This window comes from Corvus moneduloides, chromosome Z, assembly GCF_009650955.1.
Source record: "Corvus moneduloides isolate bCorMon1 chromosome Z, bCorMon1.pri, whole genome shotgun sequence".
Lineage (NCBI taxonomy): Eukaryota > Metazoa > Chordata > Aves > Passeriformes > Corvidae > Corvus > Corvus moneduloides.
This window is the reverse complement of record NC_045511.1, coordinates 18774867-18846955: the sequence shown is the minus strand read 5'-3', so window position 1 is coordinate 18846955 and position 72089 is coordinate 18774867.

Here is a 72089-nt window from a genome sequence, read left to right as displayed (position 1 = left end):
TAGAAAAAAGACAAATTGGCTGAAAAAAACAGAGGAATGCAAGGAAAGCTCTGAAAGACATAACAAGAATGGATGCAAGAAAATGGCTGGAAGAATTCACATTGCTTTCCTCCTCCTACAAGATATGATGGTGGAGTTGTTCTGCTTCTGCCTTACATCTGGGTACTCTCCATCTGCATTTGTAGAAAACACAAGATTTTCAGAAAGAAGTATAGGGATTTCTAAAGCCATGTTGTGCGTAAGTGGAGCCTACATCTGTTGGATTTTTGCATGCTAGCTCAAAGAGAGCCCGAAGGTGTACCCACAACCCAACTGAACACACACACACACACACACACACACACACACACACACAGAAAATCACAGGCAGAGGAGGGTGCACTCCTCACCCGAGGGAGCCGTCCCTGAACTGATGTGAAGGCAGGCAGGCAGAGGCAAAGAAGGGAGAGAGAGGGGACTCTCCCTGTAAGTTCCACACAGAAGGTTTATTGAGGTGAAACAATGGGGGGAAGAGACGGAAAGTTCTATATCTGATAGGGTCCAGGGATTTTATAGTGGGGATAGGAAAGATGGGGTTAAGGGATACAGCAGATGGGATACTTGACAGGAGGCAGGGTTGAGGGCAAGGGAACCAATGGGATTAACACAAAGGAGGAATTTCGGGAAGGAACAAATGGAGTGTCGAGTACAACAGAACTTTCTAGAACTAATACATATTAACATAGGGGAAATGACTATTAACAAACTTATACATAAAACAGGGAGGGGAAAACGTGAACCTATCACATAAAAATATGTAAACTGCGGAACCGGGGCATTATGGTCTCTCACCCTAACCACAGAGTGAGGCATTAAACTTCAGTGCCTGACCACCATGGCTTGGTGTCTGTTGTTTCTTCAGGGGTCATGGTGGCTGCAGCCACTTGCATCACTACATACATCCTATTGACACTGGTCTATCCATAAGCATACACACAATTATAAACTGTGATGTTTAAAGAGCTTTGGATGTTTAAAGAGTCATAGACTTCTCAGACACTGTCCTGAAAAACCTACAAAATATCCTTAGAATGAAGAGCATTTCACAGTGCTAATGAGGGTGGGGAGAGATAATATGTGAAAGAGATAAATAAAAATAATTTATAATAAGTGTTACAAATCATTAACAACCCAGGCCAGTGGGTATCTCTCGTCTGGTCTGGGGAGTGCAGCAGAACACATGCCAAGATCCTACACTCCACTGTCATCATTTTGGCTGGGATAGAGTTAGCTTCCTTCCTAGTAAATGGTACAGTCCTGTGTTTGGGATTTCATCTGAGAATAATGTTGATAACACAGTGATGTTTTAGGTGTTGCTCAGTATTGCTCACTCAAAGATTTTTCAGTGTCCCATGTCCTTCTGGGAAGCAGATTCACATGAAGCCAAAGGGTCAGCATGGCCAGGAGAGCTGACCCAAACTGGACAAAGGGATATTCCATATCACAGAGCCTCATATCCAGCTATAAACTGAGGACAGTTGGCCAGGAGGGGTCAGTTGCTGGGGGATGGGCTGGGCATCAGTCAATGTGTAGTGAGCAATTTTTTGCTGTGCATCACTAGTTTCTCTTGGATTTTATTCCTGTCTTCGTAATCTCACTTTTCATGAAGATTCTATTATTACTATTATTACGTATTATTTTACAATTAAATTATTAATGTGCTCTTATCTGAACCCACAAGTTTTATCTTTTTTTCTGAATATCCTCCCCATGCCAATGTGGGAGCAGGGAGTGAGTGAGTGAGTCGCTCCCTGGTACTTAGCTACCAGCTGGGGTTAAACCATGACACCACCTTAGAATGGCACAAGATTTGGTTGTAAATAGGGCTAGTTATGCTGTAGTTGTTCATACAGTTTGTTTTTCCCTTTGGAAAAAATTACAAAGGATAAGGGCCTAGTTTTTGCTGATGAATCTTTAGACCAAGCCTGGTTTTTATACCTTTGACTCAAAAATTCAAAAGGCTCCAAGGTCCCCCAATTTAGTTACAGACAGAGTCGTTTCAGTTCCCGTGTCTTATCCAGGACAGATCTACTTAGATGTATGAAAATGGAATTAAGATCTTTTTCGACAATTTAAGCTGTTCAGAACACATATGCGGTTTCCATAGAGTAATACTAACACAGCAGTGCAGTTGAGCTAGTGCATGTTCCTCTAAAGTGATGAGTAAGGAAGGAAATGGCATTGACTTATTGTTCACAGCCAAGAAAAGGACCAACAGCTACAAGCTTGTCCTGATTTTGGCCAAGGACAGGGTTAAATTTTGCCATAGCCAAGAGGAGGTGTGGCTTAGGCGTGTGGCTGGATCCTAAAGTTATTTGATACCACCTCATATCATTGACAGGGGTGGGGGAAAGGGATTCTCACTCACTTCCAAGGAGAAAGAATATTCCTTCCAGTGGGAGAAAACATGGTGAGGAAAACCCAATCAGTATTTGTTCATTATTTCAGATTTTTGATGTAAGTAGTTTCTTTTTCTTATACCTCTTGGTATTAATATTTTTGCTGTTACTGCTCATTTTCTTACCTCATTGCAGTTTCCAGTAAATTGTTTTTATCCTAACCTGTGATCTTTATCTTTTGTGGCTCCTATTGAAGGGGGAGGGTGGAGCACCTGATGGTCTTTTCAGTGGGAATACTAAATTGGGGAACACCCTTCCTAAACCATGACACCACATCCAGGAAAAAAAAAAAAACACAAAAAAAAAAAAAAGAAAAAATATGCATTGATGAGATCACATTTGGATAAGATACTGATGGTGGACATAAATGAATTTGTAAGAAGAGAAGAAGAAATTTGAAATTCCGAGTTTTTGGTCACGAAAAATCTGTATGAAACAGCTGTATCCTAATAAATGGATTATTTGAGCCAGTCTACATGCTCTCCAGCACAGTGCCAGCTACAAATTTCACCCCTGTGCAGCTAATGACATTTTTTTGGGTGTGGACAAATATTTCAGAACACCCTCAGGCACAGAGACTAACTATATACTGATATTAATGATATTTCAGTGATCTATTTCAGTGATCTAATAAAAGAAGATATAACTTTGAACACTTTTACAAATATAGGTTGTGTAGGATTTTGCCCGTCTTTTTAGTGGATGGCTGCAAAATAATAAATCCACAATTCCCTTCAAACCTGAAGTACTGAACTTTTTTTAACTCTGTGATCTTCAAACACTGCTTTCACAGTTATGTCCCAAGTTGTGGAGAAGTTAAGAAAGAACCACTTTAGGCCTTAGGATTCTCATTTGCAAAGTGCCAGGAGAAAAGCAACTGTGTCATTCAGCCTCTGCTTCTCAAATGAAAATAAAAGCTGAAATGTATGCCAAATTCACTAAACTAATCAACCACCCTTTTGATGGGGTTATTATGCAATCACTACACTTTCTTCCAGAACATTTATGAAATCACAGACGATGCCATCCAGTTTTCATAAGTATTAGTTCAGAAAATAGACTATAATTCCACCACGTCTCTCCCTCCCTTTCTAGTGTGTTATAATTAATAATGAGCCTCAATGTTGTTTTGCTTTTCACAGCTTTAGAGTCAGAACCAAGGCTGCTTTTCCATCTTCCGTTCACTTCATAAATTTTAAGGAAAGACAATTCAGGTGTTAAAATAATCACTTGGGGTTCAGGCTCTACTTCTTTGTTCTTTAATCTTCCCATTTCTGTGAAATAAGGTGATAGCTCCTTACCTTTTTCCTTATTTTGCAGGGGCTTTCTATTATGTGCAACCTGCAGAACAAGCTATGACACTTCTTAAATAAAGAGAGGAAACAACTGATTGTTCCCATAGAAAAACTGATCCTTTGAGTTTCATCTATTTTTGACCTGCTGTGAAAAGCTGTGGTGAGACATTGGCACAGGTTGCCCAGAGAAGCTGTGAATACTCAACCCTTAGAATTCTTTAGTCAGGTAGGATGGGACTTCAGCCTGGTCAAGTGGAAGGTGTCCCTGCCAATGGAAGAATTTGATCTACGTAATCCTTAAATGTCCATTCTAACCAAAAGTATTCTGTGATTTTATGATTCTACAGCAGTAACAGCACATTGCAAACAACAGTAATAAATGAGTATTGCAGGAGCTCCCAGTGAATGTAGACAGCTTTAGCTGAAACAAGGGAGAATGTCTCCGTTTTAAAGAATCGTAAAATCAATTCGGTTGGGAAAGACCTCTGAGGTCATTGAGTCCAACCCATGACTGAACACCACCATGTCAACCAGACCATAGCACCCAGTGCCATGTCCAGGCTTTCCATAAACAACCTCCAGGGACAGTGACTCCAGCACCTCCCTGGGCAGTCCTTTTCAATGTCTAATCACCATTTCTGTGAAGAAATTCCTCCTCATGTCCAACCTAAACCTCCCCTGGCACAGCTTCAGACTGTGTCCTCTCACCCAGTGACTGATATGCCTGGGAGAAGAGACCAGCCCTTACCTGCCTGCAACCTTCTGTCAAGGAGTTGTAGAGTTACAAGGTCACTAAGGCTCACCTCTTCTCCAGGTTAAACAACCTCAGCTCCCTCAGGTGCTCCTTGTAGGATTTGTACTCCAGATCCTTCATCAGCTCTCGGCCTTCTCTGGACACTCTCCAGCCCCCCAATGTCCTTCCTGAATTGAGGCACCCAGAACTGGACACAGCACTCAAGGTGTGGCCTCACCAGTGCCCAGTACAGGGGATGAATTACTTCCTTGGTCCTTCTGGCCACACTATTGCTGATACAGGCCAGGTGCCTTTGGACTTCTTGGCAACCTGGGCACATCTGGGCTCATGTTCAGCAGCTGTTGACCAGCACCCCCAGGTCCTTTTCCTCTGGGAAACTCTCCAGCCATTCTGCCCCAGACTGGAGCTAAAGGGGGTTGTTGTGGCCAAAGTGCCAGACCCAACACTTGGCCTTGTTAACCCTAAACCTATTGACCTCAGCCCATCAATCCAGCCTGTTCAGGTCTCTGCAGAGCCTTCCTGCTCTCGACCATTTCAAAATTCCTGCCCAACTTGGAGCTATCCATAAAATTTACTAAGGACTTGATCCTCTCATCCAGATCATCAATAAAGATATTGAGCCTTGAATAAAGGTTTGACTATTACAATACGCAAAGCAAAGTTTGCTTGAAAAACAAAGATCGGTCCTATCAGTCGTCTGAGCAAACCATACTGCTCCAAGATCTAGCTCCAACTTTGAGCATGAGGTGATCCAGAAAAGAGGCTTTACAACACTATGACAAAGGCATCCAGCAGCACAACTGGAAAAACAAGAATTTACCCTAAGAACAAATCATGGCATCTGCCCTCTAGGGTAAACAACCAGTGAAGGCAGCTGAGAGGACTTGGTCAATAGCACGACCTGAGCTGTGGTTTGGGCTTGCACTCAATTATTTTAAATTAAATGCAAATGTGTTAGGGAAAAAAAAAAAAAAAGGAAAAAATACTAAGAAATGGGTACCTTCCAGTCCCACAGAAACCCACCTGCTGCATAGTTCCCAGCATGTGGCACTGTATGTCCTCTATAGAGATAGCTCTTCCTTTTCCAGCAGCAGTGACTCAATGTTTCACTACCACAGCTGCTTTTTGGCTCAGCTGCTGCTGCTGGTTGTACTTCAATTTCTCTTTTCATTTTAGATTGCAGTGGCCCCTTTCCCATTATACTGAGTAATATATGAGTCTGAATGATGTGTGTAATGGGAAACTGATGTTATGTGTGTACTTTATTGACACAACTGACAAGAAAAGCCTTAGCCTACATCTCTAAGTAGTGTAATTTATTGTTCACTATCCCCTACTCACCCACATATAATAGTAAATGAGAGAAAAAGAAAGCAGAATTGTAATATTACTCTTTCCCCAAATACTTAGAAATAAACAAACAAACCGAAATAATTAAACCTGAAATAAGTGTTTCCTGTCTCTTGCACTGTATGACTAGAGTAATGTCTAAAATTTTCCACCCAAACAGGGAAGTGGATGAAGCCCCACTTCTCATTACATGATTATACCTCAAAATGATTTTCTCTTCAAGGATAAATGTCAGCTGGAGTTTTGTTCCTCTGTTCCACAAACACTGTATTTGTCCATAGAATATAGTTTTAAAACAGAATGAAATTTTATTAAATACAATAAATTGAAGGAAATGCAGTAGTAGAGACACTGACAGCATTGTCAGATGATCATTAACATGGTTAAAACAAATAGATCAAGCTGTAATAATCAACGGTATGACATGGTGTGACTTTTGAGACCTGGTAAATTGTTTGTTCATTGTTGTTGATCTCCTCATGACACACTGGGGTGGAAATCTCACTTTAACAAGCACCAGACATCATCAGGATGGAGACTGGTGTCCTGTGAGTAAAATCCTATGTCTCTATCTTGCAATGATTCATTAATTGCTTCCCAGTTGCTGTGTGTCCAACAACCATTGTTGGCATGCAGGTAAGCTACCTCTTCAATGAGTCTGCATTGTGAGAAAAGTTTCTGGTAGGGCTAAATCAGATTATCAGTTGCTGTGGCAGGTAAATATAAACTGCATCAATGCAGCAACTTCCTACAGAAATAATCTACAAAACTCTGAGATTCCAAATTAAAGATAATCTCCAAGGTGTGATATGTGTGTATGCATATACATAAGCAAATTAGAATATTTTTTGTATTTTTGCCTTTCAAGTCATTTTTATTATTTTATGTCTCCTTCGGGAATTTAGAAAACTGTTTGATTATGACTATTCTGCTTTGTTTCCCCTGTCACCCATGGGCTTTTCCACCTTTATATATGATTATTAGATTCATTGAGTTTACAACCACAAAGGACCTTGTGGATAAGTAATTTGACCTGCATGAGTCACAGCATAGGCTTTCACTGTTCTTACACCTAATCCTAAAACCTGTCGTTGGACTAGAACACACATTGGTGGAAGGCACTTAATTTTGATAAAGATTTTAAGATTTCAGCAGTGAAGAATCCATTCATTATAAGGGGTGAGTAGAGACGCTGTGCAAAGATGGCTGGGGATTTGCATTTAAAATAGGAGTAAAATCTCTTTTTTACAGTTGAAAGATTGAATTTGCTCTCCTTCTTTGGCATAATAACATTCAAACTGAATTTTCTATGTTCTTTGATTAGTAAAAAGAGTCCATAACTTCTGCATAAAAAACCAGAAAGAATACTTCCTTTGTGAAATTATTCTGCTTTCCTCAGGTTTCTTTGGGCTTCTTTTAAAATGCAGCTAGTTAGAAGACCAGAATATTTCACACATTTCCCCATTTCAAGATGCTCTTTCCAGAATGAAACTACGAAAATATGGTACTATTCTTTCCTCCTCCAGTTCCTTCACACTCACACACTTTCTCACATTGCTGGAAAGCCATTAGAAAAGATAAGAACAAATGTAGGTTGTTGAAACCCTTACTTTATAAACATCCTCCAAATGCTTTAATAGTCTGTATTTAAGAGCATAAAACCACACAATGAAAATTTTAAAGAAAGAAGGTCTTGCCATTTTAGAATTAAAAAAAAATAATCTGTGCTATTTACAATATATATTGCTCAGGATTTGTCTGGGCAATATTTACAGCAGAAACTAAATTTGGAGAATTTAAGTATTGGAGTTCTTTCCTTAATTTATACAAATGAATCTGGAATGTCACCAGAGAACTATAGTTTTTAATGTTCCCAGTGATGCTTCCTTTCCAATGAAAGAGAGATGTAGTGAACAAAGGACTGTCCTTGACCATTCTCCTGTTTGCCAGGATCCCACAGTAATAGCATTTCTGTAGATGACATGAAAAACTCATCGGCATGACACAGGATATAAGCCCTCATGAGTCTCCTGCCTTCAAAATTCAGCCAATTAGGAATTTCAAGATGAAAAATGGACAAGCTTTTCCTTGTCATAGAGAGCTTCCATTGTAGTAAAAGAACCATGGACATTTGCTGTGTCTTGGAAATGGTAAAAGGCATCTTAAAGCTCCTTGGAGATATCACATTCAAATCCATTCAATGGAAAACAGAAATATGACATCCTGGGGTCAAAGATCCTAATTTATTTAAAAATAGTGACGAAAATAGTAAGAGTTCTAAGTCTAGCAAAGCAACTGTACAAACTCTTAAGTGCCTTCCTTTCACTGGCACTTATCCACCACATTCCTGCAGGCATGGCATGGGCCATCTCATCAGGAGGAATGATTGGAAGGGGAGGGGGGATCTGGGGCAGGTGTTGGAGAAGACAGATCAGAAATTATTTGCTCCAGGAGTTCTGATCCACAGCAACAGAGAGGTGTGAGTGTGTGGCACAGGATTCAGGCTGATGAAAGTGAGAGCTCAGGAAAAGAACATGAAAGAAGAGGAACTACAACTGCTGAGACACTGTGGTGACTCCACAACTTTAGTTATTTTGGAAATCAAATAGCCTGTGATCATGTATTTTCTTTGTGTTGTCAAGAGGTAGGTATAATCAAGTTGGTTAGATAACCTTCATCTGACGTTTCTTATATTTGATTAATTTTTTTTTTTTTTTTTTTTTTTTTTTTTTTTTTTTTGGTGAAAATAGAGATATGGAGACATATACATTTAGGATAAAAAAATCATTCACAGGATATAAGGAGTTACAGATATATAGAAAGATACTGAGCATAGGGTGGTTTCCATATAAATTGCTTTAAGGAATAAATGGTTGTAGTGGAGCTAAGGTAGATATGGGTGAAACAAGAAAACACCACAAGGACACTCTAGTGATCACAAATCAGTTCCACTAGAAACTAAATAATGTAAAAAGAAGATGGTTTTGCTTATAATTTTCATTTCATTCTTAACACTCATGGTTTTCCACTTTCAGTTTCTCTCACTCTAACTTTTCCACACTGTCTACTTATCTTTTAAAGATATTGTTATTCTTACTATTAAAATAGAAGCATTTCTTAGTATTGAATTATTTGATGCTATTTCATTTTATTTCTCTTAGGTGCCACAAAGAATAAAATGTAGAGATGTGAAATGATCTTGAAAACATTGGGCATGGCACAGAGAAGAATTTAACCTTGTGACAATGTAACATGACCCATTTCACTTACAGGTAAATGCTTCCTAAAAACTTGCTGCACTGTGTTAACTCAGAAATTCAAAATTACTGGACATATCATTTTCAGATGTAATTTAATTAATATGTCCTTGTATATCGAGAAAGCATTGCTCTGCCTGAAAGCTCAATAGTCCATTGAAGTTCACCTACACAGGACAACATTTTCTGGACAGAAAACTAGTGGTTTGTTTTGGTTTTCGTTTTTCTCTTGACAAGAAAATGCTTTCAAGTGCATTGTTTAAATACTTAAGTATTTTTAATACTTTTAAAATGAAATTTAAACTAATTTTAAAGTAACTCTGAGGCAGAAATTCAAATTGTAAAAAGTCTAACAATTACAAAACTTTTGGAAATGTTAGTATTATCTGTTTAGTTTCCTTTTCGATGATTTGTCTGGGGGAAAAAAGATCTTTTAATGCTCCACATTCTGTCAGGTTTTACCCTCTGGAAGGTGTCAGAGCACCTGATACTGATGAATCTGTGTGTCACCTGAGCAGCAGAGCAAGGAAGTTATGTGGTATAAGCTACAGCTCCTAGTGAGTGCAGTGGTAGACCACGGAACACGGATTTTCCAGTGTGCCCATGCCGAAAGGAAACATGGCTGCTCATGGCTTGGATGGGTACACACTCTGGGTAACATGTACCAAAAAACTCCTTGTGACTGGCATTGCATTCATCTGGAGCTGGTCACAGTGGCATTCCACAGGGCTCAGTGCTGGGCCAGCTCTGTTTATCATAATTATCAGTGATCTGGGTGAGGGTATGAAGAGCACCCTCAGTCAGTTTGAGGATGACACCAAGCTGGGTGGGAGTGTGGATCTCCTGGAGGGCAGGAAGGCTCTGCAGAGGGATCAGGACAGGCCAGATCCATGGGCTGAGGCCAAGTGTGTGAGGTTCAACAAGGCCAAGCGCTGGGTCCTGCCCTTGGGTCACAACAACCTCCTGCAGCTCCAGGCTGCGATAGAGTGGCTGGAAAGCTGCTGAGTGGGAAAGGAGCTGAAGGTGATGGTTGAGAACAGCTGAACATGAGCCCAGGTGTGCTCAGGTGGCCAAGAAGCCCAAGCCACCGGGCTTGTGTCAGCAATGCTGTGGCCAGCAGGACCAGGGCAGTGACCATCCCCCTGTGCTGGGCACTGGTGAGGCACCTCCAGTCCTGGGGGCAAGTCCGGACCCTTCACAACAAGAAAAGCATTGAGGGGCTGTAGCATGTCCAGAGAAGGGGAATGAAGCTTGTGAGGGGTCTGCAGCACAAGTCCTGTGAGGGGTGTCTGAGGGAGCTGGGGGTGTATAGCCTGAAGAAAAAGATCAGGGGGGACCTTCTCTCTCTCCCTACAGCTGCCTGAAAGGAAGGTATGTCCAAGTGGGGGTGGTCTCTTTTCCAACTAACAAGTAACAGAATGAGAGGAAATGACCACAAGTTTCACAAAGGGTGGTTTAGATTGGATATTAGGAAAAGCTATTTCACTGAAGGGTGGTCAAGCATTGGAATAGGCTGCCAGGACAGTTCTGGAATCATCATCCCTGGAAATGTTCGGAGAACATGTGGATGTGGCATTTGAGATACGGTTTAGTGGTGAACATGACAGATCTTAAAGGTCTTTTCCATCCTAAATAAATCTATGATTCTGTGGCTTTATGTAATTCTAGGTTTGAACCCAATAAAATTCATTGAATATTTACTACTCAAAGTTACCTGTAGTGTTTAAGGTAACTTCATTACTTTGAGAGGTTTAAAAGTATGATGTTTTATTTATCATGATTATATTCCTACCCCTTTTTTTGTCTTTAGTATTTTTCAGCCTTGGTAATTCAACTAGATAAACCCAGTTTCATTTCTGACATTTATTGAGGAAGTAAATGAAAACTAATCTCTCCTCTCCTCTCCTCTCCTCTTCTCTCCTCTCCCCTCCCTCCCCTCCCTCCCCCCCAAAAAAAAAAAAAGAAAAAACCAAAAAACATACAACCCAGAACCCCCTCAAAGCCCAAAACAAACCAACAAACAAATCCCTCCCAAAAAGCTCATAGTATCAGCCTACAAGTGGGTGTGGAACTTCTTGTGGCTTGGTGGCTGTCTCTTTGTGGTAAGTGGTGTAGCTGCTTTTCCTTACTTCCATCCAGCTGACACATCTGTTGCATGCCCATTAATTTCTTTGAACCCAAAGGTATATCTGCTGCTTCCATATCTATTTTGTGTCCTGGTAAACCAAATGAGGACTTTGTGCCACTGCTTATTCTGTTCAAAGGACTTTCTGCCACAAGAACTTTTAAATGGCGCCCTTACCCAGGAGAAGTAGGTGAGAAAACGTGACATGATCTTGCATGTGTTGTTCAGTGATTTCATCCAAGGAAAAGCAATATTGCAGAGGTGACCAAGACCTTTTCTGACATCAGAGTAGTGCAGTGAGACCTCTGTGACAAGTTTTTTTGACACCAGTTACTACATCTATCCTTATAAGTGAAAAACTCCCGGGATTCTTCTCAGGGACTGAAAGCAGCAGAATGAGCCTGACCAGGAATGGCTTAACTTCCTTATCCTCTGAAACAAAGTAATTGCATGTGAACTACTCATTAGAAGTCATGTCTGGCTTAAGCTAACTCCTTATCCATGTCTGAGAATTGATTCAAGGAGTTCTAGATGGCTTAGGTCAAAAATATGTCACAGACAGGTGTAAGTATATAATGTTGTAGCTGATAAGGTTCCTGCGTCCAGATATATTCCCTGGCACCAAACAAGTTCGATTTATTTGTAGAGATATTGCTACAGGATCCTTCATAAAAATATGAATTTACTATTATAGAGTGGTACACAAAGGCCTCATGCTGCCATATGTCTTTCACCTTAGATGCTTCTGAAGATACTTAGTGAGCAAGAATAAAAAATGGTTCCTAAAGTAAAATTCCTATTAAGGAAAAAAATTCCTGCATATTCTGTAGATACATTTGAGAATATAATTTAATCCACTGAAGTTGAGGATAAACACATTGCCCCAATGCAGTCACCTCTCAGGTAAAACATGTGCAGCTGCTGAAAGAAATAAAAGAAAGGCTCTCTAGCCCACATTCAGACCAGACTTGTTCCTGTCTTGTATTAATGTCGTCTCAGCTCCAGGTAGTGTCAGTGCCAGTTATATTCCCTTCAATGAGCCACAAAAAGCACCTACAGCATTTTGTGCACTCAACCTGGAGGCAATCTGCTAACATTCAAGTGCTCATTGAATGGAAAATGATGCAACAGTTGGCTAGCTGGAAACATTGTACTATGCAATAAACAACGTGCTTTTCTGTTGTCTCCTCTCTGACCATCACAGACAGGCAACCCTCAAGATATCCCTTGTGTGGGACACTAGAGGGTTGAAAGGCAGGTAAGGTAACTGAGAGTAAAAAAATGCTAAGGATGAACACAGCCAGTTGAATAGGTCTTCCTTGTGTTTTAATGTGCTTGATGTGCCCAGAGACTGACTCTGCTCAGAAGAAAAGTGACTATTTCTTTTTTATCCCCTTTTTTATGAAATCGCCAGCATATTGGCGGTGTTTCTTTTAAGAAATTTATTAATGGATTGAGAAATATATACTATATAGTTTTGGGGTTTTTTTCCTCAGAAAAGAAAACAGAAAAACAAAATTTGCTTAATTTTGCTCTAGATTATTATTTTATTGTTTTTCTTTTTCATGTTCTTGTACAAGTGTCTTGGTTTGAAAGACAGGTGTCTGCTAAGGAAGGCAGGAGACTCCCTTGGAATGGCAGATGCAACCCCCCCTTCCCTCCGAGTTATAATTTTGAAATCAAGGGGCTTTTAGGCTTTTAGGGAAATAGGAATAACAGTTCTTTACTATTATATATCTCTATGTGTATAACCCAGTCAAACAAACAGCAATACCTATGGCAGTAACAGCAAACAACCACAAACCCAATGCCAGCCTTCTCGGCTGTCGGGCCCTTTCCCCTCGGGTGCAGTTCCGCTCGCAGCCGGCAGGGGCGCTGGCGGCTCCCGGTGAGCAGGGCAGGTGCGATGGTTCCCCCGCGGCTGCAGGGGGCGCTCCGGAGCGAGCTCGGGGAGCACGCGGCACCGGTGCCCTGGGATCCCGGGAAGGGATGGGACAAAAAAGCTTCACAAACCCCTGGGCAGCTGATCCCGGTGTCCGGCCGGACCCTCAGAAACGGCAGGCTGGAACAGCAGGCTGGAACAGCAGGGACGAGCACAAATCCCAGGTGGCAGACGCGATGTATCCAAACTGCGGAGCTGCGGTGGGAACCTCCCGGAGGTCTGGGCAGGCAGGGTGAGCACGGCTACAACGTAGCGAAGACTCAAAGCAACGGCGGGGGCAGGACGGCCATGGCCCGGCTCCCAGCGGGGCAGGGAAGGCGGGCTTGGGACCCCAGGGTTTCGCTGGCAGAAGGAAAAGCAGCCAACGAAACAGCCTCCCTCTCTGTCCGAACGCCCAGGTGAAACAAAAGTGTAGCCAGATGCACCCCTCTGTCAGTGGCTAGGTCTTTTGTTTTTTTGAAGTACCCAGCAATAATGTATGGGGAAAATTCCTTTAACAGAAAAAAAGAAAACAAAACAGGAGAACTCCTAAAACCCCAACCTAAAACAAAGACCTTTCCCCAGAAAATTCCTCCTTATCCTGTCTGTTTATCCTAAAACAAAACATCAGTTTCAAAGTCAATCAACCAAATAGTCAACTACTTAAAAATAAAATATGGTATTTTGCATTTTTTTTTTTTTAAGAGAATATACACTTTCAATATCAAGAGGATTCCTATTACTCAGTGAGAGTCATGTCAGTCACTGGTCTTACCATTTCCCTATGGTGCCACATTCAGTGTGAAAAAAACCTGACATTTGCCACTTATTTAAAAAGAGTTATGCCAACAATGTTATCTTCTGGTAAGCTATACTTTTGCAGATATTAATTATCTTGATTTAGCAAGTCCAATCATCAAGTACAGTTATGAGTCCTATCATAATGAAGTAAAAAAAAAAAAGTCACAGCTATTGCAGAATGTGGCTGAAAAATGAGATAGCACCAAAAAACACTGCCATCAGGTTGAGGGAAAAGATCCTGCCCCTCTACTCAGCCCGGGTGAGGCACATCTGGAGTGCTGTGTCCACTTCTGGGCTCCTCAGGACAGAAGGGACATGGAGCTCCTGAAGCAGGTCCAGAGTGCTACAAAGGTGATTTAGAGACTGGAGCATATCAGTGAAGAGGAAAGGCTGAAGGAGATGGGTCTCTTCAGCCTTGGGAAAAGACAGCTGGAGGGGATTGTATCAATGTGTATAAATATCTGCAGGGAGGTAACAGAGGATTGAGCAGGCTCTGCTCAGTGTTGTCAAGTAATAGCAAAAGAGGCAACGGGCAGAACCTGATGCCCAGGAAGATGCACCTGAACATGTGGAAGAACTTCTTTCCTGTGCAGTGACTGAGCACTGGAACAGATTTTCCAGAGAGGATGTAAAGTCTCCCTCACTGGAGATATCTCAGAATCATCTGGACACAATCCTGTGCCATGTGCTCTGGAATAGCCCTGCTTGAACAGGGAGGTGGGACCAGATGACCCTACTGTGGTCCCTTCCAACCTGACCCATTCTGGGATTCTGTAAGCATTGGCCAGGAGATCTAAAACAATAAAAACTAATTTTTGCTTCTATTGTCCCATAACTCCTTGTTTCCTTATCCTTGCCACTTTCCCTTCTGAGATACAGCTATGAGCTACCATTTCTATGAAGATGCCATGGAACCGTTCAGCCCTGTGTTCTGAGCTTCAGCAACTTCTTTCTGTTTCTCATTTGCATTCAACAGAAATATGGTTCAAGGGTTTCTCTTTGTCTGAAGTACACTGGAGATAAGTCTTGAAACAGATGCCTGGCTGTATATTTGAACAGTGGCCTTGCAACCTTACAGAGTCAAGAGAAGCTTTGACCTTGGGATGTAAACTTTGCATATGCAAAGTTTTGTGACTTCACTATGGAATCGTCTATGCTATATCCACAGTGCAAGTGTGGTATTCCTACAACTGGGAGTTTGTAAGATAAGTGGTATTGGCAAAAAGCCATTTTCCATGAAGAAAAAACACTGATAAATTCCTATGTCTCTACTAAAGCTCAGACAAACTTCTGGCCAGTAAGATATTTCAGGGGAGACACAGTTTAAGTTTCAGAGTTTAAGTCTCTCAGGGTCATAGAAAGTGAATGTGTGTCAGCTGCACTTTTCCAGTCCAGATTTACCACATCATATTTTAAGAGACACAGATATCAAAACAGAAAGACTGAAGTCTTGGTCCCTTTGAAATGAAATATTCTATTCTATTCTATTCTATTCTATGCCATTCCATTCCATTCCATTCCATTCCATTCCATTCCATTCCATTCCTGTTCTGCTTTTCAGAAAACTGAGAGAGCTGGTTGTGTCCAGAGAGTTTTCAGATTCTGGATGAACTCCATCTTTCCTTGGTGGTGGGTACAGAGATCAGGGCCACAAACCTTCCAGCTTGAGTGCCTGAGCTGTGTGCCACAACAAATTAGACAGAATTTATCTAGGCTTTCATACAAGGTTAATACACAAACGTGCATTTATATGTTAAGTCCTGCAGGGTGTGTTGATGTTATTCTTTAATTACTGTGCCAGTGTTCCTCCGTGTTATTCAAGCATCTGTGCAATGCAAAGTTCTTGGCTGCTCTGTAGTTCACTCTGAGATGTATTCAAACCATCCCCAGTTGGCATCTGTTGAGCAAGACTGTTTAAACTCATGAGGCCAAAGATCCTGAAAAACTAAGAATGAACAATCGATGAGTAATTAACAGTGATGCAGATCCATAAGACAGATCCATATATTTCATCATAACAGAAACCAGCAGCCATATACAGTGCCATTAAATGGGCATGAGCCTTAAAATAATACTGAATTTGTCACAAAATATTGCTGCAGAACTCTGCCAACAGTTAAATATTGGCTACTACAGCAACATATTTTAACTAAATTTTAACTAGTAGACAAGCATGTTATAACTAAACAATGATATGAATAGACAATATTCCCTCTGTGGCAGATTTTTGGCACTAAAAATCTAGATGGTGTTAAATGTTGGATTGTTAAAATTTTTCCTATAGTCAATTGATTCAAGATTCATCTCAATTGAAATTTCCACATTTTCAGTTGAATAAGTGTTGGCACAAGGCTATGCAACATAAATGGTAGGTAGATGACTAAAACAGAACTGTGTCACTTGGTCTTCATAGGATTTGCTTGTTTCTGGGAACTGTGTAGCAGTTAAAAATAAGTTTCTTATTAGAAAGAAAAAACAATGTGAACAACTGTAGTATAAAACCTTTTCACCCTTTTAACTGTAAAAATAATTTACATTGTATGAATATTCATAATGCATTAAAATGATACCTGATTTAAAGTAGTGTCAAACAGTGACCAAACTGGCAGAACCACTTTAAAGGAGTAAAAAATAAAGTGAATATACTGGCTGCTCAATAAAACCTGATCAATAAAGAAACTGTAAGTGATATTTTCTCTGCACGTTCATGGGCTACAGTCTCAAATGCAGTCATGTTTCTATTTTTATTCATTGATAAGAAAATTAGCCCAGCTACTTTCCCTTGTTATTTATACTCCATTAAATGCTCTCTATCCAATCTATAGAAAGTTTGTCTTTGGAACAGGTCAGTTTCTGCACCCTTTAGGGTTGGCCAAAGGAAATGATGGCAGTAGTGATCTACAGATTTTTTCACTGCTTACAGAGCTATGCTTGGCAAAATCAGACAGTGTAAATCAGGTTCTCAGAAATGCTCCACACACTGTCCCCATTGTCTTCTTCCTTCAACTCTTCAGTTCTTCACTGCTGCTCAGAGCAATATTTGCTGTGTTTCAGCTTTTTACCAAGGAGCTCAGTAGCAGATAAGATGCATGTTCATCACTGACAGATTTCTAGGAAAAGGTTATTTTATTTTGATCCTTTTTTCACTCAGATCTCTTTGACCCTTTTGCTGAAAGCAAAAGTGGTCTCTTAGTAAAAAACATCTTATCCCAGCTGCTGTATTGCAGAAATGAAAATGCATTTTGGCCGATTCAGTTACTTTTTTTTTTTTCTTTTCTCTTTTCTCTTGAGAACATTAATTCATCTGATATTTGACAGTAGAATCTATCAGAACCTATGATACAACTACATGTGAGGACTTTTTCTGTAATCCCATTAACCAGGGTGGAAATAACAGCCAAGATACTAGTTCCTTATAACCGCTATAAAATATACAAAGGCCCAGGGGAAAAATATTGTTTCCTCAGAGTTAAAAATAAAAAATTAGCCCACCATAAGCAGAAGCTGAAAGCAGATTGACATCGCTTAACATTTTCATTTTGTTCAAAAATACCTGAACTTCAAGTCCATTCATAATGTTTCAACAACATTTCTTTTTCTAGTTTTAGAATTGTGTGTGTATATATATATATACACACATACATATATATATATATATAAAAGATTATGTGTAAGAGACTCAGAAGACAATCGATGATCTCAAAGAACAGAATAACATAATGTTTTCCAGATGTGATTGCGTCATAAAAAGATGGGTTTGATTCAACTGGATATTAGTCCAGAAGCTTTTTCTTCCTTTTTAGTGTTTTGAAATGTAGTACCAGATGATCTCCACAAATGTTCCTATCTGCCTCTCTGTGATTTAACTAGCACAATTTCTCCATAAGAAATGGCTGATAATTTTGATGACTTAGGGAAATTTGTTCTTAAACATTGACATCCTTACCTGAACTGTATACAGCACAAAACAAGAAATACAGGATCAGTCAAACTGGATCAGTAAAGCTTTCTTCAGTCCAGAATTCTGTAGATAAAAAGAGCAGTCCTGGTGGTTTCAGAGAGGAAAAATATGCAATAAGCAGTTCTAAAAAGTTTAATAGGTAGATCCTGGCTTCCGCACAGAAGCAAGAGGGTTTACATTGGGACCGGTTGCACAATCAGATTTCTAGCAAGGACAGCAGAGAAAAAATGTGTAAATTGGAGATAAAATGTACTTCTTGGTAATGAATGCATTTTAGCAGGTCCCCATGAGGTATGGAAATGCATTTATCTCCATTTTACAGATAGAAGCTAAGGAACAAAGAGAAGAAGTGACTTAGTCAAGGTCACACAAGATCCTTACAGCAATGGTGAATTCAGCCTTTGGTGCCAGATTCCCCTCAAGTAAGGCTGACATTTGACTGAATTTCCCAGACATATTTCCAAGAAGGAGAAAAGAAACAAACAAGCAAACAAATACACAAACAAAAAATGAAGACTTTGTTCTGACAGGGTAATTGTTTTGAACTAGCTATTGGATACCTGGAGTGCCGGCCAAAACACTACTGTGGACACCCTAATCAATTTTATGAAGCTTGCACAATACAGATGCACCTTGAAGGCACCTATCTTCAGTAAACAAACACTAAAAGATTGCACACACAGGTGCTGTAAGACCAAAGGCTTTACAGATGTGCCAAGCTTTCTGCCAATCCATTTATCAACTGTGCAGCACTTACACAGGGAATGTGTTGCATCCTAGAAGCTCTTGATTCTTTGAACACTCATGCTGTCAGCTCCCTCTTGTGCCTCATGGCCAGCAGCACCCATTTCCTTACTGGAGTGCAATCCCCATGCATACAGCAAGATGGACCTTGGACCCCAAAACTTCTTACACTCTCTGGTTGATTCTTAGATGAAAATATGAGAATCTTTCTGCATACTACACAGATATTCCACTCCTTGATCCAAAATATTACTGGAAAAAACAATGGAAGTCAAAACAGCACTGAAAATTAAGTGATGCCCACCTTGCTTACAGGCATATCCCTTTCAGGTGAACCTACATCACAGGAGCAGTAAAAGCTTAGGATTTTGTATGGAGTTCATAAAAAGTTCTGATGATTTAGCTTCTGGTCTCCCCCCCTCTACACATTAAATACTATTTTATATTCCCCATCTCAGAACTGCTTATGATAATCTTTTGTTGTCCATAAATCTCACAGAGTCATTCTGCTTCTGATCCCTCATTTCTGAGCTTGGCCTCATCAATTAACCTTGTGAAACGATGCCTGTATGACCAACAAGAATAAGACGGAAGTAGAAAACGTGAAGCACAGTTACTGCTCTGTGAACCGTTTGTTACATGTGGCCTAAAATATATGCTGATCTGAGTACAAATACAGAGACTACTTGATTAAAGAAAAAAGCTAATTCATATTTTGGAGGGGAATAAATAAATAAATCAGCATAACCATCTGTGCTGTATATATCAGAAAGATCTGAGGAAATACTTCTTCAAAGCTCTTCAGGATCATTCAGCTGCAAGACCTGTAATGTTCAGTCTGACATGAACCAAGAAAGTCAAAGGTAAACTTGTAATAATTGGTAAAGACTTTCTTCAATAATTATTGGTTTAATGTGGTTGTTTCTACTCTAAGGGAATCCTAAGGATTGTAAGGTCTGTATGTTCCCACTAGAAATTTATTAGGCATTGTCTCAGAGATGAACAGCATGGAGTAAGAGAACAGCAGCTCCTGGACCCCCATCTGCAATCTCTCACCACCACTGAGTGCAGTGTCTGCTTGCTGTGGGAAAGAGCGTGAACTAATTAAAATTACAGAATGCATTCACTGCTCTTCTGTAAAACTCATGTAGTACAGATTTTCTTTTAAAAAACCCATACAAACAAACTAGACTACTGAATAGATAATTATTAGCTGAAACTTCTCTTTATCCCTGGAAGATTTTCAGCTCAGGCCTAATCTTAGCATTGCTTAGTAACCGTGCTTAGGAATCCTTTTGTACAACAGTTTGAGTTTTGTGGCTTTCTGCTTCCATTTCCTTTACTCATACACAATATGCTTATTTTTCAAAGTCAGAACTTTTCTTTGTCAAGGGTACACAGTTCCCTATGAAAGACCATTTTAAAAATCAAGTTTAAAAGGAGACTTAGTTTGTTTCTCTTAAACAAAGACTTTTGTACAGAAAACAATAAAATGAGTTTGTGTTAACAATATTGTTACTGATAGGAAAGGATTTAGAACAGCTGACTGACACAAACTGATTAATTATATTAGTTTTCTTAAAGCTGTATAAAGGCAGTATATTTTCAGGGGCATTTTTTAGATTTTCACTTACTTTATTTTTTCAAGGAAAATTGACAGGGAAAAATAATGAATCTTGCAAATACCTTTATTTGATATCTTATATTCATTGCATTATGCAAAAGTATCTTTCAATAACAGCTATGTAGATGATAACACCTAGGCAAAATTTCCCAATTATTATTATTATTATTAACTGATTGTGATCACTTTTCATAGGACAAGTGATGTATAATCTGTGAATTCTTTGTCAGTTTTAGGGCATTTTTCACTTGACCCCTTGAGGTAAATCACAGCTCTGTAGTAGCCTAAGCTGAATACTTAAGTCCTGAGTGTACTAAAGATGCAAGGACATGCTGCTGTGAGGATTGTATTAATGCTTTGCCATTTAACTCAAAACCACAATTCATTTCCCCCTACAATTTGCATGAATATTTCTTAATTGCATCACCTTTATTTAAACATTCACCAGCAGTGACAATAGAAAGGTCTGTTAGTCATCCAAAATTTCTGCAGCATTGCACTGAACCATCTGAAGATCATTAATTTGTGGTAATCACAAAAGGAAGGAGAGGAATTTGCAGAACTTTATGAGCAGTTAATGCAAAGTTAGATCCCAGGCTGTCATTTTTAAATAGGAGCAAAAAAGTGCCTAATATGCATAACTTCTCTTATCATACAGGGAAAATAGCATGACTAACAAACTGGCCATGAGCCAGTAGAGCAAAAGTATCAGTCTTGGCAGGTGGATTCACTCATGCTGCATATGTGACACATCTTACTGATGGATTGTAGGAAACTACTGATACAATGTCGGAGGTGACTTGTTTCATCTCCGCCGAGGTCAAGGTTGGTTCAAGCTCCATATGGCTCAGGACCTGGACCAAAGCCCAGCAAAGTTAATATGACCATTTCCATTGACTTTGATAGGTTTTGTATCAGGCAGTGTAGATAGGAGTAGCTGCTGGACTTCAGTCAGGAAGGAAAATGGAAGAGAGAAATGATGTGTAAAAATCTGAAGAAATCTCACAGGTTTCAGCTGTGGTAAAATTTGCTGCTTTGTTGGATGAAACACCTTAATGGCAAAGGCTTCAAATCTAGATTAGCAGTAAATGGTTAACCCATTCTGTAAACCACAATTGTTTTCAGCAATCTATTTTTATTTGATCTTTTTCTTCTTCTTTTTTTCCCCCCCTCTTCTATGGATTTAACAAAAGAAAAATACTGTCATTTGTAAGAAATTAAACCAAATGGTGACAACACATGACACATCCTCCACCAAGCCCAGGAATGCCAATGTGTTCCCAGGCTTACTCAAGGTAGAACTCGGTTTAATTGTTCATTTCAAAGCAGCAGGAAAGAGAAAGCTCATTCACAGAAGGTATTTAGAGAAGAGTGAGAGGCTGAATGTGAACTATTCTATAAAAATTTCCTGGAGTTTAAATGCCATTGCTTCAGAGACAAAGATGGCATGCTTGTGTGGGGGTAACTGCATATTATATCTGTAATGAGAAATGCCATGTAAAGGAGATATCCTTAAGCAACTGAGCAAGCCAAGGAATCAAATGGACAATAAGCTGGCTTCATTCTCTCACAAGGTATTTAAGTGGTTGATAAATAGGGAATATAAATAAGAAAAAGACATGTTCCAAGGGAAGGACTTGAGAGAAAAAAATAGAATTTAAAGGAAATGACTTTCATGTTACACCATGTTATTGGTATTATCTGGAAAGATTAGCAAAAAAACCCCCAACCAACCAACTAACCAACCAAAAAAAAAAAAAAAAATCCCCAAACAAAACACTAAAATGTGTTTATTAAGAGCAGATAGATATGGAGGTATGGGTCCCTCACAGCAGTGATCCAGGTCCTGAGAGGATGTGGGATGCATTAGTGGCATTATTGTGAAGGCAGGAGCACACAGCACATGGTAGGAGTAGACCTGTAGACCCAGGAGACACAAGAATATATATGACCATAAGTAAGGAGTGGTGTAGAAATCAGAAATCATGGTGGATTACTCTAAAATCTCCCTTTCCTTAATGCCTTCTCAGGTCCTATGTTGCAATAGATAACACCATCATTCCTGGAAAGACTTGTACAGTATGCCTTTTAAAATCTTCAGAGGGAGAAATTTCTTCAGTGGTTCCAGACAAACCCAGCACAAAATCCATCTGATATTTTATCAGCGCTAAGCATGTCTGATGATTTTCGTGTGTCCCCTTGAAAATATTCCTATTTTTACATTATTTTGTCCCTTCAGCATGAACTACTGTCTGAAGAGTTATTTCCATGTGTGTAGTTCACACTTTGTTGACTGCAAAGCCTGACACTTTTCATTTGAAAATTCTCTGTTTTCATTCAGGCTTTCAGTGGAAACATGTAATAGTTCTTGATTAAAGTTTCTTCGCACTACCATATGTTGCAACAAAAAAAAACTTGCTTAAATCAAGATTCTAAGCTCTATCATTCCAGAATAGTTTAGGCAACAAAAATTGTTGTTTTGGGGAAATTACTCTGACCTTTCAACTGCCTCTTTGCATAAGCATACAGACATCCAGAGCAGAGGCTGTGGTAGAGCAGGAATATAACAATTATACTTTCTGTGAGATACAAGAAACTTGGCATGACTTTTGATAGACCTTTTCACTTCCACAAAAACAAGCAATCAAACAACTAATCCAAACCAAAACCAAATCACAGATAACACAAACAAAAAATTCCCACACCTTTAACCCCAAAGAATGATAAAGATGACCCAGAGACAATAAGATTTTCCTTAGAGAGTGTGGTAGCTTCTTACATTTGCTCAAAACTATTTATTTATAAGTTAGCATGTAAATGCATGTTTTCATTTACAACTACCTGAGTAACCATTCATTTACAGCTTTGTGGTTGCCATTATGGGGAATAAAACAATTTGAAATTATTGCAAAATGTTTTAGCGAAAGTTAAGACATTATGTCTAGCTTCAGATAGGTGATCTTTCCAAAATGGAAGCACTGTCTGTACTTGCAGCAACAGTCCTGCTTTCTTTCTTCATAGAGGAATAAAGTTATTTAATTCTCATCAATAACAGAAGCAAGTAATAACTCTTCTTGTTCAATATGTAGAGCAGATGAAGCGAATAAAAGACTTCTACCCACATTCAATCCAGCTGGCAACAAGCTTCTGCCAAAATCTAAATGCAAGGAGTTCATAAGGGACAACGGTGTGTCCCTATAATACAAAAAACACTGCACAAAGTAGTGTCTGATCCATCTTGGTTAAAGCATCCTCTGCTATTGAAAAGAGGCACTATTTGAGTGTGTCAGAAATATAATAACCACAGGAAATGTTAATGTAGTACTATTTTTATGCTGTTAAAGTGCTATTCGAGTGGTAAAAGTAAACTGTGGTGCACTGAATTATCAAGGAAACTTTTCTGAAGAAGATTATGCTCTGACAGCCCCAATGTGATATGTATATCAAGATTTAGTGTCCATTTATGAGTTTCTCAGCACAGGAGAAGCCCGTGGCTGCCAAACCTGAATCATTACTCTCATTTTTCATTATATAATCAGTATGAAAATGGTGACTACCTGGATATTTTCCTGGACATGAGGTGTTCAAACTAAGTACAGCTAGATCACCATTATTGCATCATTGACTGATTATCATTCTGATTAATGTCTCTTCTTTATTTTCATTCCTTGTACTGAAACAATGCATATGTCATGAGTAATTATGTCTAATGCCTGCTTCTGAATTACGTCCTTGACGTTTGTGCCTTTGTCACTGCTACTCTAACTTTATGCTGTTCCTTGAACCTTTCCCTCAAAAAAACCTGGTGGTGTCTACCTGAACTCAGAGTCAAAAATTGAGAATATTCCCATTATTGCTTGCTATATGCAATTCTTTGCCACTAACTTTTTCCATGATCATTGCATTCTTCCCTCAAAGAATCTGTCCAAGAGTTATGCATACTGTGTTCTATTTGGATGTATTCAAATTCTTCTTTCAGCTTGAATGATAGAAGCATTGATGTGAAAGGTTGCCACATACTTTGAGGCTGACAAAACAGGAAAATAATATGGTCAACCTCTCTGCTCATGGGTTTGCCAGCATTTTGAAGGTCTGAGGTCAGTTTTTCCCACAGCATCACTCTCACTACCTACATCTAAATTTATAGCTATAAAAGGCAGAAAGGACTTGATTTTCATTTGAATATTAAACTAAACCATTTCTGCAAATGATAATATTATAGAGCATCCAAAAATGTTATTAAGAACTCACATCTGCAGTTGAATGAAGCAACCATTTTGACATTAACCCTCTGTAACACCTAACCTCCCCTTGTGTCTCTTGCCAATGTCTCTACTGATTATGCCAGCATACATCTGTGGTCAGCCTGACCAATTAATCAGTCGTAAATCACCAGAGTAGAGGAAATTAGCAAATTCTTTTGTGAGGAATTGTAAAATACATAAATACTGCTACCATTACAGAATATCTTGCTGAAAAACATCCAATCTGCCAGAGTGACTCCAGAGACTGTGAAGTTCTCCACTGCCATTCCACCCTCATCATGACAACTACCTTTTGATTCAAAATCATGCAATTTCTACTCATTATATTGAAAAGATGACGTTTCACTGTTCAGTAAAATAACTCCAGCAAAATTTGATCCCCAGTTCAAATACTTCCATTTCAGAAATGCTGGTCATAAATGCGATCTTCTTGGCAAAATAGCAAAAGGCTATGATGAGCTTAATCTCTCAGATGCTAAATTTAATTTGCCATTTATATTTGGAGATATCCTTCCCTTTGGGTTCATTTTGAAAGGAAGGACAATGTTGCAATAAACAACTCATGGGCACTGGTCTCTAGCTGGAAGTTAAAAGGTGGAGTCACCCAAAGGTACTGCCCTAGGCATCACTGTACACCTGTTCCAGTATTTTAATTAAAAAAGAGGTGACTGGCAAGATGAAGCAAGTGGCTTGGCAGAGTCAAGGTAAAACCCTTTCTGAGATGAATACCACTTGAAGCTACCTCATGGAGGAATTACAACTAACAAGAAACAGGCAAGGCAGTGGCTGATAATTTAGTGAAGTATTAAACAGCCAGATCTAATTCTTTTTGTAATTTGCAAACTCTTTTATATGAAGGGAAAAATGAAGAGTGCCAAAAAGGAGGGGAGGGAGGGGGGAGAAAAAAAAAGGGGGATTAGTGAGAGAGAGAGAGAGTCAGAGAAAGGCAATGTAAGTACTGCCCTAAGATTTTTTTCCGATTTTAAGTTTAGAAAAAAAAAATCCAAAAGCCAAAAGCAAACAACCCCAAAGGTAAAATTTTTAAGTGATAAATATCCTTAACTGGAAAAAGACCTTCATAAAGATCAAACCAGTTCCTGGAGTTTACTGGAAGTGATTATTTCTTGCTAAAATTAAAACACAGTGCTTTTGTGCTTAATATTCTTTCCTAGATGTTACTATAGAGAAAATAATGGAAGTCCTATCTGAGTACTAGGGACGGAAAGATTTCTGATAAATGCATCCTGCTTTCCTTGAATTGTGTATAGGCAGTAGTAGTGGCTCCTACCTGACATGTTGATGATAAACCTGTGATTTCTCCCTGTGTTTGTTTTGCACGATGAGGTTTTGGTAGCTCCTGTGAGAAGCTGCTGGAAGATTCCCTTGTACCTCATGGAGCTAATGCCAGCTCCAGGATGGACCCAACACTGGCCAAGGCCAAGGACATCAGTAACAGTGACAGGATTTCTGCTATAACATATTTAAGAAGGGGAAAAATAACCACAAACTGCTGAACAGCAGCCAGCTCAGTAGTGAGAATATGTGCAAGGAGCAGCCCTGCAGACACCCAGGGCAGTGCAGAAGGAGGGGCAGGAGCTGCTCCAGGCTCTGGAGCTCAGATTCCCCTGCAGCGCCTGGAGCAGCCCATGGTGAGGCAGCTGTGCCCCTGCAGCCCAGAGAGGGCACGGGGGAGCAGAGATCCACCTGCAGCCCCTGGAGGAGCCCAGGCTGGAGCAGGGGGATGTCCAAAGGAGGCTGTGACCCCATGGGAAGCCTTTGCTGGAAGAGGCTTTTGGCAGGACCTGTGGCTCCATGGAGAGAGGAGTCCAGGCTGGAGCAGGTTTGCTGGCAGGACTTGTGACCCCATGGCAAAGACCTAGACTGGAGCAGATCATGAAGGACTGTCTCCCATGGGAGCGATGCCACACTGGAGGAGAGAAAGTGGGTGAGGGATCCAGGTCCTGTGGAGGAAGCAGCAGCAAAGACAACATGTGATGAACTGGCTCCCATTTCTCATGCCCCTGTGATGCTGGGTGGGAGGGGGTCAAGAAAATCACAAGTGAAGTTGAGTCTGGAAAATAAGGAGAGGTGGAGGGGAAGATTTTTTTTTTTTAATTATCATTTGGCTTTATTTCCTATTATCATGCTCTTATTTGACTGGCAATAAATTAAATTCATTTCCCCAATAGGAGTTCATTTTGCCTGAGACAGTAACTGGTGAGAGACCTCCCCCTGTCCTTACCTTTACTCACAAGCCTTTTGTATATTTTCTCTCCCCTGTCCAGCTGAGGAGGGGAGGGACAGAACTGGTGCTCTGGTGGGCACCTGGCATCAAGCCAGGGTCAACCCACCACACCCCCTTTGTCTCCGTGTCAATTAGACCAGATCAAAGTGATTTCATGGGAATCTGTAGAGCTGGTAACCTCTTCCACAGCTTGGTGCCTCAGCCTGTTCTGTTTGGGTCGAGTTTAAAACCCAGCATGACCCACAGGCACAGCTCAAGGAGCAGACTCCACCGCAGCAGTGAGCTTTGCGCTCCGTAAGGACATTGCCTCTGCTCCCATAAAAGACGACATGCATTGCAAATGCATGCCCTAAGAAATATTGAAACCTATGCTGAATGCACTTCTGGAAACTTGATATTTTCATCACATGCCATCTAAGCTAATACACTGCACTGTTTACAGTCCTCCACTACAATATATTTTGAAATGATTACCTTGCTCTGAGTCATTTGTGTCATAATGCTCTCCGTAGGTACCCATAAAATGAAAGTGTAAGCCTCTTTTATTGGTGGCACTGCATCTTAATTGAAAATATTAAAGGCTATTGCTCTCCTACTGGTTTTTTCCCCCTTTTTCCTTTTTTTTTTTTTTTTTTTTTTTTTGCTTCTCCCTCTCTGTTTAATTGGCTAATCATATGAATTTTTTTTAATGAAATAATCATGAAAGAAAATATGAAGCTAATTTAAATTCAAACTGGATTTGGTGATATTTAAGTGATTATCCCAAAGTAGCAGAGGGTGTAAGAGGCAATAAACATCTGCTACGTTCATGACCATTGGCCTCACTGTTTATGAGCTTGGGAGATATTTATTTCAAGAGACATGCTTCTCTTTGGGTTAGATTGTAATTTTTCCCCTTGTTTTATATTTATTTCCTCCCTTGTAAAATTTTAAAGCAGGACTGGGATTTTTTTTTTTTCTTTTCCTCCTCTCTCGCCCCATCTCCTTTCACACTAACAACAGAGTGAAATTCAGGTAAATGAGAAACTTTTTCCAAGAAATCTTTCAGCCAGTAGGGATGGGTGGCTTAGCTGTTGCTCCTCTTATGAACTGTATGAACGACTCCAGGTTTATGGGCTGAAGAAGTTAATAGGAATTCTGTATTGTAGCTAGTTCATTGTCCAGCTGCCATTCAATTGTGTGTGTTGTATGTAATTGCCGAGTGAGGCTGTAACCTTTTCCTTTTCTCTTTCCCTCACATGCAATAAGCACCAGGGGCAAAGTTGGAGAAAAAGTTGCAGCTGAAAGATGCAGGCAGCTTTCTGGTTTTGTCTTTTTAGTGAAAGAAATAGAAGAGCAAAATAAAGCAGGGTGTTTTGAGATATTCAGAAGAGAATTTAGCTGTTTAGCTGAGCAGACAAGAGAGCTGCAAAGTGTTTTCAGGAATAGGCAAAATATATATTATTTGACCAACTTGTGTAGTACATATTATTTTGAACACAGAAGTACTTCTTCAGTGCTCAAACAGAATAAGACAATTTCCATGTCAGTGTCCTTAGGAATTTAAAAGTTTGTTTTAGGTGCTTCTCTGGGTATTCTTCATTTGAATTAATTTTATATTTCTTTTATCAATTTTCTCTAATGTTACAGAAATGTTATTGTGGCAGCAAGCTGTTGGTGAGCATATGGTCACAGTGAGTGTGTTTTAGGGGAGATCATCCATAGGATTACAACAGTTTCTAGGAATCACCTGTTGTGAGTAAATATCTACAGTTTTATAATTTTAAGTGTGAAGGGTCTGAATAAACAACAGATTAAGACTTCTGGTTTCTACATATAAAGAATATGGAGGATCCTGTGGCTCTTTTCTGTCAAATTATATTGTCCTGATATCCTTTAGTTACCTTTGCAAAGAATCTCAGTAAAGAATACATAATGAGTCCATGCTTTAACTCTTTTACATCTTGTATGAAATTTATAGTCAGGGGTGCTTGCCGTATTAAATATACACAGTTCAGATTTCTTAATATTTTATTCCTGGTAAGGCTCTGGAACCTCCTCTACCACAGAGCAAATTTATCATGCAGAGAAAGAATCTGAAATTGTCCAGAAAAAAGCCAATTTTCCTTTTTCTGTAGCTATGAAAATGAATGTAGGAAGCTCTATTATGACCTATAATAAATATAACCAGGTCAATATGGATGCTATACTAAATACTATGATCTTCTGGTCACTTGGAATTTATTTGGTGAGCCTTTCTGTGTCAAGGCCCAGGATTTCAAGTTTTCATCATTCATGAGCTCCATAACTTCTTGGTTATTGGAAAAGAGTTGTTGTACACTAAAATAGAGCAGTTGAAATCTTGGGCCACTGTAGAGGGGTAACCAAGCCACATAAATCTGTGAGATAAAGGTTGATGGTTCACAGATAACTTTTAAAAAAATATTCTTTTAAAATGTTTATGTTTAACTTTGTCTGTTTGCTTTTACTTTCTTTATAAATAAGCATAAACATAGGGAAAGAGCTGGAAAATATGCTGAAGTTGATACTGAAATATTGTCTAGGAAAATTTTACTGCTTCTATACTTAAATTCTATTAAGTCTGAAAAACTGAAAACTGCTTAATTTTTTAAATGGGAAAATCTAGAAATGAGGGTTTTGCTTATTGACTTATTAGTAAAGAGTATGGACTGAGAAACAAAGAAAGGGATGTGTCACAATGTGCTTGGTATTTTGCATGGAAATTTTATGGTCTAATTCCTATGTTAGAAAAAAAATGAAATGCAGATAATTACTCCAGATGAAGGAAGTGTTATTATTTGTAATTTACGGACTGGGAGAGCAAAGGCGGAGATCACATCCTTTAAAGTGACAAGAGGCACTGTGGGATCCCTGCTTAAGTGTCCTGAACAAAGTACAAAGTGATTTGAACTGTTCACTGAAGTTTTTATGGCAGGAATGAACAATTTTTCTTCTTCAAACAAAAAAAATTCTTAGAGGATGTAATTGGTGTAATTTCATTTTACAAAGATAAATCTAAATTCTGAAGTTTACCTCCATATTAGGTTTGTGATATTTTCAAGAACAGGGAGAAATTAAGAAGGCAAAGTGCTAATATTCTTCCCCTCTTTTCCAGGTTTTCTTTCACTTTTCAAAAGATTGACAGTACAAATAAAATGTCATTATGTAATATCATGATAGGTTTAATAAACATCTTCACATAACAGAACGCAGAATGGCAGGCTGACATTGTGAGACAGATTTTTTTTTGGAATCTGCTTATTTTTGTTGTTATTGAATTGGGTTCTTTCTTTGTTTATTTCTGTGTGATTATTTTTCATGGTACAAAACATCTTAAGGCAGAATATCTTGGCATATAAGCTGAGGAGCAATTACTTTGCCCACAAATTTCCAACAGATCAAAAAAGAATGTACCTTTGCGAAAGGAAAAAGAAAGGAAGGAAAAAAGACACATTTTACCTCCACTTACATGTAGCTCATGCAAACCTGAACTGCAGCTCCAGGGCACAACTCAAGATTTGATATTAAAGTGTTTCATTTGCAACCAATTATGCTCAGGATTAGATTCCACCGCTACCTCGTTTAACAGTACAGTACCTTGATTTCAAACAACCTGATAGAGGTTTGTTGGTTTCTTTTTTTTTTCCCCCTCTCCTCTCTCTTTTTCTCCCCTTTTCCTGCCCCTTAGTACCATCTCTGCCTTCATCAAAACAATTCCATTTGTACTTATGAAAGCATTACAGCCAGTAAGCAGAGAGTACAGAATAAGCTTAACCATTGTAGCCTTTTTCCCATCTGAATATCACGAATCTTGTATCTCACCATGGTGTAAGGTCTCTGATTACATCAACCTCTCCAAATTATGCTGAAATGGAGGCCATTCAATTTGCTACAATCAGTAACTTTCGAAAGAGCCCTGCATAATTGATTTCACAGTAATATAGGCACAGGTGAATGAGTTCCTCAGCCTCGTTTATACAATGTTTTCTTTCATTCCAAAGTGCACTATTCAATAGAAATCACATTTTTTTCCCAACAGTTGGCAGGCAAGGCTTTTGTCATATACAAAGTTGTGAGACAGAAAGACAGAGCAGGGGGGAAAAATAGTGTAGAAACATGAAAATTGAAATTAATGCCCTGGGTGAAATACTAAACGCAGACGAACCTCGGGTGAAATGACTTCTCTTTTCTGTGTGTCTCATCAGGGTGGGGAATGACGGACTCACACAGGATAAAAAAACCCATTGAAATTTGAATGTAGTCCACAAGTGTAATTTGTCGTGGGAGGTGTGGGGTGGGTTGTGTACACGACTTCAAAGCTGAGCGTTCATTCGAGGCTGAAAATATCTGGCCTTATCAGCTTATGTTATGGACCTCATGGTGGTGTTGAAATTAGAGAAAAACTTTGGAAGCTGGGTAAATACTGTACCCAGGGACAATTAAAATGGGCAACTGTCTAAACACCAGCATGTGGTGCCATCTCTGCCATTTTCTCTCCTTGCATGGAGCCAGTCACACTGGTTATTGCTCAGTGGACCAAAGTCCTTAGCTCCAAAATTACTATTCCTACTTTATAGACCTGTGGTTGAAACTTCATGAACAAGATGTATCACAGAGTGTGTAGGCTTGCCTGAGTGCTTCCTGCTGCGAATGAAATAAGGGTAACAGTGGAAAACAAACAAAAAAATAAACAGACAAACAAGAGGATGGATCGATGGAGGGAGGGAGGGAGGGAGGGATGGATAGATAGATAGATAGATAGATAGATAGATAGATAGATAGATAGATAGACAGACCCAGGTAGCAAATGTGAAACATTAAATTATTGGGATATGGAAAAGTGTTTAGGCTATTGAAACTAAAATTAAAGTGCTGATGGATATTTCCAATGTAAATACAAGGTAGGAAAATTAGATAGGATTTTGAAAATTAAAAAAGGGGAAAAAAAGGGTCCTTTAATTTGAGAGAAAAACAAGGACATCTCTAAGAGTGATCAACCTCATCTACAAAAGAGCTCATTCCAGATGGACCAAGTAATGATTTTGAGCTGCTATTCTACACTGATTCCAGAAGAAACCCAGCTAATCATGTCATACTTGAGTTCTGTTTATCTAAATTTAAGCAAGAAGGATCCTGTGCCATGAGGTTGGTGTACATTACACAGAAGGAAATATGGGAGTGGTAATACAAAAGGCACACCAATGGATTAGGTTACCTTTCACCTGCATCTGTTGTGTTCTTGTTCTCCCAATGTTCAGAGATCAACTGCAGGATTTATTGTTCTCATGAGATTTGTGCCTGTAACTGTACAGAGTTTTGTGTGTGTGGATGTGTGTGTACAAATTCACTGCAAAAACAAAAGGTTGCCTGTGAGCAGTCCCTGTTTAGGAAGAATGCAGCTGCCTCTGTAAATTAGTACTCCCTTTTCTGAAGAATTAGATGGTTTATGTGCTTTGTGCCACAGTTTGATTACAAAACACTGAGGAAACATGTTCACTCTATTCAAATCTAAGAAGCACTAAAGTTTATGCTGCTTAAATCACTTCTAAATCTGAACTATTTGGATCTCTGAATTTTATGATAATATTAACAGAGCTTCTGGTGAATCCCATTAATTTTTTTTGTATTGTTTAATTTTACATGAGTAAATATAATTACTCCTTTTGTCAGAAGTTCTAATACCAATTTATAATTCATGGAGTTAATTATGTTAACGAGGAGGTAATCATTTCTCAACTCTCTCCCCTGTAATTTTAAAGGATTTTGATTTTTTCCCTCTCTCATTCTCACCTCTCCTTTTACAATTTCTCTGCCAGCCATGAAGTAGGAGCATACACAATTCATCTGTGATATAATTATTTACCATGGCAACAGTTTGTGAATGGGATTGTGAAGTTGCAAATAACTAAAAAGAAGCTTAAGTAGAACAGGCTGAAAAAATTATCCTTTTCAAAACAAGTGAAGAGTCCTTTGAGGTCAGGAAAGCTTTTGTCACTCCAATATGTTAAAACAGGAGGAGGTGAAAAGCATAGTTTTGGGGCTTCTTTCTCCTCCTTTGCCAAAACCTTTGGTAGAATCTGATGAACAAATGAAAATAAGTACTTTGCACATGTTTGTGTATGTGCAAATTTGTTTTGGGAAGTGTCTATATGACTGACAATAAAGAACATTTGAAGAGACTTGCAAGGACAAGCCCTGAATCTGACAGTGCCCAGCAAGAATGAGAAAAGTTTTGAAAGATCAAATATTGAAAAATGATGGAAAATAGAGTCATACTTGTGGTGGTTGATTGTTCTTGTTACGTTTCTGAGATGAACAGACAGCTCAAATTCATACTGATATGCAAGACCCCCTAATTTTAGAGACTTAGAAGAAGATAGACAGAATCTATTGAAAACTACTGCCATAACCTTTGTATTTTGCTCGAGGCTGCTGTTGACAAATCTTTCCCTACAACCCGTCCTATTCAATCATCTATTGAGTATTTTAGTACTGCTGCTTCAGAATCAAAGAAATCTATTGATGTTCTTCAAAGGCACACTGAGCTGCATGTGAAAAGAGAACAATAACAACAGAAACTCATCCAGATGCACCACGATTTACAGTTTACCCACCTGGGAGTAGAATTAGGTGCCATATTTATCCTAAATCACAGCCATAATGATTTAAGAATCAAAATATTTCAGAGGAATAGACAAAAAGCCTTCAATAGAATATATTGAATGTTAATTAATCTGGGAACACTTTGAAAAGTCTCCTGCTCAGCTGGTGGCATGAAGGGGGATTTTGTAAGATGCATGCCCAGCTTCCTTCAAAATCAGTCCTGATCTGCCTCTGTCCTGGAGAAAAGTATGACTTCCCATGGCAGGTAAGCTGAGTCCCAAACAGTAAAAGTCTTTTCACTGACACCAGTGGAGCTAGGATCACAGACAGTGAATTAATATGGGAAGAAGTTTACATAGCAAAACATTGATATTCTCTGGAAATCATGAAAGATGAGATTTTTATGACAAGTAATTATGTTTTCTTAAATGGCTTTACTCAATAGGACCCTTGGAGAACCTTCTTGAGGAAAAAGACAGAGGCAGAGGAAAAAGAACATTGATTCTAACTGCCCTGTCTGCTCCGAAAACATCTGGAAATAATCCTGAACAACCTCAAACAGAGGAAAAACATATCCATGGTGAAGGAGCATGTGATGCTTGGTTTCCCACAATTTTGTGGCATGTTGTTGGGCTTTCTGACAAGAGATGAGCTCTGACTGAAGATTTTCCTGAACATGAGACATTAATAAAATTTGGATCTCAGCACCGATTTTCTCATTTCTCCTAACAGGTGAATTTGCATGGTTGCTACTCCCTTAAAGGGTCAAAGGGTGCATTCTGACTTCCTTTATTATCCTGTTTTCCAAAAGCTAGGACCTGAATATTTTTTTGTCACTACATCGGGAAGTTGAAATGAGATTATTAAGAGGTGGATGAGTAGATATGCATTTATAAAAAACATTATCACTTAAACTTGAATTTTTTTTGTTTTGTTTTGGTTTTGAGGGATGTTTGTTTGTCTTGTTTTGTTTTGTTTTCTCCTAACAACGGAATTCCTAATTTTTTCTCGAAGTGCCACCCAAGTCTGACATAAAATTTGGGATTTGTTTAATCTGAGTGTGTGGCAAATTTAGGGACCTGTGTTTCCTCCTTCATGGATTGGAGTGGAAGTAATTACACAATGGAAGAGGCAGTTTTCCAGATTCCTGTAAGTAGGGCTTGACAGTCAAATTTACAGCTGTGTTTAGGTTGTAAAGGTGCAGGGAGGTACCTAACAGGGTTACAAAAATGCACAACCACTTTTGGACAGAAAATACAATCATGAACCTAACTCTCCTAATAGTATTTCTAGATCAATTTCAGATGTTTATTTACATGTTTTGATGTACTGTAAAAAAAAGCACCTTCTGTTTCTACCAGTGAAATATTCTTGTGTTTCAAGCAATAATTCTGAGCACAATGAAATACGTTTTGTGTGTGTGTGGGTAGAAGGTGCCTTTTGCATGAAGCTAAAAGGTGTCTGTGTACTGTTGGGCACAAAATTTTGTAAGTATGTACTGATATTCTCTTATGGAACAGACACTAAAAAATACAAGAAATCAAATACTTCTAAGAAGTTTCCATTCAAAATAAAAGGGAAAAAAAAAAGCCTTCCAAGACAGAAGAAAATGTCTTGTCGACTTATTTCTTTGTGCCCCAGATTATGTTGATTTTGGTAATTCGCTGTTCTGTGAGTGGACAAACTAGCTTCATTATAAAAGAAGAAAGTGCATGTGTGCTCATGGGTCTTGCAGACTCAGTGTCAAAGAAAATGTGAAAGTTTACACGGCTTTCAAGAGTTTGCTGCAAAACTATCTACAGGAAGAAATGACAGCACACTTCCAGCTGAGGAAAAGAGATACAGCATTCAAATGTCACTGCCAATACTGATTTAATTGCTGTATGTATATGAGAAAAAAAGAGCAAGCCTCTACTGACACAGCAATGAAAACTTGGCTTGGAAAGGCCACCTCATTGCCATTTTAAAAAAATAAGAAAAAAAGGAAAAATGTTGTTCCATGGCTTGGAGTTCTTTTCCAGGGACCAGGACATCAGACATAAAAATGAAAAAGCATTGTCCAGGTGCTTGAAAAACTATTTCTAAACATATCAGATTTATATTGCAAAGCAATGCAGATTTTAGGATGTGAAGAAAAGGTTCCCTAAAGATAAAGGTTTTTTATTTTAAAGTTAATGAGAAAAGTAATGAGAAAAATTTTATGCAAGGGCACAAATCACGAGGGAAGATCTTGAGAAGTGTTTATGTGACGTATTTCTTGTTCAGTTAGGACAAGATAACTGATATTATGAGTTTCATTTTTTGTTCATGGATCTCAGAAAGAGGGAAAGAGGGAGGTTTTGGTACTTGTAGTGTTCAAGTGATATTTAGTCTTCACGGGCCTCCACAACTATTTGAGCAGCTTTTTTTTTTTTTTTTGTTATTTTTATAAATATTGGGGCCAAGAGAATAATTTTTCGGCATTTCTTTTTTTTTTCATTTCTTTGGAAATTCCAGGTATTGGAGCTAATAATTTTACAAGCTTCATATGGATATTTTATATTAAAAGTAAGCTTCTTTTCATGGTGGCTTTGCTAATGAGTCATTTATTCTTTCTTTATTTCTCATTTAACTCACTCGAGTGTTATAAAGGGATCAAATCTACCTCTGTGGATGTTTCTAGGACTTCAGGCTGCTCTTTAAGTTCAGAATTTTCTGCTCTTTAATGTGTATTGCCCATCATTACAAGCTTTGAAACATACACCAATGGAGCATTGCCTTAACTAGTGTATGTGGAAAGCTCTAGTAAAGAAAAAACATTCATCATTTACCACTTAAACAAATGTGAATTTCCCTTCCAGAGGTGTTAAGTTCCAGATGCTAATACTAGGTCAAATACAGTACGACAAGAAACATCAAGGCTCATCAATTTCTACTATCTTTTCTAACTCATGGTCTCAAATATTTGAACAGGCTTTTGTTGTGATGGAGAAAATTTTTCTAACCTGTCCCACTATTTAATACAAGTGGCTTGGGCCAAACCTCTTTCCTTCCCAAACCTTGCAAATTCACAGCTGCAAAGATGGGTAACATGTGGCACCTAAAGTGTTAATCAGACTTGTTCCTCATAAGAAATTTTCTTTTATATCATAAAAGTTTGATAGAAAGATGATAGATGGATAGATAGATAGACAGATAGATAGATATGCAGAACCCATCACACAATGCAAATAACCCCAAATGCAATAACACACCAAGACTTAAAGCAAAGTTTAAATGCATTTCTTTGCCTTGGCTGTTTGCTTAAGTGAATTTGACCTTCCCTTCCCTCTGTCTAAAATCTTCCTGTTACTCTTGTTGTTATAGATTGTGGCATCTGTGTAGCATTTCCCTTTTCCTTTTAACATGGCAACAAGCAAGTTAACAATCGATGGATAACACAAAAATGTCCTTTCTTCAGTCGCAGTGGATTTTTGAAAAGCACATTGACATAAAATTTCTTCTTTCTCACCTTTACAGACCATTTTTATTAAAAAGAAAAACTAAAAAACCCAAATATTTGACCGCTACAGTAATCATTAAAGACAAAAAAGAAAAATTTACTCTCTTTTAATTTGCAACCAGTGATGAACAATAAATCCAACCTTTCTCTTCAAAAGGCAAAATAAAATCCAAATACTTTAGCCTCCAAATAATTATCAGGAGTCTGTCTGTACTGTCAGTGAGAAATATACAAGATTCAATTTTGACTAGACATTACAGCCCAGCAACCTTGTAGCCCTGAATGTCAGTCATGTCACCTTCTCCTGTCAGGAGGTGTGTCAGGACTCAGTGACACCCTTATATGGGAAGGGTGAGGTAGAGGCAGGGTATTACCTCACCAGCAGTAGCATATTCTATATTCAAACCACTCAGGGAAAAAATGTCAGATGTTCCCTGACCCACTCCTCCCTCTACTTTTCCAAGTGAAAACCACCAGAGCTACTTCCCAACGGGATGTTCTGGATTGCAGCCCTTCTCCTCCAGGCCACCATATTCACACCCAGCACCATGACAAGGGGTTCTCTCTGCACCTCATACCAGGGCATGATGAGCTGAACGTTCCAGGTGACGTTTTATGGTGCCTGAATCTCATGGACCATCTTCCCTCATTTTTGAGTGAAATAGAAAAGCAGTTCAGTATTTTCTTGGAGGTTGGGGTGCTGTATAGTTAACAGGGGTGACCTCTGCTTATTGTTTTTCATGTTGACACTTTAAGCAGTGATTCCTGATCAGTCCCCTACAGGAAACTCTGACAGTGTGGTGTTTCTCAGCGCCAGCATGTGGGCTCACAGATGCCAGTGCAAGGCCATTTACATGAGAGTGGGGGAAAAGCCTGGGCTCTGCAGCTCATAATCTGCTGCTACAGGACAGGAGGGATTTCATTTTCCAGAGCTGTCCATCAGCTGCCTTTCTCCAGGAAAGGGAAATGGTAAGGGAAAGGGAAGAGGGAAAGGGAAAGGGAAAGGGAAAAGGAAAGGGAAAGGGAAAGGGAAAGGGAAAGGGAAAGGGAAAGGGAAAGGGAAAGGGAAAGGGAAAGGGAAAGGGAAAGGGAAAGGGAAAGGGAAAGGGATAGGGAAAGGGAAGGAAAAGGGGAAGGTGCGGGAAGGGAAGGTGTGGGAAGGTGTGGGAAGGTGTGAGAAAAGGAGAAGAGAAGAGAAGAGAAGAGAAGAGAAGAGAAGAGAAGAGAAGAGAAGAGAAGAGAAGAGAAGAGAAGAGAAGAGAAGAGAAGAGAAGAGAAGAGAAGAGAAGAGAAGAGAAGAGAAGAGAAGAGAAGAGAAGAAGAAAAAGTTATAGCTTCTAAGGAAGGGTTGGAATATTTTATTTTATTCATTCTTAATTGTCAGCATGAGTGGAAGTAGCTAATTGCTTTACATCTTAAGATATTGCTCTTCCAAGAGCTAGTTCACTGTATGCAACTGTTTAAAGCATTTGAATATGCTTTCTCTGTGCACGGTTTTCTGCTTCAGTGTCCTCCCTTGGCTGCCTTTTCCTAGCCTCATTCTTTAATGCAAAGGACATTTGCAATGAAAATGGGATCTCTGCTTCTTAACAGTTCATCTGCTCCTGCTGCTCATTTCCCCACCTGAAGTCACAATCCTCCACTTGTGGCCTCGCTGCAGGTTGCTGTGAGAGGATTATGTTGTTGCAAATAGAGGTTTATAACTTCAGGAAGAGAATGAGCAGCCAGAGCAGATGGATTCTTTTGAAACGAAGTTCCTGTCTTCATGCAAATACTGTGAATGATAAAAGGACGAGAGGGAGAAGTGGCAGAAATTACACAAGCAGGATTGTTTCTAAATACAGAGCACAATTATTCGTTGTCCCATTCCATGTCTGGAGCAGGGTTAATAGGAGAGACCCTGTAAGTCCTGGGGTGGTTCAGAGAAGCGATCAGCATTTGCACACATTCTAAAGTAACCTTCAGACAGCTCTGATACATCCCTTAGTACTGCTGGTGTCTGCCTGCTATTTTGGGTGATACCAGATTTAAATCAGGATAGTCTATTGAAAGGAAAATAGCACAAGTCTTTATAGCTTGAAATAAGGACCAATACCACAATCAGGAACTGTAACTAACTCACATACTTTGTGGCTCAGGCTCACAGAGGGGTGTCAGGCAGTGAGTCACGCTGGCAGTGAGGACCATTCCAGAAGAACTGGAGGGCAAGTTTCTCAGAAATGGGTAGACTTTCTGGTGAAGCAGTTTTCTAAGCCATGTTTCTATGATGCCATGGGTATTTTGTTTTAAAGGTATGCAACCTCACTCAGCTTGATGCAGGTGTCTGATTCAGTGCAACTCCTACTCCTTTGGTTGTGTTCAAGAAGTTGCATTAGCACAACCCTGAGCCTGAGTTATAAATTCCATCTCTTCAGTAGCTGAAGCATCAAAGATTGCTTCCAGATATGGTCAGGTCGGGTGCCTGAATTTGCATCCCCTGTGCCATGCTCATTGCGTGAATATGCCTAGAGACATACTTTTAACCCAGTGTACTGCCTAATTATGCACTTGAGAATGAAATGCCCTTCGTTTGTTTAACAAACCATTAGATCCAGAGCATCCTTTAGTCTTGCTGGGGAGAGTGATCACCAAACTCAGGGGCTGCTTGTTACTACAGACCTGAAAACATGAATTCTCCTGAACTATTTAAGACATACAAAAACACTGTTATTGACACTTGTAGCAAAAATCTATGCTTTCTTATCTCCCAGCATGTGAGTGTGAGACCTAACAGCTAATCAGTGAAGACGCATGAAATTATTCTGCAGCTGGGGATTGGACATGCCACAGCGTTTTCCTATTGTTCAGACAGAGCTCCACAGGCTTTCCCAGTGATCCATGGCTCCACAGAAGCCAGATCTTAATGGCAAGTTGCCTGGCTGTGTGAACACATGGGAACATGGAGCAAGCAGTGCAGACCTATGACACCGTTCATTGCTGTGACAGGTGAGCCAGGAGCCAGACACTGAGTCTTCTTTTTGAAATGCTTGCCTGAGCATATCTCATTTTTCATCTGGTTCAAACTCACAAGAGTGAGCTGGTAGTAAGTTCAGGAGACAAAGAAATAGAGAATTATCTGCTCTACACCCACATATGAAATCAGTTGGGGATAAGTCTGATAATTGAACTACAGTTTTATTCAATCACTGCTTCACTGTCCCTTTCCCTTCTCTTCTATTGCTTTCACATCTGATTTTCTCCGGAAAGCTGATACAAAAAATATCATTGATTGATAAAGTAAAAATAATGATAAAATGAGATTCTTGGTTTATGGAAGCTAGCAGTGCAATGTTAATCTGACAAAGAGATAACTGCCATGTATGCATCGTATGCCTGTAATAATTTATATGTGTGTTCATTCTGATTCCCTGGAAAACTTTTTTTTTTTTTTAATTGCTTGATTTCACCTCTTCAACTGAGGCATTTAAGCAACTTATATTATCTGGACAATTTTGCAGGTTCTCAAAGGGATCCTGGGAAAAGACTAACCCTTGATTTATGAAGAAGCTGTAAACTAAGTGCATTGTTTACAAGAGGGACTGACTGTTCATCTTTAAAAAATCTTTAACATGTTAACATCTTTAAAATTAATCTCTAAACATCTATCCTTCCTCAATTTGTGAGTCAGTTTCTCGGACAGGGACAGATTTCTGGGAGGAAGCTGGGCTAGGAGTGAGCCACAGGAGCACCTTTCTCATCCGTCCATCCATGGCATAAAACCACTGTATCAATAGAATAAATACAGAAATAAATACAGAAATAAATATATAAATATATAAATAAATCCATACTAAATCAATCCTGATGGGAAAAATTGAAGCAAAAACTCTGAAAACAGCACTGAGAGGGAGAATGTCAAAAAGATTTGGACAAAACTTTCAGACAGACGTAGCTTCTGCTGCTGAATGGTACTATGTGTCAGTATGTGTGACACTATCATTGGATACATCAAAGAGTGTGTTAAAAACATCCCATCTACAAAAGGGAACACTGGTTGTGCATCCCTGAAAAGCAATGGCATTGACACAAAAGAGCTTGTCACAGATAGCAAAGGGAAATGCCAGCAACAGTTTTGCACGGATAATGATTCCATCAGTACATTGGAGAGACGGGCAATAAAAATGATCAGGGTAGTGCTGGTCACATCATTTTATGCAGAGAACATTTGCTATGAATTTAGCCTCTTTTATTCCTTAAAAACACCTTGCAAACTGCTGATTGATATGGGGCAATCATTACTCATTGAGCTGACGGCTGGGAAGGTCCATGAGGTCAACCAATTTGACCTCAAAAGAATAATGATTATAACAGTATCCAGTGGCCTTACCCAAGCTCAGACTCTTTCTGGACTCTGTATGTGGAAGAACAGTTGTTGGGCCAATGAATTTATAATCAAACTGAATAAAATGTGGGCGATGAAATAGTCATGGCGTCAGAGTGGAGCAGTAACAGAGTTTAGCCAAGAAGCCAGGTTTTCTGACTTGAAGGCTAGTATCTAAGTTGGGAGTCTTTTACCTCTTTATATTTTCTTCACTATTTGAAGATCTCCATCACTGAATTCTGGCATAATGTCTCTACTGATTATTAAAGAGATATTTAACAGAGGTTTGGTTTTAATTTGGAGGGGATAATTTGTTCCTTTTTTTTTTTCCTTTTTTTTGGACAATTATTTTTGTTTTCTTCTAGAAGACTGAAAAATGGTTTTAAAATGTGGCTGTGTGTTCTAGCAGATGCCTAGGAACAAAGAGACAGAACTCTTTCTGCAAACATATTCCTGCTTCTTAAAATGTACCTTTCAAATCTATGCTGTTCAAACAAAAGAGGAAAAAAATTAAAATGTTGCATTTTTGCACTAAAGATGGCTTGGTGAAAAGTAAGTGTTGCTTCCCAACACAGTGCCTCAAACAATTCTTCCTTTTCAGGATCTCTCTATAGATGAAACGACAATTTTAAAGATTTTGGAATAAAACAAAAAAAAAAGCTTCTGGGTAGTTCAGATCAACTTAATACAGCTGCATGCATGACATGCATTTTTAGCAACAGAAGACATAATTTAGAAGACGTTTCTGATAAGCATTTGTGTGTATTAAAACAGTTTTGGCAATATCACTGGAAGTAAATGTTTTGAAGAGATGTTTGAACTCTTTTTCAATGGCTTCTAAGGCTCACAATTAGTTGTCTACTCTTCTGTTAAACCAATCACAGGTGATTTCAGTGGGATTTTAGAAAGAAACCTCAGCCTTATCAGCCTATATTGAGCAAAAGTTTCCCAATATGAAGTCTGACCATATATTTTCAATGTCTGATGTTTGGAAACACCAAATGGAGGTGCTATAATTAGAATGATGGTCTGCAAACAGGAAGTTATCATAGCAAAGAAATGGAAAATTGTAGTGGGATGTTGGGAAGAAGATCCTTATTATGTAGGCCTATTAGGCTTGAAATAGTCTCTCAGAGATGTTGTGAAAGTCCCCTAATTTGAGGCTGCTGGGGAGAAGACAGAGCACGATTTAAAGCAGTATCCCATAATATAGTGTGCCATCTATTATACACATGGAAACACTTCTTAAAAAGGGAAGTTGTGAAGTGTCATTTGAGGTGTAGTCTACACAAAAATAAAAAATATACACGAAATGTGGAAATGAAGCAAACAAATTAAGGGTTCCAAAGTTAAGAAGTGCTTTCAGTTGATTTTTAAGAAATATTTTACAAATGCAACCAGGAAGGAGATGATCCATTTTCTAAGCAAGGCAACATATTTACCCTTTCTGTAACAGGCTGTTAGGATCCTACTTGAACAAAACTGGCTACTTAGCCACATAATCTAGGTTCACTTTAAATCAGATCTGTTGTTTTGTGCCTGGAATGATGTATGCCTATGTACAAGAAAAAAAAAATAGAAAACACATCCAGCAAAATAAATTCAAAAATTTGAGCAATGTAGCAACCTCTGGTAGATACTGGAGTATTTTTCAAATTTTGACACATGGCCAACTGCATTTCATATTTATTTTTTTTGTTGTGTTTCTCCTTTTTTTTTTTTTTAATGTTAATTATTACTTATCCACTCAGCCTCCTCAGACTTCCCAGGGTGTCGTTCCAAGACCAGATTCCACAGAAATATCAAAGCATGACACCTATATCCTGTCACACTCAATGACTTTGAATCTCATTTCTCAACAGGCATTGGTTTCTTCATCGAATCAAGAAGAATAGCATTTGATTTCTGCTAATCTTTGGTGTTTTCCCTCAGATGTTTAATTCCTTGCTCCTATGTGCCCACATAAGAATCATTGACCCATAGTTACCACCTTCCTAGGTGTCCATCAGGCAAGGATGTCCAGTAATGTCGTATTAGCCCACTGATGTCATATTAGCACAAAATTTGGCTCCTTTATTTTTCCTTTTTTGTTTCTTCAGGGAAACTTCCACACATAGGTGGTATTTCTTTACATTATAAACTGGATTGTTCTTATTGGAGTGATGAAAGTTCAGTGTTGAGGTTTTCTATTTACTCTTGGGAGAGTCAGTAGATTATTCAAAAAAGATCCCTTTATGTAGTAAGAAAAACAAATTCGTTGACATAAGCTTTGATTTCATGACACTGGGAGTATAGCTCTCCTGGAAACAAAAAAAAACCCAACAAAAGCCAGCAAATAGAACAAATGATTTAAAACTAATATTTGAGTACCAACCATAATGGCTGAAGTGAGCTTCAGATTTTGCTGGTGCAGAGTTGGGGTCTGAGGGAAAGTGATGATGTTTGAGCTGAAGAAATTCATTTCCCATTTATAAAGTATGGAATAAAGTCCTATTCTCGTCTTCTTTCTCATCCCCTAAATCTCAGAAACATTCCAATATCGAAAAGCATCATCACAGAGCAAAAACATCCCACCTCATCTTCTGTTGGAGCTGCTACTTCTGCCTAACCTCAATTCCATTTTTTATCACAGTAGAAAATGGAGCCAGATGGGAATGATAAAACTGCCTGTGCATTCACTTCATTCAAAGCTGCAAGTTGCACTGAAAAGGATGCATATTTCTCTATGCTCTGAGACATAATGCAGGTTGGAAAGAGCTCACAAAACAATGTGTGGCAATATAATACTGTCCAGGTACTGCACAAGACTATGCAATCTAATATGCGCATGCATGAGTGTGGATGTGTAAAGGGAGCATAAGGATAGTCACATTAAGTATTTTTTCCATCCCTGCTATGATGAGAGTTTTGTTTGGCAGAAATGCCATAAAAAATGGCGGGTGAACAAAAACCCAACAAAAAAAAAGAATAAGTTATGTTTCTCTTTCTTGTTGACTCTATTTCCTTGATTTCAAACCTGGCTGATTTTTACCTGGCACTGACACATGATTTGAGGAGCTCAGTTGTGCCTTTCTAGAGTTATCTTCTGTCCTACCTTCTGAAGGATGGTGGAACAAACGGGGTTCAGGGGATCTCCATCCCCCCTGACAAAGATAAGACATGGAAGGGACTGCTTGTTTAGTATTTAAAAAACAAAGGCTATAGTTACCACTTCAGCATAAAGCAATTGATCACCAATAGTGAGAAAACATTGTTAAGCCACAGCACACAGACCTTGAGGGATTTATGAGCAGCTCCAAGCTCACCTCTTGACTTCAGCTGGAGACTGGGCAACGTGTCTGAGTACCAGGATCTGACTGGTAATGTCCTGTGCAAATGAATTTAGAGATTTTCTCAGCTTGTATTCACATTCTACAAAAGGTAAATATCCCCCAATTACACCTACTTGGAGCTGAATTATCGACTTCAGCTTTGAAGTGCAAATGAGCTGAATGAAAACATAGACTGCAACATAGGAGCTATTCCTACTAGCTGATTTATAGTGCATTAACTGTCTAGTAAGGAAAGCCTTCTATTGCTATGGATTTGTAATCCCCCTGTCCAATTATCCTGAAGATGAAGGCAAAATGCCATCCAGTGTATGAGGCAATCAATAGTGGTCATTTCTTAAAATTCTTTACTTCTCTTTCTTTCCAGCAATCCAGGTTACGGGGTCTTCCATAAATTGCTCTTTCATGGTTTATCAGCCCTACTGTTTCTAAGAGCCAGGCTTAGGGACTACAGTTATGAAAATAAGCTCCTATAAACAACCCTCCAGTAGGTTAAAACTATCGGTATTTATGGCGAATGGAAACTCCTTTAGAAACTTCTACTCACCATTGTCTCTCTGTCTAAAACTGATCTCTGATGAAATAAATATGTCAGGAAGTGGCAAAAATAAAATACTGTTTAATTTTTTATTTAAATTAAATAAATAAATATATACGTACATGATGTCATACCATATGAAAAGTTCAAGCAGTCAATTCTTCCATTACTGTTTGCTAAAGGATATTATATCTTCATGCAGTACTATTTCCAAACTCTCATATGAAACAGAAGAGGAGCCCTCTCATTTGCCAAGGCATCACATCCCGTGTTCAGTCTTCTATTTTCAGGCATTTATTTTAATCAGTGGAAAACATCTTGGCCTCACTGGTTCTTAGAATTACAATATAAACTCTTTTTGCTGCTTCCTAGAACTTCCAACATGAGCACAGAGTTCAGCTTATTTGAATATCATGTTTAGTTCAAGAAAATATTGGCTATAGCACATTCAGTTTATTTGCTGTATTTGTGTTCATGTGTTTCTACCCATCTATACCTGCTAAACAAGCCATTTCTTTCACTTTAGAGACAGCTAAATAAAGATACAACAGTTGAAATTCATGCCATAGGTGTAATTGGAGGAAGTAGCCCCCTCCATTTATAACCTGTGGAAATCAAGTTATTAAAATCATTGCAATGCAGGATGAGAACAAAGAATTGTAGAATTGTTTGGGTGGAAAAGCACCTTAGACTTCATCTAGTTTCACCCTCACCACCCTGCCATGGACAGGAAAGATCTCTCTCATCCTCAAGTGCATGTATAAATTTTGGCAACTCTATATGCTTTTCCCTCCCTAAATTGCTAGTTTAATGTTAAAAATAAAGACAATGAGGAATGGTTCCCTGAAATGCTGATATCTAGCACATACATGTCTGAAATAAGATAAAAAATAATTCTAGCCTTTCTATTAAAAGGAAGGTAGCTGGCAACTAAAGAGTCACAATGAGCAATAAGACATTTTTTAGGAATCAATATCAGTGATAGGACAATGAGCTTCCAAGGAGTTTCAGCCTCTTAAAAACATCTGTGTTCTTCAGTGATTTGGGATCTTAAAATGGTCATAACCTTTATTATTTAAATTCAAATAGATAAGATCACAGTGCTATCTGGAAACAGAAATATTGACATAATTTTGGGCCAAAATGACAGTTGCTATGATGTTTTCCAGTGAGGTAAATGATCTGTGTTTGGTGGAAGGTAGTTAAATCAGTGTTCAAAACTGTATTAAATTCCAGCTGTCTTTGTTCTGTATGGGCATGTCTAAAGATATTATAGACTATGAAGTAAGGAGAATGCTCTGATTGACAGAATAACATTTTCCATCACTGGGTTTTTGTTATTCTAGCAATCAAGGTACATGCATAGTTGTCTTTATAATATGGAAGGTTTTCAAATTTATTAACAATTTTCAATCAAAAAGGTAATTTATGAACTAAAGAAGGATATACTTTATAGATTAAACCCCAGAATAATTGTGACTATTTAGCCAAGTTCATCCAGGAAATATGGATGTGTTCAAGGCATCAGATTCTGTTGACAGGCTCCTTATGGGCACTGATATGCACATAGTGTTGCCTGAGAATCGCAGGGCTACCTGAAATTCAATTTTAGTAAGTGATCCTTGCATTTTCTTGAGAAATGCACCATTCTGTTTGGGCTTAGTCCAGAACAAATTATGTAGGTAAAATGGAAACACGGTTATCCCATTTCCAGGAGAATTTTTATCTGCACTACTCTATAAAGCTTTTGCCTAACTTCAAAGTTCAGATGTTACTTTGTAAAGGCAGAATTAATTTTCTTGATTGCTAATCCATCACCACTAAGTATGATGCATATGGTATCAAACATAGGTATTTCTGCTATCATTAATTGTGGCGCATTGTCACAACCGATAAGGAAATGCAATATGAGAACAAGAAAACCGTCGCTGGATTTGGCAGCTTACCCTTGTTTTCCTAGTCACCATGGCAGGTACCAACCGAAACCCTTAACTCAGGAGGCTGACTGTGTGAAATAACGAGGAAAAGAAACTCAGGACTTGGAGAGCATCAATCATTCAGCTGTGTTGTCTCACACTCTGTTTGCAGTGCTGCTGTTCAGTGAAAGATAAAGATGAATAGGTCTGAAGAAGGAGGGATGTCTGTAAAATATCCAAATGCTCGGGAGCAAAGGCATAACTTTTGGCCCTGAGACTTCTGCTAGAGAAAAGGGGAGGCAGTGACACAGTGAGAGAAGGAAATTAACATGTGCTTGATAAAAGAGAAATCAAATAAAGAACTGTGGTTTAAATGGCTGGTAAAGTACAGCTGAAACGATAAGAATCATATGACAGACAGGAAAGGAAATTAACACAACATAATTTAGCAGGGTAGAAAATATCTGGGTCCAAGCCCAACAGCAGGTAGAAATACTCAGGTCAGGAGGCAAAGAATAAGCTGTCTTTGAGAATGTAAATCATAATGTGAAGTGCTAGGGAGATCTTTTGAAAAAAAACAAACAACAAAAAAAAAAAAAAAAAAAAAACCACAAAAAAAACCCGAAGAACCCCAACCAAACTTTTCTGTTTCTGTTTGTTTTATGGGGAGAGAATAGAATCCCTGAAATGGCTGTGAATTACAGATTAAATCATTTTATTATTAAATAAAAAAGTCAATGGAGATAGATCCTTTGAGATTGTATAGCTGTTCCCCAGAGTATCTCCATAATATGGCAAGCTTATATAAGCAGGGAGACAAGGAGGTGAATCCTGTATTTTAAAACCAGTAGAAGCTATTATTATTATCCTTGCTGACCCCCAGCGTAATGAGACCTAGAACAGCACAATCATTTCTGCATTAGATGAAGAATGAGTGTTAAAATTTTTTGGACAGTGCTGCAGCCCACATTGCCCCATAGGAAGACTCCCATTAATTCATCCAGGCATCTCAAAATGCTGCTGAAATCTTTTCCAGCCCCTGGTTGAGAGACACAAAAAAAAAAAAAAAAAAAACCAAAAAAACGGGTCTTAACCCTTCTCATTTGCTGCTAAACTGTGAGATGAATGTTGCATCACTCAGTAGCACAATGCAGATTTTTAATGATTTTGCATTGCTATTGCTTTTACTGTTAAGGGAAACTTAATCTCACGAAGCAGACTCTGGATTAGGTTACCTTCTTTTCTCTTGATTTTACTAGATGACAGGCCTCCTAAGGTTATGTTACAATTCAGAACTGAGACACAGAATTGGCCTGGCTCTCCTGACTTACTATCAATTTAGGTATTTTTTAACTCTGTTTAGCTTTTTTCTTTTTTTTCTTTCTAAATGTGGTCTTATTAAATCAATTCCTGACATTTCAGTAAAAACCAGGAATAGACCAGCAAAATACTTGTTCCTATTCCACACTGAACTCTGTTCTGCAGACCTGCACTCCTCAGCTCTATATTTTGAAGGGGCAAATTGCAGGTCTCTGCACTGGTGTCTTCCAGTGTATTTCCCACTCTCCTCACAGGACCTCTGCTTCTTATTTCTCTGTTGGTTAATGCCAAACTATTTTCCTATCTCAAATCATTCATGCTCATCCTTCTGTAACTTTATGAATCTTCAGCTGCTTCATATACCTTAATTTAAGTGAGCTAAAAATAGGTGTTCTGGGATGAGGAAGCAAAATAGATGCTATAACAGTGCTGCAATAATAATAATATAGTAATAAAGCAACCATCATAATAACAATAAACAGTGGTGATATTTTCACTATTTAAATGACACTTAATAGCTACTGAATGACATAATAAACATAAGATGCATTATATGTTGCATTATATATTTTTCTGAAATATCTTTAATTTAGGTATTTTAAAATATAAACTGTTTAAATGTATATGTATGTGTGTATGTATATATATTAATATAAAATATATAAATATATACAAACACAAACACATTCATAGAATCACAGAATGCTTTGGTTAGGGTGGGGTCTCAAAGATCATGTAATTCCAGTCCTAACTAAGTAAGATCTACTTCACAGAAACAAAACCACACATTTAAATAACACTAAATTTATTCAAGTCACTTTTTAAAATCCAGCCTTATTTTCTGGATCTCTCACATATGTTCTGAAGCAGATAAATATCTTTAGATCCTTTAGCAAGATCAGAAATATATCCAACATATGCATCATCTTGAGATGCATTCTGGTCCACGGAGGAATTTGTTACTGAAGGAACCAAAGTTTCAGCTTGTTTTAAACAGGAGTGGTTTGCAAAGTCTGGTATTAAGAGCAACACTGAAAAGTAATCAGGAAATCCCAAGCAAAGTGCATTTTCTTTAGCACAATGTTTTGCTTAAAGTTGGGCTAAGAGATGACCACAACAAAGGAGAAGGAGCCAGTAAAGGTTTTCTGTGCTACCTTGTGCAGCCAAATTAATGTTGCTACACATAGCATGATGTATGTGTACTTTTGTATGCATTTAAATGAAGAGAGCAGAGGGGCTGCCGCGTCTTTAATCTAAATAAATCTCCAAGTGTGTGAAGGACTTGGCAAAGTGATAAAATCAGAACAAGACAGAGAAGCTGCTTCTGGAGTGAAATGACCAACAGCAATTTGAGAGCCTGCTCTCTGAAATAGATGTGAGTCTTTTCATTCATTGACTTCTGCAGGTTTGGATCAAGCTAACAGCAGGGAAGCATAATTTAGCTAGCTGAACATGCGGAAAAAATTCAGAGGGAAGGAATTCACTGAGCCTTACTGGCATGTGGCCATGTGCTCTGGAAGTGACCCCCCCACCCTGCCCTGACTTTCACAAAAAGATGAATAGAAATGATCACGGGAGGTCAAGGCCACAATTTTTGAATGACCCTGTAAAGCAACCCTTCCACCAGCCTCATGTGTCATGTACATCCAGTGGACAAAACGATGCAGATACACATCAAAACAGGCTTTTGTGTAAACTCAATATTATTATAGCATACAAAAAAAAATGTAATGTGGAGCAAAGCACCATTTAAAATGCATACTAATTAAAGTGGGAAATTACCAAACATGAATTCACTTACCACTTCATTTACCATGTTACACTATAGATCTGGTAACCTTTATATTCAATAATAAAATCCATGACTAATTCCTAAAATAAACTCTGAAAACAAAAGCAGTTATTTGCTGAAACCTAGCATATGCCAGAGAAGCGCATTAATAGAAACAGTTTTGAAATTATTTTGGAACAGATTAAATCCGGTGAGCCTGATCCACGTCTGGTGTAAATTGGCATCGTCCTTGTGACTTTAAATGAATTAATACCACTAGGGATTTGGCTTTTTGCACTCTATGTTTTTTTATTCATTTGTATGGGTTGTTTGCTGGGGTTTTTGTTAATTTCTTTTTTCTTTGTTCTTTTTTTTCAGGCAGAACACTGCTTCAAAACAAACGTAGTTAAATCTCTCAGAAAGTCCACACATGAATGTTAATGTATTAAAATAGAAAATATTTTGTCTTTTCTTATATGCTACATGCATGAAAGAACAAGGGCCTGCTACAGGTCTTCCCAATTCCATGAAAGTCTATGTTAGATTATTTTCAGAGTTATGCGTGCATGAAAAGGGATTTTATAATTCTTCATCTCCTGAGTGAATTTGTCCCTTGCCTGTTGTACAAGGATTAAACTTCTTGTAAGCATTAAATGCTCTCCCCTTACTGCAACTGAAGAGCAAGGAGGATATTTTGATTCTGCTCAACCTGTTGTCTCACTTCTCTCACCTCTGATGTGCACAGAAGTCCCTTCCTTTCCCTTTGGGGTACCCATCAAAAACTGTCCCACTTCATCAGCAATATATTTCTTGAATTGCAAATAAATTCCAAATGTGTTTGGCACAGGGTGGAAAGCACAAAGAAAACGACAAAATAAGACAAATTGTAAACAAATATGACAAGCTGAATAGAAAATGAGAAAAACAGGTGCAAAGCTGGCATGGCCTTGCATGAATATTATTCACAGCAGAACTGAGAAAATGTCTGATTCACCTTCTTCCCCCCCTCCCCCTCTCTTTTTTCATTCTTTTTTTCCCACTAGACATGAAAGCTGTCTAGCTCACTTGTCAGCTAAGGTTGTGTCCAGTGTTTGAATGCTGCATAAACTTTGTTTTTCCTGAAGGAAACCAGGTTTTTAGATCCCACACGTTAACAAATGTGAGCAAAGAGTTACTGTGAGGAAAACAAAGCAACTACTCTGCAGTGTCCTCCCAGCATAATTTTGAAGTATGTGCAGTTCCCTTAGTCACCAAAGACCAAGTATGTCCATTATCAGCCTGCTAAGACACTCCCAGGAGAAGGAGAGCCCTGGAAACCTAGAAGTATTGTTGAATTTTCTTTTACCTTATTGGGATAAAGTGTCCCTTGATGGTTCTAGATTGTAACTCATCTTCTATGGAGTTAAATGAGAGGATGTGCTGATGCTTTCCATTTTAAGGGGATTTTTTTCCCATCAAATGTTTCCTTCATCTTAAAGGGCAGTCATCACATGCCTAAATTTTAATTGTGTAGTTACTGCTGGTGATAACATTTTCACATATATTTAATTCTTCCAGTGTCACCACTTCATGAACTATTTGATGGTCTCCTACCGCATCCTATTGTCTACATCAGTAAGGCAAGTTACATGTATATATATATATATATATATATATATATACTATAAATAAGAACAATTTCAGAAATTTATTACAGTTAAAAATGGAAGATGGAAAAGAAAAAGCTGAAGTAAGTTTTTGGCTCATTGAGTCATTATGAAAGGGTTCTCTTCAGTCATTACTGACTTGCACGTAGATGGAAAAGGGGAAAAGAATGAGGTTTGGAAATAAAGAATTCTATAGAATCTATATAAAAAACCATTCGTAGACAAAATTCTACCCAAACTTTCACGTTGTAAATTCTCCAGGAATTTATTTTGGAAATTTGTCGCCTTTTGAACATGTGCTTTGTGTATATTTTTAGATTTAGATTCCACTCCCAATCTGTAAAATGTTCACCTGGCAGCAGTATTCTGTGTCAAAACAAAAATCATTGACTAAAAATATTCCCATTTCAAAGGCCATTTTAAATAAGTGTATCATTCCATGCTGTGCTTGTACCATGCCTTGCACAATGTCCAAGGCTTGTAATGGCAGCACTGCTATTATTGAATCATATTATTTTTTCTAACAACTTTCACACATTCATGTTCTGTTATCAGCATTTCTTGTGCTGAACCCTCCTAATTGCATCAGCTTTTGTGTGGAGACTAATCTTAGGAGTTAATATATCTCATTTCTGGAGTCCAACAAACACTGTAAAAAATCCTATGTGAATTTCTACCTGAATTAATTCTCTGACACTCAATTTTCTATGAACATTCAAGACACTGAGTTTTCCTGCCAGGAATGTGTTTATCAAACACTTATTAGTTCTGGCAATAGTAGTTTTAAAGATGCAAATATTTTCAGTGAGATATGCTTGCTTTTTTACCCAGTCAAGAAGACTGTATTAATATTATGAAATTTCTCTGACCAATTGCAAATAAGTACCCTATTTAAACAGCAGGAAAAAAAAAAAAAACAGTATCTCCACAGACATACTACTAAAAAAAAAAAAAAAGCCAGAAAATTCTGTCATATAGCAAATAAGTCTGAGAAGGCTGTGATATGCTGGGAAGTAGAAGGAAGCTAATTTGTCAGATAAATGATTTGTTGTGAATTGCACTGTTATCTCTGTTCAAGGGGAATGAGCCTTGATTCTGGAAGGTGCTGAGCCAGTCCTGCCAATTTCTAAGCAGTCTCAGGTCCCATTGTGGGAGAATATACATGTTTTTCACATACAGACTGATTTCGATGAGATGTATCATAATGTCCAAGAAAAGAAGCCTGCTTTCCTTTCCCACCTCCACCATGGGTCTCTTTCGTGACCTTGGGCAGAACACTTATCCTCTCTGGACAGCAATTCCTCCATCTGAAAATTGGGCATGATACTATATTTTTAAAGCTCTTTCGGACTCAGGATGAAAAATGTTAGACGTTATGATTATTATTATATTTCATTGCTGACATCTATTACTGAGTATGTATTTCACAGTGACAGCTATCACAGTATGTATATTTCTATAATGACAACTATCACAGCACGTATATTTCTGGGATGACAACTACCATATTAGAGTGCGTATATTTTTGGAATTAAAGCTATAACAGCACAAATTGTTCTAAAACTATAGTACTAATTGCCATATACTTTTCACAAATACATGGTGTGTTATTATATGTCATCAAATTGTACTTCTTGTTTCATTTTATATATATATATATATAATATAGGTATATGTAATGTGTAATACTTATTCCATGTTGGTTGACATCCACCAAGTTTCTCTATCCTAGTAAAGCATCCCGTACAAAGCAATCTCAAGCAACAATGTAGAGAAATACACACACTGTGAAAGACTTTTAATGGCTAACAATTCAGCATGGGAGTATCAAGGAAATCTTTCACAGCATATATTAGAGTGTTAAACATTGCAATCCGCTCCTCACACTGATATCCAATATGTAAAGGAAATGCCAAGATCAGTCAAAATCTTGTTTTTCTTCTTGTTTTCCTGCTGACATTTATATATATATATATATATATATATATATATTTAACAGAATATTTATTATGTAGCCAGAAGAAGAGATACTTGTAAAAGAAAAAAGGAATTGTTCTCTCCTCACAGAGCAGTTCATGGGAGGATTATATACAGCTGACTGCTTGATAGAATGCCTGCCTATTTTTCAAATTAAAAATTGCTTATAAGCTTTTATGTACTCTGAGTCATTTTTAAATAAATAAAAATAGGAATGTTTATTTAAAATTCTTAAAATTGCTAAGATACATATTTCAACATCAATTAGTAAGTCAATTAACTTGATAACATTTCATGTTTAAGAAAGACTAAGCTCTCCCACAGAAGTGTGCCCTTACATCGTGGAAAAGCTTGGAGCTGAAGCTTATTCTGGACCCCGGTTACAGCTCAATAAACATCTGCAATGTCCAAAATGCAGGTGAAAAAACTTCCCAATTTAACTAGAAATATTTAGTAAAGTGAGGCTGAAGTTCCAGTATTCTCAAGTTCCCAAAACGAGATTAAAGAGTCAGACAAAAAGAAAAACAACCAAAACCCAATTAAATTAATAATTTGTTCTTTTTTTAATTTGAAAAACTTTAGTTGTCTGAAAGCATGAAAAAATATGTAACTTTTTTCAGTTTCATTTAATTCACTCAGTTTAAAACGTTGATTCTTTGGCCTTTCAGTTTCATAGAAAAAACTGGTTTAATGACAAAGATTTTCAAAAGGGACGTTCTTTCAGTTACTTAAGCTACTAAGGTCAGTTTCTTTAGCCCTATTAAGTGCAAAATCTCCTTGCAAACTATGATATGAATTGCTAGCCAATTGACAATTAAGTTTTCCACATGACCTCCATTATCTGGGATAGAAATACTTCAATACAAATTGACCTCACATCCAATAAAGTCCTATGGCAGGATTGAGGTTTGCCAGCCTGCCTGCTGAAGAAGTCTCCACACATCTACAGTTATCACCTCTTTGTGAGCCTGAAAACCAGCTCGTTACTGCTATTAAACATCTGGGTTCCTACTTTTGATAGCAGTGTGGGACCAGGTTATCTGCTCACACTTCTGCCTGTTGATTCACTGCTGGTCATATGGCACCAGCACCACTTGGGGTTATGTTCCTGTGGTGTTCACAATGTTATGCTCCCAGCACTGCCTCTTTAATACGGAAACTAATGCAATTAACCAAAAGACAGCCTTCTGCTTATAGATGTGGAAAAAAAATGTAAAAGTTGGCTGAATTGTGAAGAGTAGTATTACCCTCTGTTGGACCCATAGGAAAAAACATGTTTCACCCAAGTCACAGTCTTGTACTTATTAGTATTAGTTCCAGAACCATTGCTAAATCAAGTATTTTGAGATGCTAGTCCATGAATAATAATGCCAGAGAAGTACAATAATTAATAGAACATGAGGATATTCCCTAAAGAGCATGAGTGGCATTGCAAGAGGTATGCATGCCTGTCCTCTGAAATTTGTCTGCTACGGCCTCTTGAACTTTGATTTTGAAAGGTGGGGAAGAGGTGAAATGAATTACACTTCATTAGCAATGTCGAGTAAGATGGAGGCCCCTCTTCTCTGGAGAAACAGCCTTTAATTGTGAAATTCCCATAATTCCCCCATGCACATCAAGCTGGATTGACTCTGGTGCTCTGACTGAGTGCCGGTGATGGTTTTCATTAGCCATTCTTTCTCTTGACCCTGATGTCATTGTTGTTATTGTTATTTATTAATTTAAAGTGCCTCATTCTCCCCGGATTGCAGGCATTTCACGAAAAAATCATATCCACTAAGTAAATATTAGCAAAATGGTAACAAAACAAACTTTTCAGGAATATTTTGTATCAATTTATCACTGATGGACCGACATCCCTGGAGGCTCGGGTCTGCTTAGTCTGCTAGCAATTGCAATAGAAACAAGCTGCCATTGCACACACCTCTTACCATTCCGACTCTAACCTTGACCTGGAAAGGACATTTTCTAGGGGTGAGAGGATGTCTTAGCCTATTCATTACTTTTCATGCCTTTTTAGACAGGTGGAGGAAAATCATTCAGTTAGTGATGATCTTAGCAAGAAACAGTATATTAGCCAAAATGAAGAGTAATTCAGGGTAGCAGGAGAAAGCAGCACAGACACTGAAGTAATGAATTTCATGCTCTCCTTCGCCCACTGGGGTATACAGTGTGGAGATGCTCAATCAGTCATCAGACATAAGAAGGGCATAATTTATATTTTTTTCCTAGGCTTTTGTATCACCTTAGGGGGACAAAGGTGAAATGGAAATTCCTAAAGCATTTGTTTTGTTTTGTTTGCTTGTTTATTGTTTACTTTGGTGTGTGTGTGTGTGTGTTTGTGTTTGGTTTGTTTTCTTCTGTTTTTAAAAATAGCACAAGGGTTTTATATACCTCTCTGTTGAGTCAATTACCACAGTGGGTGGTGCACAGGTGGTGTGTGCATTCCTTGGCCCCTTTTGCTTTCTGTTTATTCTGATTCTTTGAAGCAGCTCTGAGAAAGCCTCCATGCAATACTGAAGTAATCCAAACCACTTAAGGGCAGCTCTAATAAAAAGCTCTTGGGAGAGGGAAGAAATTGAAGAAAGTGTCTTATCTTTTTCATTTCTTTCTTTGGTCTATTTTTGTCAGTCGTGTGCCTGAAGATGTGTATGTCCTGGTTCTTCTGCATACAGCTCTGTCAAAGAGACCTCTTATGAATAACCTGGAAGTCCTAGAGAAGATACCACACCTTCCAAGGGTTCATGCAGTAGGAAGCAGCTCTGCTGCTGCCATTTATTCTCAAATGATTTTATTCACAATCTACTCTGGAGTCTTCAAATGGTGAAATGGTATGGGAAGCTCTTAATGCTTGCCTTTCAAATACCACAATGCAGAATTCACTCTGATTTACCTCTGGCTTAAAAAATTATGCCTAATCTCTTCCAAGAGGATAATTTGTCCTCAGTGTCACTGCTACTGTGACAGAGGCTGTGTGGTGATGGCAAGTTCAGTAATCTGTCTGAGATGCTGTGGAGATACCTAGGCACTTATTTCTTTCCAATTCAGTCCAGTTCAGTTTAGCTATAGAACATTTAAATAACACATCAAATGTAAAGTAAAGCAAATGCATTAAAATCTTGGTGTGGAGCCATCTTTATCTTTCCAGTTGTCTGATTGTCCATGTCTAGCTGAGTCCAGGAAAATGCTCAGATTGGCATTGTAAGCTGTTTCAATTGCTCTGAAACAACATCATTCATTCCAAGACAGTTAAGAAATGATTGCTACTTTTGTGTGTGTGTGTGTGTGTCAGTGTTTTGAAACACAGATTTATTAAAAACAAACAAAAAACCAAACAAACTAACAAACACATTTCTCTTTTTCATATGTTTCCTGCAGCATGGTATGGTACTTAGAAGCATTGAACAATGAGCTGTACAGTTTGAAAAAGCAAAATTCCCATTTTACCCATGTAGGAAGTAGAAAACATTAACATTTGGATTTGAATGTACCCAGGCTGCTCCAGAAGCTTGACAATCACAATATCGTGCTGCCTAGAGAATCAGAGACCATGGAAAATAATTGTAAAGATAAGTACTTGGTTATGTGGAAGCAAGAGTGAAGAAATCTACATTAAGAGACCAACTGTGCATTAGGTGTATAATACAATATAGAATGACATAAATTACCGTAGCAAAGGAATGGACGCTAAAGGAGCAGCAGATAGGGGGATGTGTATAAAGGAAGACTGGGATTCCAGACAATGTTTGCTTTGTCACTTCTTGCTTGAGAAATGCTCTTATTAAAAAAAAAAAAAATCAACCAATGCTTCTACACACAGAGTTACAGTTTTGGGTTTTTTTCTTAATGTCAGGCTTTTTTTTTTTTTTTTTTTTTTTTTTTTTAGATCCTCTATTCTTTCCTTCAGGTTTTTCTATGGTGTGGTAGATTTTTTTCTCAGAACTGGAAAAAATGTGGTATCACTAGAGTCAATGTGTGTTAGTGCTAACAGCCCTAAATTCTGACATTTCTGGGGGGAAAAAATCCTACTACTTTAATCTGGCAGCATTCCAAAGCCTGGAGGGAATTTTAAATTATTATTAGATTTTATCAAATCCTAAAATACAGAACAGGGATGGTTTTGACACATCTTTCTGGACCAGATTGGTAGGTATTTTGTGAGATTTACAGAACTGCTTAAACAAAGCATAAATAGACATTTATTTGACTATTTTAAAGCAGAGTAGAAATACCTTTCTATACATGTATATATCTTAGACAATTAAGAGTTAGCTTTTATCAAGCTTTAAACATGTACAATGCTGTCTGTACCTTAGGTAATCTTGCCTTACAGCCAGTGAACAGAACTATGTGCTTCACAGCATATTTTAGAACCTTGCTTTAAAATGAGAGGAATCATACCTTGGATGTGATTACTTCTCTCCATTTACTATAGAGAGCGTATGCAGTGACTAGCTCAGATGAAAATGTCTGCTCTGTGTATATCTATTTAAAGTCCAATGAATCACACCTGAAACTCTGAATTCACACAACTCTTAAGTCCTTTGAATTTTTTATATTAAAATACAAACCAGTGCCTTGCCAGCTCTGCTGTGTGTGTTGTGCAAGGCCGATTGGCATCCGATTGATTCTCCTCCTTATTCACTGGTCTCATATCCTCCCTTTCTTAAGAAAAGAATGAAAAAAGGGTGAATGACAACTTTTAGCAACCAATGGTCAGGATATGCTTTCACTGCAAAATGTAAGGACACCCTCTGCTATCCCAGATTAGCATTCTCTGTGAGCTGACAACAGTATAAGCTGTGAAACATTGACATTTGCTTGAAAGTTAGATGGGGACTTCTGTGAATATTTGTTTGAAGGGGATTCTGGAAACACTGTAGTGAGAGGTGGTGATAAAATCTGTTTAGGTAACTCTTCAGATTTTGTCATTAGAATTTCCTTTCATTGAACCCAAATTTTCTAGTGGAGAACAGAATATGGTCTGTTGGCTGAGATTCATTTTAAAGAAGGCAAATTTGCAAATCCCAAGGAATCCATACCATGTACATAACACAACATGTAGCACACAAATGAAACCCACACCCAAACAAAACCTGATAGTGTATCAAGGGTGATTTTCAGAGCTTGTTGTCTCATTGTTGTTATTCTTATATAAATCTGTTAAAAAAGGAATTTTTCTATAGCTGGAAAATGGAAAAAAAAAAAGTAAAATGTATCATACATTAATTTTTTGAAGTAAACAGGCCAAAACTTCTCAATTCTGACTTGCCTGTTCTCTCTAGCAGTTTAGTTAACAGTTTATTCTAGTTTCTTTAAAAAAAAAAAAAAGTTTTACAGAGTACCTGCTCGAAAATCACAATATAAATGCAAATAGATTGGTATTGAGAATCTCTTGATTAAATACTACAGAAAAGTAGCAATAGCATAAAAATTCATTTTTTTAAACTACAGTTTTTAACTCCAGTATTATCATCTTAGCCAAAAGTCATGAAACAAATCCAAATTGTGCTTTCCAATAGCCCTGATAATCCAACTTAAAGTGGAAAACCAAACAAAAATAAACCCAAAAAATTCAAAACAGAACAACAACAACAAACCCAAACAAAAAAATAATAAAAAAAAAAACACCGAAGGAAAAAAACAAAAACAAGCCTTGTGGAATAAATTTTCTTAAGACTCCTCAGGGCCAAAAAGATTCCTGTTTAAAAGGTGCACAGTCACAACTAAGATCTATGGTTTCATGATAAAAGATTTCCATTTTACAGAAAATGGTTCTGCTGAAAAATTAAAAAGGTAGAAGATAATGTTATCAAGAGAAATTCTGAAGTCTTTGTTGGACCCAAAAGGAAAAGTCGCTGAATCTCTATTGTGTATCATACTTGAGAGGATTTATGACTTTGGATGAGCAGTTCTGTAGTCTATCAGAAGGAAAGGAATAGATGGAACCAAAGCCAAATTTGTGCAAGGAAGAGGAAGAGAATGAGGAACATTATTAAAGCAGACAGTAATGGAAATCTATGAAGAATCTGAACAGAGTTACAGGTGAAATTATTATGTCCCCTTCCAGACTGAAACATTGCTCCCCTTCCTTCTTTCAAACTGAAATGTCCAGCAGGTGGGACACAGGTGTTAGTTTTATCTTTCCTTCTATGCCAAAAGACGCTAAAGAACTTGAGAGAGCGCCTGAAAACCAGTCCTGTAAAAATTGGGTGACAGGTCAATCTGGGATGCTTTTTGGGAAAGCTGTCCCCTCATTGATATGGCAGTGAGGAGCTCCAGCTTCCAGAATGTGCAGGGCTCAAAAAGTACTGGCTCTCATCCCTAGCAAAATTATTCATCGCCTCTTTGCTCAGTGACAGCCTTAGCCAACCAACCATCCATCAACATGTGGCTACCCATATGTCTTCCTGCACATCTTTTCCTATATAAATACCTATATTTGAGATGGAAGAGTAGACAGACACCTGTGTGAGAGCAAGGGTCAGCAGCTGGACTGTTTTTGTGTGTTTATGCAGATGTTCCTTATTCTTCCTTCTCTACAAGCTTCTCTGACTATTTGATTGACCTTTATGGTCACTGAATATTCATTTTCGTAGAACTTCAGTGACATTTTAGACAGCTTGGATATCTAGAATACAACACACACCCTACAGTCAACTCGTTATATTTTGAAGATGCAGCTGAAGCCTTATGGTATAAAAAAATAGGATTGCAAGAAATAAAATAAGTTGGAGAGTTCTTTCTTTTTGCCTTTTTTTTTCCCCCTGTAACTTTCATAATTTTTTCTCTAGGGAAATATATTCATGGACTACTTATTTTTGAGTGTGATCATGAGTTACATGATTTACAGCTGGGAAAGCCATTTACCTGTAAGAAAATAATAAGCAAGTTACATTGTCTCTGTATGCTTGGAAACCAGTGTCTATTTCACCTATTACACTGGTCTGGGTTAGGATAAAGTCAATTGTCTCCACAGTTCCTTTTATATGGTTATACTTCATATTTGTGATGGAAACTGTTGTTAACAGAGAAGTTTTATTGATCAAAGAACAAAGCTTAGACAGCACCAAGGTATTTTCCGCCTGCATTAATTAATTAGGCTGGGAATGCACAAGAAGCTGTGAGGTGATACACATGGGACAGCTGACCACCCAAATATCCCCAGGGATGTTCCACAACCTATGGTGTCATGCTCAGCAATAATGAGTGGGAGTAATGGAAAGAAGGTAGGGACATTCAGAGTGATGGCATTTCTCTTCCCAAGTACCCATTCCATGTGATGGAGCCCTGATGTTCTGGGGATAACCAAACACCTACTTGCTGGTGGGAAGCAGTGAATGAATTCCTTATTTTGCTTTCCTTGCAGACGTAGCTCTTGCTTTTAAGCTCTCTTTATCACAGCCCATGAATTTTGTCACTGTTCCCTTCCAATCCTTCCCCTCGTCCCATGACGTGGAGTGAGTGCCTGGCTCTGTGGTGCCTTCTGGAGTTAAACCACACTTAAACCTGGGTAAGAAGGAGCAGCAAGGACAGAGCAACTAGATTTTACTACCTCAATAATTTCCACAAACCACTACGCCCAATCTCTCCTAAGTATTTGATAGTCTACCTGGAGTCAAACAAGCTCATTTTGTAGACAAAACCATGAGGAAAAGTACATACCAATAAAATTAAACATTCTGTCTAATATTGTCATCAAGGAGAGTGTGACAAATGTTCTAACTTCCCATTTTTAGTCTGCCAACCTGCAATACACAATAAGTGTCATCAGGCTAAAATTTAATAATAAGTGTATGTTTTTCTGGTGTGGAGCTCACTGGGGATCCACTGGTGACAGTGACTGAAACCTCTCTATGTAATATGTCTATGAGCAGTACCCAGAGCTGAGCACCAGATGCCTCTGTCAGCTTTAGAAACCCCTGCATCATTCCCATGTTAACCTTACCACCCTATGGAATAACTACTCAGTGTACTAAATCTTCTAAGCAAGGACTTTGCAATTCCAATCGAATAGAAATGAATAAATATCTGACTGCTAAATGAATAGTCTCTCATACATTAAGCCAGTAAGCCAAAAAAAGTCATTATAATGTATGCATTTAAATTATAATATACAAATATACAAAAGGGAAGATAGGCATCCATTGAGACCAGAGAATTGATTACATGGTTAACAAGTGGAATATTTATAGGTCATTATTCATATTAATACTAATAGTTCTTTTGTGCTGCTTTCCTCCATTCTATTGTAAGACACAATGAAGTCAGCAGCTTCATTTCCTTTCAATAACCCACCCTCTACCTCAAATTTACCCTTGCATCCACCATTCTGCTTTCTCCTGAATAACCTTGCCTAATATAGTTTCAATTTAAAAAGTAAGTGTTAAGCTGGGAAATGGATAAAAGAGGAAACCACTACATATAAGCATGAAAGTTCACTGTGCATTATTAACAGTCATAATAGTACTTTGCATTTAATTCCCTTCCTGTAAGGGGATTAAAACATTTCTAATTATTAATCAGTATTAAACAGTTTATAATTACCTCTGCAAGAAGGTAATTATTAATACACCCATTTTGCAGATAATCTAAACCACAAAATAACTGTGCAACTTTGCCAAATGGCACAAAAAAGGAGCCAAGAAGAAAAAGAAGAAAGGTTATGTGTCCCATTCCTTGCTCTTGTTCTAACTTGTGTACTAACACACTGTTCTTGGGGAGAGAGATTCTGCCTACAAAGTGACAGTCAACAAAAGAGAGGAAACTGTTATGAAAGTCATGTCAGTTAAAATATGAAAATATAACCTCACATAGTGCAAAAATTAAGAAGCAAAAATCTAACCCCAAACCATTTCTAGGCATTGTTGACAAAAACAATTTAAACCCGCCCCCCCCCCCCCCGACCTTTTTTTCAAGCTAAGGAATTGTAAGTCCCATAATTCAGTATCAGAGATTTTTTACATATTTTATTTAATGTAACATAGTATATATCCCAACGATGCACAGATTTTTCACCTAACTATAAATTCTTCTACTGAAGGTCCCTCCTGCTAAATATTAATTTAAATATGTTCACTCCAACAGTTTCTGTATACATATTAGTGCTAAAATCAGAATTTCTACTGATGCTCATGCATCTCAGGACTACATTTGGTTCATGTGTCTTGTTTTCCATTTGGTGTCTCATAGATGAGGGAACTGAGGGCACCTCCAATCTATTACCTTCATACCTCCATCCTTCTTTTAATTTCTGAGAACACACCAAACAATGCAAAACAAAACTAAAACATCGGATGAAAATGAAAAGAGCAAGAATAAGACCATGAAAGAACAAAAGAAGAAGGGAAAAGGAAAAAAGAAAAAGAAGAGAAAAAAAAGAAAAAAAGAAAAAAAAGAAAAAGAAAAAAAAGAGAGAAAAAGAGAGAAAAAGAAAGAAAAAGAGAAAGAGAAAGAGAAAGAGAAAGAGAAAGAGAAAGAAAGAGAGAGAAAGAGAAAAATAATAATTGAAAAGAAAATTTACAGTATTAGGGGAAAGAAGATTTCATTGTTAAAATGGATGTCTGTCTACAGGAATTCTACAATTCTCTTCAGATTCTCCTCTAGTTATGTGGTGGATAACTCAGTTTTCTGACCTTTGTTCCTCCTGTGTAATGTGGGAAATGACACCACACCCCTTCGCCTGAATTATGAGCCTTAAGTACTAATTTTTGAAAGACTGCTGGAGATTAGTTGAAACAAAAGAACATCTCCTATGAGGAGTGGCTGAGGGAGCGGAGAGTGTTTAGCCTGGAGAAAAGGAGGTTCTCAGGGGCATTACAACTCCCTGACAGGAAGGTGCAGCCAGCTGGGTGTCAGTCTTTTCTCACAGGTGATAAAAGATAGGATGAGAGGAAATGGCCTTAAGTTGCAACAGGGGAGGTTTACGTTGGATGTTTGTAAAATTCCTCACTGAAAGGGTGGCCAGGCATTGGAAGAGGCTGACCAGGAAAGCGATGGAATCACCATCCCTGGAGGTGAAGATGGGTACATGGTTTAGTGTTGGACTTGGTAGTGTGGAATTTCTGATTGGACCTAAAGATCTTAATGTTTTTTTCTAACCTAAACAATTCTATGATTCTAGGAAACTTGCTTAAATATACTCACTATCGCAATGTTAAGCAACTACCACGCCACTGCATGTTGGCTTGAGACTCACAAATCGCTCTGCAATTATTTATTCACTTTATTATTGAGTCTGAGTACTGTCAGTAAAATCACAGCACCTACAAAGCTGAAATGTGGAAAGGCAGAACTGTAAATATCCAGGAAAGAACAAAAGGACATTTTGCAGTATTCCTGGTGTGCAAGGTTAATGCTATCTTCAAAAAGTTAAAGGAAGTAATATAATTTTTTTAGTGGAGTCTCTCATATCTCATTAGCAATACCTTATCCGATTAGCACATTAGCAACATTCCTTTGTATTACATTAGCATTCATATCATATCAGAATATATTGTTGCTAATACTATGTTACAGTCGTATCATATTAGTGACTTTCATATCAGATTACAGAGAGAGGATACTAATAAGACATTCTGATTCAATTAGTAAGGTAAGAGAATTCCCTTTCTTCCAAGTCACTTCCAGCTTTGCTCCTAAATATAAGCTGATGATATGCATCAGTGGAGTAATCCTTTTACCATCTCAAAAAACTTCACCCTTCAGAAACCATGTCTGTAGAAAGAAAGAATTGGAAATTGAGTCCTGTATTCCTATCTTGCTAAACTCTGTGATCTTTCCAATTCCAGGGATGCTGAAGGGAAGAGAAAACTCTCTCATTAGGTACAGCCCTATTGCCTTAGCTGACAGATAGTGCTGTTTCCTGGGGTGTGTGTTGTGAAGCAGAAACCAGCACTTTGCAGGACCAGGAGTTTCGGTGGTGTGTTACATCAAGGACAGAAATACAGAATTATTTATTTTAGATTTCCTTCTCACTTGAAAAATCCTATTTAGTAAACTTTTGCTGAAGATTACGATGAATTACACTAATCTAAATTTTGAGAATTTGAAAATAGTACTTTGTAAGTACTGATAGGGTCTCAGCATTAGTGTGCAATGCACAGCAATTTAGACCAAAACCTGCTCAGAAATGCAGTTTGAAGAGGAGGAACATGCTTTGGTAAAAAGCATATACCTAGGACTCAAGCAGATGAATGGAATCCAAGATGTAAGATTGCTAACTTTGTTATTACCTTCAGTTTATCTGTGTTCACCACAGGCATTAATTTACTGTAAGTGAAGTGGGACTTTGGAAACTGCTTCTTCTCCATCTTTCCCCATTAGCTGGCCGTTACAGTAAGTGATTCCAGCATTATGATACCAGAATAGTTATGTGTCTGTATAGAGCTCTTCCCCTTTAACCATGACAGTTGCCAGTCTGTGAGCTTCTGCTGTGCCCTATGTATAAAGCACAGTTACAGAGGCTGACTTTCCCCCAGAGGATGCACTGAAATCTCCACACACGGAGGCTAGTGTGATATATTGAAACAAAAGTATTCCCCAGGTGTCTGTGCAACTCCAGGGATGTTTCTACTGTTCTTGCTAGCTGGAAGTCATAGCTGTGTGCTGCCTTTTCCCACCTTTGAAGGCTTTCCATCAAGGGCCAAGTCCATGAGCATCAGCTATGATATGTCTGGCAGTCAGTAAGAAGAAACTGTAAACCAACTGTATCTTTTATGCCATCTTTGAAGTAGATGATGATTTACAGCATCTCCCTGTCTCAAAGCAATGTTGAAATGTAAGAATGAAATTTTAGCTACCTTTTTTTCATGTAAATATACATGCCCATGCTGATTGTTAACTCCATAAAGTGAATTACACAGACACTGTGTACTAACGAATTGAGTAGTATCTCTGCTTAAGCCTTCCCAAATTAAAGTTATATTCATTAAATGACATTCAGACCTTTTCCTGATGCAATATGGCATCACCATTGTTCCAGCAATAAGCTCTTGACAAAGACATTGTAAGTCATGAATGGAAGTTATCTGAGTCTTATCTTTTGTGAGCTGGATTCTCTGCATAATGCAGGCAGGAGCAGAACAATCACTGGATTTGATCATACAGAGATAATACATTTGGACTCTAGCTTTTATTAACGTTGGTGGTATTACATATTGCTTAATTTAGACTTGAACATTTCAACTTAAAGTTACAGTGGATCCTATTAATTCTGTTAATTACACTGCTCTTATAACTATTTGTTCTATGATTTCTTCATCCAACTTCATTGTGTCTGTGATTCTTCAGATTGGCTGTGTAGTCCATTGGACAACTGGCCAACTTCTTGTAAAACAGACATTTTTCAGGTCCAGTTTCTTTCACCTGAGACCTGAAAAATTCTTTAACTGTAGTGCTGAAGATGTCTCTTCTTCCTTATTTTCTTTTTTCTCAAATTGTATTCTTACCCATCAACAAGTACAACATACCTGAAAAATATTGTAAATTGCAAATCATCTATATCATCAAAACTTTAACCTAAATATAGTGCAAAAGTACTATGGGTTTACTGAGCACTTAAAAAACTGATGTGAGTTCTGACTACTTACATAATTATGTAGTGATGAACAGGAAAATAACATCCTAGTCCAATAAATGAACTCTATACAATATATTTTCAGTTTTGGAAGTGTTAATGCAAGCAAAAGCAGAGCTCATGACTGTCATAGAAAATCACAAAATATTCAGAGAGATTGCTCTCTATTTGAATGAATATTCATGAAAAAAACCCATTATTTGCATATCCCTAGTAATTATATTCTTCCAAAGTTAAATTTCCCCCGAAAGACTTATTGGAGGGTGGAGGATAATTTTCTTATAGTATAAAATGTTATAGACTTAGGTTAGATAACTGCCCTAATTTCAGCAATCCATTGGTGGCTATAATCCCGTGGAGAAGTTGGTAATGAGTAAATTTGTTAATTCCTTCTACAAAACAGACTCCATTTGCATTAAGAACCGATGTCTGGAATCCTTGAGCACTGCAAGTATTATATCAATGCCATTATTAGCTACTGAGAGATGTAACCAACCAAGTAAGCTGGAAGTAAGGTCTAGAATATGTTTCAAAAGGCAAATAGAATATATTATTGTCTCTGCCATACAAGATTTGGAACTTCTGGGAGGAAAGTCTTTGGAAAAAAAAAAAAATAGAGAAAGAATAACTGAGGAAAAATTTTCCCAACCGTTATTATTTTAATTTAGAAAAAAAACCAAACCAAACCAAAACAATAATAAAAAAGATCTGAAGTTTAGTTTAAATTCCCCTGAGAAAACTGTTAGTATTTTATTTTTCATTTCACTTTTAAGTGAAGCTCATGCTTAATGGCAGATACTGTTTTCAATGTGAGGACAGAAAAAAAAAAGAATTGTGAAAACTCATCCTCAATAAAATAAAATTGAATTAAAAATTCATTACTTTCTTGTTTGATGTAACTTCATTCTAACCTTTACTTGGATGTCCACAAAGCTGTTTGCAAAACAAATATTATGTAAAAATTCAGTGGCTATTTTGAGTATTTTTGCATAAAAATGAAGCATGTCTGCCTGAAATATGTATGTTGTATATACAAGACATCATTATTTTCATTTTATGTCAATCGTAAAACTGTGGAAATACTTTGAAAAGGGAAGAGACCAGCAAGAAATCTCTTAGAGTCGTAATTTCTTGCGAGAATTTTCAATAACTCATTATGCTCCACAGGCATTACCAATAAAACTTCTATTTAAAATCACTATATTCTCTTTTGAAATCATTCTGCTAAATACTGCCTTCTCATATTCTGAAGTTTTTTAAGCGCACTGTACAGACTATTGGCAGACTTATCTTGTCCTGGAAGGCGTGAAATCAGCACCTGGCTCATGGTTGTTCTGAGGTCACCTCTGCCTTGCTTTTGCAAATTATCTCACCTTTATGTTACTTTACCTGCTTGGTCTGTTCTTTGCTAGTGGATTCACAGCTCTGTAGTGCCTTTGTGGTCTTTGTCAAGGATCAACTTTGCTCCTGGGGTATTAGAAACTGGAGTTTATCTATATTATTTTGTCTATATTATTCCTAAAGTCCAGACTGAAGAATCATCACCAAAGAGAACCGTCAGTTTAGTGAGGTTTGGAGGCACTACACATGCAACAGGGACAACCAACGAGCAAAATGAGTGGAGAAAATCAACATTGGTAAAGTGGGTACAAGAAATTATAAAACAACTCTTGAGAATGCTGCAATTTGAGGTTTTAGTTCCATGTTTCACTACTTTCTCATGAATTCTCATCCTCCTGATTTTAGAGGTAGTCTTTCTTTTGTCAGTTAAATCCTTGATGCTTTGGCTTTTTTGAGTTCTGGAACTATGAAGTTTTGAATTCATTATGTTAAGCCTGATGACAATTTTCCAAAGAACTGCAGTAACTAGTGAGGTTTTAGGTGAGAAACTTAATTTTACTTATTTATTTTCTCATAAGTACAAAATTCTATTATTATTGTTATTTACTTTGTTGATTTTGAAGTAGCTTTTCTGTGGTACTGAAATTATTCAGGATAAAAGAATTCTAAAACATCTAAGTTATATAAATATGTATGGAGGGATACAAGCTGTTTGTACGCACAATAATATGGCAATAAAAGCAATCTGTAAGCTTCTTCCAGAAGTGATCTCTTATAAACACCCACTCTTTAGTCATTTTTTAATAATGTGATGGATGAAAATGTTTCAAAGCTGAAATACCAAAGAGATCTGCTCAAATTGAATCTGCAGATGACAAAATAAAGCTGGAAATATATGAATAATAAAATATCCGTTCAATATCTCTGACCACTGATACCCTTAAGAAGTGGATCCTATAAGCATGATGCTAACAAGATCCTATAGTATGATGTGTTGATGAACTCCCCAGATTGGAATAGTTTTGTTCAATCTAGACTAAAGATCTAGACCTAAGTGGTTCCTGTACCAGTTACAAGAAAAACTGTGAATTTCTATTACTTTCTTCACTGTTAAATCCTGAGACAGATTCTTTAGCCTTGGCTGTAAACCTGGAGATCATAGAATGAATCATTGAATGGCTTAAGTCAGAAAGGACCTTAAAGACCATCTGGTTTTCATCCCCCTGGACAAAAACACCTTCCATCAGACCAGACTGCTCAAAGCCCTGTCCAGCCTGGATTCGAACACTTCCAGGGATGGGGCATCCACAGCTTCGCTACTTGTGCCAGGCCCTCACCACCCTCACATAAAGAATTTCTTCCTAATACCTCATCTCAACCTAACTTCTTTTCATTTAAAACCATCCACCATTGTCCTGTTACTATCTGCCTGTATAAAAACTGCCTCTCTCTCCTTTTTTTAAGCCACATTTAGGTACTTCAAGGTGTTCTAAGGGCTCTACAGAGTCTGCTCTTCTCCAGAGAATCTCACCTCCCTCAGCCCTTCTCCATAGGAAAGGTGCTTCCACCCTCTTATCTGAGATGTGGTGTAAGGATCACCAGTGAGTTGTGTCAGATTAGATACACATTTTTTGCAGCTTTGTGTAAGCACTTTTCCTGAGAGGTATAAAAGGGTGATGTGGAATGATACCAAAAACTACAATTTTGATTTGGTTGTGTGTTCAACCCACCCTGCATTCACTTTAAAGAGTGACCCCAAATATCTCCAGGTTAGTATTGTTAACTCAAGGAGGCTTAACCTGACATGGTACTTTAAGGACCATGGAAAGGAATATAATTAATGTATTCATATATGAGGATGGAATGAGACAGGTCTTTAGATTCCCAAAGTTAAGCTTGTTAATTGGGTTGCTACAACTGTAATCAAGATTTTTCATTAGGTCTCTTATAATAATTAAAAGAGCTAAAGGCACTGAATGGAAGTTACAGGAAGACACTCTGTTCCCAATGAGCTTTGTAAAACCTAGAAGCCTAAAATGGAATTCCTTCCACACCCAGACTCCTGTAGTGTGAGAACGCCAGAATTGTATCAGAATAAATCAGATGTTTGTGAGAAACACACAATTTCCTGTGTGGTCATTTCTGACAGCAGGAAACTCAGCTTTACACAGCAGAAGTAGTTTTAAAACTTATCAGTGGAAGACAATACATCTTGAACCTAAAAAAAAAAAAAAAAACAGAAAAAAAAAGCCAAGTCAAACCAACCAACCGTGCAAAAAAATCCCCCACAAAACTAAAAGGAAACCAAAACCAAAACCCACACGAAAGCCCTTAAAATCAAAACAACAGAAGACTTTCAAAATTGAGCCAACTTCTTTTATATATCCAGATACTCTGGAGAGGATGTAATCAGTCATCTAACTTTTTAGTGGGCGGCTGCTGTGACCTCATATACCTCATGGTGCATGAGTTCTGCTCATATACCTTAGAATCAGAAAATATCTAAATTTGTTGTAAGTACTTTGGCTCATGGGAGATACTTTTAGCTGGAGTTTAAAGGTATAAAGCAAACACTGTTTTAAGTTCTACAGTACACAACCATGGCTAAAATGTAATTAGTAAAAAATGCTAGGCAAGAGCGTTGTGTGACCAGAACTACTCAATCAGAAAGTGCTGATTGAACATATATAATCACAATCAAAGCCTTTATTTAAATAGGGGTTACAGTCCTAATAAAACACAAAGGGAAATAGGGGCAGAGGGCTTCTAGACAGGTAATGAAAGAAAAAATTAAACTCATCCAATTACATCTGGGGAAAAATCCATTACCTATAACAGTGAGAGGACAGCCCCAGGAAAATTCAGATGCAAAACTAATAATGAAGGCGCAGTGTCCTTTCAACAGATTCTAAATGAGCTCTAATTTTCTTACATCCACCATTCCCAAACTATATAAATTTCAACTAAGCAGAAAAAAAGTGACATGCTAGCACAATTGTTATTCCAAACAGGCACAGCTGCTTGCTCACCTTAATTAGACCTAATCCCAAAAGGGAACCAATCTTTCCCTATTTTCTTCGATGAGCTCACCTGATTTACCTCAACTTTTCTTTTCTAATAGGTTTTGCCCTAACCTTTCAGCTATTGTCGTTTCAGAAATTCTAATGGGAACTGAAGAGCTGCAGCTCCCTTGTGCCAAGTTGTTTTATCCTTTTTTTTTTTTTTTAAAAGGAAGTTTTTCCCAAATGTCAGAATCTTACTGAGGTGAAGAGGCATTTTGAGATGTGATGGGATGCGGGGGGAGAAGCTGAAAATAAAAAGGGGGGAAAGTTGAACATGGTGTGTCATTTTTTAAAACGTTTTTTGTCTAAGATTCTGGGTCAAATCAAGAGCTTGCCTGCAACAAAACCTCTAGGAAAGTGTGGATTGTAGAAAAGGCTGAGGTTAGCAGGATCTGCCCCCTGGGTGCTGTGACAATGCACAATATCCTGGTGTCTGGGTCAGTGACCGTTATGGGAGGAGAGCTCCAATACCTTCAAAGGTAAGTATAATATAGGGATCTGCTTATTTTCCACTTTTGTGGACCTCCACAGAAAGTTAAGTAATCATATCAGAAGAACATAATTTTCTCATTAGTGCTTTAGATGAGAAAGAGTGCAGAGGAGCAGAGCAAGGTCCTGAAGGTCTTTCACTGTCAGTGTGTTCACTCTCCTAGCTTCATCCATTCCCAAGGTTTTCCATCCAAAGTGGGAACAAAGACACACTCATTTTTCACAAGAGATGTCAGAGTTTATACTGTGGGCTCATTGATAAAGAATTGCACCACAGAGAGTTTTGAAAACTGTTGTAACCGCTGGACTCTGCCTAGCAGGCTGCTGCTGCCTGAGAGCTCAGCGAGGGTTTCCTAGGGCCATGCCATTAATCACATCCCAGAGTCCATTTCGGACAGCCCTGTGATCTGGCTCTGGCAGCTGGCAGTGTTACAACGCAGTAGATGGCAAAGAAGGTAGACAAGGGTCTCCCATGAAGGTTTGAGATGGCTTTAATCACACCTCATCCCCAAAATGTTCAGAGGTAGAGAGACAGAGTGGTCTGGGTGCGGGGTGGTTTGTCAGGGGCCCAGGGGCGGTCCCTGGGCGGGGTTGGAGCACAGGAGCAAATAGGGAGAAACCGAGGCAGTGGCCAAGGCTAGGGAGGGAATCAGGGGGTTAACAGACCACCACATCAAACCACAACAAAATTTAGAGAAAAAGTTTCCTTGTAGCACCAATTGTTCATTTATGATTATCATCAACGTAGTTTTTGACTCATTGTGTTTTGCTCTTTCAGAGGGAAGATACATTGGTGGATATAAATGCATTTTTAAGTATAGTCTCTTCTCTAACTTTTAAAATACGCTCCTGAAATGTGTTTTTAAAAAATATCTGCACATTTCAGTACTGTTCCTATA